Raw genomic sequence first — 71,662 nt, 5'->3', positions numbered from 1 at the left:
TTGCTCCACCTTCTCCGCAAAAGCCCCAATGGGCATATGTCAAAATTTAATGCCATCAAAATCAGACAAGTTGTCTGATACCGAAACTGTAGTAGGGCCTATAACAGTGGAGCCCGATAAAGTATACAACGAACAAGATCTGTGTGTTTTCATGATCCCACGAGCACCTTGAAAAAATTTCAGAACTCCACCTTCACTTGTGTACTTGCACCCAAGAGATTCTAGAGTACCCAAAGAGATTAGATTTTTCTTCAAGTCAGGAACATGTCTAACATCGGTAAGAATTCTCACCACACCATCGTGCATTTTGATTCGGACTGTACCTTTTTCAATAATTTTGCAGGCAGTATTGTTGCCCATCAAGATAACTCCACCTCCAATAGATTCATATGTGGTAAATAAATCCCGATTGGGACACATATGATAAGAACAACCCGAATCTAAAATCCACTCATTGTTAGATTTGAAACTATTATTAGTTGCTAAAAAAATAGTTCCCTCAATCTCATCAGCAGCTACACTTGTTTCGGCAGTGTCAGTATTTTTGTGCTCATTTTTCCTTTCCCTATGCTTTTCTTTATTTTTCAGCTTATAGCATTCGGAGATAATGTGACCTTTCTTATGAAAATAACGACACTCTAAATTATTGTATCTGGATATGGAGTCGGATTTGCCCCTAACAAACAAGCCAACTTCCGCTTGAGTTCCACTAGCTTCCCCAGTAATATCACTATCTATCTGTTCTTTTGATTTTAAGATAGATTTAATATCCTTATAAAAGATATTATCCTTTGCATAAAGCATAGTATCTCTTATATACTTAAAAGATGAAGGTAGAGAACAAAACAGTAACACAGCTTGATCCTCATCTTTAATTTCAGCATCTATATTACTCAAATCCATAAGAATGGAATCAAAGGTGTCAAGATGAGAGAGAATAGAGGTACCTTCAACCATACGAATTGTATAAAGCTTCTGTTTCAGGTAAAGTCTATTTTCCACCGTCCTCTTCATATATAAGGTTTTCAATTTTTTTCACATGCCTTTGGCTGTGGTTTCTACATAAACTTCACGTAAAACCTCATTTGAGAGATTTAAAATGATAGATGCTTTTGCCCTTTTGTCTATGACAGTAAATTCCTCATCCGTCATTTTATCCGACTTTTTCTCCTTTCCTTGCAACGCCAAGTCTAAGCCATCCTGAATTAGGATAGCTTCCATCTTTAATTGCCACATTTCGAAGTTTGCACTTCGGTCAAATTTCTCAACATAGGTCTTTGTTAAAGTCATATTGGCTACTAAAATAAATCCGGTTAGATCCGGCTCTGATACCATTTTTTTAGGATCGGAAAATCGGATAGTGCGGAATTTAGCCAAACAACGGTATAATGACAATAACAAAGACAATGGAAGTTGATAACAATGACAATTAAAGTAGATAAAGAAGACACAAATTTAACATGGTTCGGTCAAAGTGACCTACGTCCACAAGCGGAGAGGAGCAATTTACTATAACAATAAGAGTACAAAAGAGAGTACAAAATTAGAGTAAAAGCTCTAATTAATCCCAAATACCCTAAGAGAATAACCTCACAAGATCACTCCAAAGAAAGGGTCCACACAAGTGCTTCCCAACACTTAACTCTCATACAAAACACTCTTAATAAAGGAAGAAAGGAAGAAACAAGAAATGAACACTCAAGTCTTATTGGTGTATCTAAAATGAACTAATGGCCTTCCCTTTTATAGGCAAAAAAATCTTGGCCTCTTAGGTGTAAAAGAAGAGATACAACTTGTGCAAATGATGTCCACCACACAATGCAATATTTTTGGGTCCCAAAGAATATTGCCAACAAAGTCTATACTTTGCAAAGATAGTTTTGCTTATTTGAGATGAACTCCATTAGCCAAATTATTGACCATAATTACAACAAGAATCAAATATTTTAAGTATGTCTTGTTTCGATCTTGCTAGATCTCTATCCTTCTCGGTCTCGACTTTAACTGATCTCGATCTCGATCGATCCCTGAATCACGAACTAGGCAATATTTAGTCGTGTAACGATCCAATATAACTTGGATTGAACCTCGGTCTACTACCCCGGTCTCGATTAACCACCTCGATTTTGGCCATATACAAATAGAAACTTTAACATAGATTCCATAAAACCGGATTTGGAAATGTAATTTATAAGTCCGAGAAATTCGATACAAAGGATTGTAATGGAAACTGACTGCGACTTAAACTTATAAAATGCGGTTCTGCAAAAGCGATTAATTAACGCATTCCAAAAATGAGACTTACAAAACACATTCGCCTTATAAACGCAATGTCTCCAATGCAGGAGAGACGACTCTACGACTACTATTCACCACCACTCCAACAACTATTGCATCGTCTAATTCTTCAACTTTTGTTGTAAATGCTTATAAAACGTATTACACAACGCGAGGTATAAAACACATTCGTCTAATACAACTTATAAAACGCATTCGTTGAATTGGATTTATAAATGCATTAGCTAAATGCGACTGACTTATTGTTGCTGCGGGAGAGACGACTCTATTGTTTAACACCACTCCAACTACTACATCGTCTAATTCTTCAACTTTTGTTATAAATGCTTATAAAGCGTATTAGACAATGCGAGTTATAAATGCATTGTATGAATTCAACTTATAAAACACATTTGATGAATGCAATTTATAAAATGCAACCGCAGAGACGACTCTACCGGTCAACACCAATCCAACTACTGCATCGTCTAATTCCTCAATTTTTGGTGTAACTGCTTACCCATGTATGTTACTATCAACGTTTAAAATTCTTGAATAACCTCTTTGTATGTGTATTAATTCCTCTTTTGTGATATTCGTTTCTGGTTGTTTCTATAGAGCTTATTGTAAGATTTTAAATTGTCGATTTTTTCTTCTGCTTGCATAAGCTTTATGCTTTATTGGATCTGCAACTACTCTCTTGGTGTTTTGAATTGGGAGTGGAACAGGAACTGGATTATTACTATGTTATTTTGCTCTTCTTTCTTTGAAATTTAGTTGTTTCCTTGAAAAGTTTGTAACTTTGAGATGAATTACTGTTTTTCAGGTCTTTACCCTGTTAACTTCGGTAAGAATTCTAAATCTATAAGTGTATATATGTTGAAAACGATCGTATATTTTGCTTGGAACCCTTAAGATCAAAAATCTGAGAGGAGGAAGGAACGAAAGAAAGAGTGATGAGATCGGAGAGGAACTGCTGCCGGACAAAGTGACAGTCGAGTTCGACATGTTTGGTTCGTTCATGAAAAATGGGGTTCCGGACAATATTGACGGGTGCTTTACTATCGGAGAGAACGGATACTGGTAAGGAGGGAGAAATGGATATATCTTCAAGTAAACGGGTGAGCTAAGTCAATTATGCGACAACTCGACGCATTGAACGGTACTTTGCTTCTGCAAAGGAAAGACTGATGGAGTCTTGCTTCTTAGACTTCCAAGAGATGGGGGAGCCACCAAGGGAGATATAAAATCCGCTCACAGAACGATGAGTTTCAAGGCAAGAGCCCTAGTCGGCATCATAAAAGGTAACTAAGTTTAGAGAGGGTTGAGAGTTCAATATAATTCCCTGCCCTGGATCTAAGCTGAGATAACGCAAGACTCGGAGAGCTGCATTGAAGTGAGAAAGGAGAGGGCTTTGCATGTATTGACTGAGCTTGAGGACTGCAAACGACAAATCAGGCCTTGTATGGGTGAGGTAAATCAACTTACCCATAAGATGTCGGTATACAGTAAGATTTGGAAGAAGAGGGCCTACATCTGAATGAAGTTTTGAAGATGGTTCTAATGGGGAAGACACACAAGGAGTTGCCGCAATATCAAATTCCTTTAGCAAATCTAAGGTGAATTTCCTTTGACACACAATTATGTCTTCTTTCTCTCGTAATATTTCTATGCCTAGAAAATAATGTAGATTTTCTAGGTCTTTTACTTTGAATTCTGTGTGCAAAAATGATTTAAGACTTTCAATCTCGACTGAGTCATTCCCACTAATGAGAATATCATTCACATATACTGCAACAATAGATGTCAAATTTCCTTGTCGTTTAAAAAATAGGGAATAGTCATTCATAGAAGAGGAATAGCCTTTGAAGCTTAAGGCACCAGCAAGCCGAGCATACCATTGTCGGGAAGCTTGTTTAAGGCCATACAAAGATTTATTGAGAAGACACACATGATTAGGACCGGAAGGAGATAGGCCTGCTGGAAACCTCATGTAAACTTCTTCTTGTAAATTTCCATGTAGGAAAGCTTTGCTTACATCTAGTTGATAAATATGCCAATTGTTCTTGGTACCTACTGCCAGTAAACATCTGATAGTAGTCATTTTGACCATAGGTGAAAATATTTCTGTGTAGTTAATACCCTCTCTTTGTATCCCCCCCCCTCCACCACCACCACCAATCGTGCTTTTAATCTTTCTATAGTTCCATCTGAATTGTGCTTTACTTTGTACACCCATTTACAAGGTAAAGCCTTTTTGCTTGTTGGTAATGAGACCACATCCCAAGTGTGGTTTATTTCCAATGTTTCAATTTCAGAATGCATAGCTTGTTTCCATCCTGGGTGTGCAAAATCCTGGGAAAAACTGGTAGGTTCTGAAATTTTTGAGATGGATTGCATAATATGCTGATTTTGATGAGATAAAGCTCCAAAAGAATAGACAATAGGGTGACTAGGTTGAGAAAAGCAAGAGGAGGTGAGGTCTGTCAAGTACACACTGTTGCAGATATAATCATTTAGGTGTGTAGGCCATTTGGAGACTCTAAGAGATTTTCTGATAACTGGTGATGGTGTGTGAGGATGAGCAGAACTGGAAGGTATGTGTATAAGAGATGGAGAAAAGGAAGATGTAGTGAGATGAGAGGGAGAAAATGCGGGTGAAAAAGGTGAATGAGAACTTGGTGAATCGGGAAGAACAGGTTCAGTAGGTTGTTGAGTTGGTGAGGGATCAACAACAGGGGTGGATTCTGCAGGCATAGGATAAGGAAAAATGGGTGCTGGAGCTGAACTGATTGAGGCAAAAGGGTACTTGTCTTCATGAAAAATTACTTCTGGAGACAAGTACCCTCTTTGTATCTAACTCCAATACTCTGTATCCTTTTTTCCCCAAAGGGTATCCCAAGAACACACAAGCTTTTGTCCTAGGCTAAAACTTGTTTCTCCTATTAGGCAATGTGGACACATAACAAAGACACCCAAAACTTTTTAAAAACTTGTAAGCAAGCAACTTATTGAATAGAATAAAATAGGGTATTTTTTATGTGGCAGTCAACAAACACTCTCCCCAGTAAGAGATAGGAACCTGTGATTGAAACAATAAAGCCCTTGCTATTTCCAATAGGTGTCTGTATTTCCTCTCAACAGTGCCTTTTTGTTGAGGGGTTCCCATAAAACTTGTCTGATGGATGATGCCTTGAGAACTTAGAAATACTGCTTCCTGTGAGCTTTTTCCTAGTTCAAAGGCATTGTCAGTCCTTAACTTTTGCACTTTGACCCAAACAGTCTTTCAACCAAGATAAAAAAAATTCTTTAAAACTGCAAAGGCATTTTCCTTGGTATTTAGCAGAAAAGTCCAGGTACCTCTACTAAAATCATCAACTATTGTTAGAAAGTATTGAAACCATTATAGGTAGGAACCTTATAAGGGCCCCAGGTATCAACATGAATCAACTCAAATGCTCTTTTGGATGTTATTTAACTCAAAGGAAAAGAAAGTCTAGTTTGCCTAGCTCTAAGACATACATCACCAAAACAATCAAAATTAGAAAGGATTGAAATAAAATTGAACTGTTTCATTGTAGGAAAAAGTAAATGCCCCAATCTATTATACCAAAATATTACATTAGAGACTGCACTTGCAGAAAAAGGAAAGGAAACTGAAACATGACTAACATTATTCTAATTAGAAAAGAAAACTATATTAGGTTGTGAACTATTGCTAACTCCACTAGGCTCCAACAAATATAGTCCTTCTTTTGCTTTACCAAAAACTTGAGGCTTCTTCATTAAACGGGCCTGCCACTGACATTGACTAGATGTGAGTGCAATAATACAATAAAACTGTAGACAGAGCCTATTGACAAATAATAGATTATATCTAAAATTAGGGACATGCAGAATATTTTCTTCATTCTGGAGATATAGGAATTCTGCCTGCATGAGTGACTGTTAGCTTGAAAGAATTAGGAAGATTTATATGCAGTGGAGTGGGTAAAGAAGTCAGAGATAGAAAAGCATTTGAGTCAAAGCACATATGTTCTGAAGCCCCTGAATCAATAATCCAAATGCTAGAGTTAAAAACTGAAAATATGAACTAGTGTATTTGATAATAGTACCAGCCACAACATTTGCATTGATCTCTGAATTAGAAGTTCCTACATCCCCAACCTTAACCTGCTTAATCTGTTACATTAACTGTGAAAATTGATATTTGGAGAGGTGCTGAGTCAAAGACTCACTGTAGTTGTTGTTGTTTTCTTTTGTTGGCTCAGCTGAAAAGGCCACATTTCCTCTAACTTGAAACTGGCTTCCTTTGGTATTGGTAAACTCAAAGTCTTCAGGGAACCCTATGCTTTTATAATAGTCATTGACTGTGTGACCTATCTTCTTACAATACGTACAAGATGCATTAGGATTGAATTTGGTTTCCAGGTTTCTGCACATAAGTTTTCTGGAACTGTCCATAGTTTTCTGGAACTGTCCATAGTTTTGTGGAACTGTCCTTAGTTCCTTTGTGACTGTTTTCCATTTTTCTGTGAATAGTTACTTTGAGCTACAAAATTTTCTTGGTTCCCCACCATGAAAGATAAAGAATCAGCAGAGATCAGAGGATTTGCAAAAATTTCTCTCCGATTCTCATCATGTAGTACCAAGGAATAAGCATGGTTGATGTTGGGTAGAGGGCCCATCATTAAGATATTTCCCCTAGCTTGTCCATAGCAATCATTCAATCCCATGAGGAATTGAGTGAAAATCCTCTTCTTCTTTGATGGACTCTCCATTTCTCTCATTTCTCCGATCAATTGAGTGAAAATTAGAGGGTTTCTTCTCAACAATAGAATAAAGATCTGTAGACTTGTCTAATTTCTATAGACTATGAGAATAACTAACTAACTACTATTATTATTTACAATGTTTACTCACACGTCTCACCCATGTGAGAATAATCTGATAATTTAATGAATCCACTTTGATCTGGACGGTGAGGATTTAATCCATCATACACCATATCAATTGTTGAGGGTGCTCCATGTGTAAGGTCTGTTTGTGCAAATAAAACCTTATCACTTCTAGATATCTCTGAAGTCCCATGTTTTGTCTGAAACCCTATATCCTCTTCTTCTTCTATTGACTCTCCATTTCTCTCATTTATCCGATCAATTGAGTGAAAATTAGAGGGTTTCTTCCCAACAATAGAATACAGAGTTGTACACTTGTCTAATTTCTATAGGCTATGAAAATAACCAACTAACCATTATTATTCTTTACGATGCTTACTCACACGTCTCACCCATGTGAGAATAATTTGATAATTTAATGAATCCACTTTGATCTGAACGGTGAGGATTTAATCCATCATACACCATATCAATTGATGAGAGTGCTTCACGTGTAAGTTCTGTTTGTGCAAATAAAACCTTATCACTTCTAGATATCTCCGAAGCCCCATGTTTTGTCTGAAACCCTATATCCTCTTCTTATTATTCGATTGACTCTCCATTTCTTTCATTTCTCCGATCAATTGAGTAAAAATTAGAGAGTTTCTTCTCACCAATAGAATAAAGAGTTGTACACTAGTTTAATTTCTATGGGCTATGGAAATAACTAACTAACCAATATTAGTCTTTATAATGCTTACTCACACGTCTTACACATGTGAAAATAATTTGATAATTTAATGAATCCACTTTGATCTGGACGGTGAGGATTTAATCCATCATACACCATATCAATTGCTGAGGGTGCTCCACGTGTAAGGTCTGTTTGTGCAAATAAAACCTTATTAATTCTAGATATCTCTGAAGCCCCATGTTTTGTCTGAAATGCTATATCCTCCTCTTCTTCGATTAAATCTCCATTTCTCTCAATTCTCCGATCAATTGAGTGAAAATTAGAGGTTTTTTCTCAACATTTACAATGGAGAATATAAAGATTTTGCATTTAACTCAATTTTTAGTAAGTTCTTAGTCAACGAAGATATTGACTCTTAAGAAATTCATTCCTTGATTAACAATTAATTTATGAAACTTTTAATATGTTAACTGGTATCTTTTCTTTTTATTTGGTTATGTTAATTGCCACTTACTCACTCTTTATATCCTTAGCTTCTCTTTGATTAAATACAGAAATATTTGTAATTACAAAGTTGAGATTTTTCGTCAATTAAGGCTATATTTCCTAATGTGTTGAAACATTATGACTTTTGAAGAAAGTAACTGAAAAACAAAAATGTCCTATAAGTAGTATATCATCAACATACAAGACTGTAAAAATAATAGTGCTCCCCCAACTTATAAATCCGAAAATGTGATATATAAGATTTAAAATGCCTTTGATGAATGGGTTAAAATGTGATTTTATAAGTCGCAATCATAGAATGCGATTTATAAGTCGCAATCAAAAAGCGATTTATAAGTCGCATTCAGTATGTGCGACTATAGTCGGTCCCTTTCTCTCCTCGCATGTTTCCTTCTTCTTCCAGCGAAGGTACTTCTATAATTGGTTTAATCCAGAAAAGAACTTCTATAGCGTTAGAGATGGCTCTGCTATTCAACACCACTCTAACTACTCCTCTCTCCTCTCATGCATCCTCTAATTTTTCAACTTTTGCTGCAACTTCATACCCATGTATATTACTATTAATGTTTAATATTCTTGTATGTGTATTAATTCCTCTGTGGTGATTTTAGCTCTGGTTGTTTCTAGTGAGATTATTATGATTCTAAATTCTGGATTTTTTTTCTTCTGTTGCTTGCATTTGTTTTGTGTTTGTTGGAGTTGCAACTACTCCCTTTATTGAGGTTTTGAATTGAGTGTAGAAGAGGAGCTATATGGTTTATTGTGTTCTTTTTCTCTTCTTTATCTAAAATTTAGTTGTTTCCTTGCAAAGTTTATAATTTTGGGATGAATTACTGTATTTCGGGCCTTTATCTGAAGTATCTGTATTGTTTTTTTTTTGGGGGGGTAGCTGATCAAGATACCTTTCGTGCTGGTTCTGGATCTTAATATTCTGTAAAATTTGAGGTTAATACATCTTTTATGTGATTGCATTTGTTGTTTGTTCATCACTAAAATTTAGTTGTTTCCTTGCAAAGTTTGTAACTTTGGGATGAATTATTGTATTTCGGATCTTTACCTGAAATACCAGTATTATTCTTTTTGGGGGTGGGGATAGCTGATCAAGATACCTTTCGTGATGGTTCTGAATCATAATAATCTGCAATTATGTGATTGCATTTGTTGTTTGTTCATCATTCATTACATGAAATACTTGATCTTCATTATATATTTGAAAATACGAAATTGGTCACTTGGGCTTTCGCTAAGTAGCTAAATAACTTTAGAGCAAAGTTAAAGGAGGATAAGTGCATGAAATTGAGGAGCTTGTTTTCTAGTAATATATATTGGGTCCACATATATGAGAAAATGGCATAAGTAAAAGATTATTCACCATCTTCCTCTTTGTTGTTTATGTTATAATTCATTGGTAATGTGAATAATCCATCTTCTAAAGACTTGCTTTAATTCATAAATAGATCTTTGTAGATTTTAAATTGTATTATGATTATTGCAGTGATGTAAAACCTTATGGTTGTGTCATATATATTGCCCCCTTCATGTTATACTATTCACTGAAAATAACTTACCAAGTTGGGAGTTGAACTTGTTTACATCGATTTTAGTGTAAAAGAAATTGTATATTATCATTGTTACTCAAAAGATATCTACAGGTAAACTTTCATAAAAAGTTAAATTTATAATCTTGTAAATAATGCAGATTACTGTTACAACAGATAAAAGAGATCTGATAGTATAAAAATTATTTACACGCATGACGTCAATGAACATCAACAAGTTGTGTCTCAATATGTTCTATCTTTCAGATCTTCTCATTAAAGAAGTCAAGTAGCCCTTCCATCAAAACACCATCTTTTCCTTCTGTCTCCATAATATCCACTTCACCTTTCCATCCACTCTTCTTCAGCGCCTCGTAATAAGTCAAACTCATGTCTCTTAGAAAGTCCTTATCTGCAGTAAAAACCATAATTCTAAGACAAATAAGATTGGACAGTAACCTCGGATGAGCTGCTGGATTTAACCTCGAATCATCAAGTCATGTACATTCTGGTAAAATATACGAACAATATTCATCAGGTTCACTATTACCGAAAATGGGATGGATTAATGCCATACCAACAATCCTAAAACCATCCCCTGGTGGATTTTCACTAGCACTTGCTCGAATCACCATGTCATGTACAATATTGGCACCCGCACTATCACCAGCCAAGAAAACACGCGAGAAATCAACATGATCCTTGAGACATGGCTCCTCAATAAATTCTTCTATTAAAATGAGATGGTCACACACTTCAACATGTAAAGCAACCCATTTGATAACAACCCAAGAATTATCGTAGCACGTAGGTAAAAAGGGTGTTATGGGGCTAGTCTATAATCAATGGATATGGAAACTAAAGGCATGCTAATAAATTGTTGTTGTCGTCCTTGGATCGGATGCCAGTATTGGGATTATCTAATAGAGATACATATACAAAATTGTGAAATCTTTCGACTCTGGCATCTTTGTAGACGCAAAAGAAAGGAAAAAACTCTTGAGCTATTTCACTTGTTGGAATTGAATCCATGTTGATTTAAGACTGAAGCAGTATTTCTACTACCAACGACAGATCTAAGAGTGATAGTTTAATGTAGTAGTGAATTGAAGGCTTCATATATATGACTTCAGTGAGTGCTTGAATTATTGATTTTTACTTCATTTACAAAGAATTTGCGTTGACTTATATGAATATCTTATATGTTTGAATACTCTGGTTGCTGTATTTTAACTTAAAAGATATTTTTAACAAACCTTTCTTTGTTTATATTTGGTTATTAAATTTATGGCCTTGTTGGGGTGAGGTCTAAAAAGGCCATACATAGATTAAAATATCTTATTGACATTAATAAGGTTGTCTTTGTTGCAGTCATGGAACCTTTTGTTGATAAGAACAAGACTGAAGGTTACAAGAGATTTTAGGGATTCCAACATGGTGTCGCTAATCTTAATGGATAAATTTGGTGCTTCTGGAATAGTCAATGTGATCCTATAGTTATTGCAGAAGATGATCAACAAATCACTCTTAATATCAAAGATAAGATGCAAGACAATGGTCTCTATGTTACTGCAGTATATGTTAAATGCACAACTGTGGAAAGGAAAGATCTTTGGAGCAGTATTGAGGATATTAATTTACTCGTAGATGGTCCATGGTGTATTGGAGGTGATTTCAATGTTATCATGAATCCGAAAGAGAAATTAGGTGACAAACCTCATAGAGCTTACAAAAGTTTTGACTTTATCACTACTATGGAAGCTTATGGATTTAGTGACATTGGTTTTACTGGTCCCAAATTTACTTGGTGCAACAATAGGAGACCTAGGAAAAGGATTTGAAAAAGATTAGACATGATTCATGTAAATGACCAATGGAGTCAGGTCCTAAACATAATTGTGTGAAGCACCCGGTGAGGACTGGCTCTGACCATATACCTCTTCTTTTGAAGTGTCACAATGATCATCAAGAAGTCATCAAATATTTCAGCTTCCTTGATTTTTGGACTGAACAACAGGAATTTCTGGAGGTAGTTCAAAAAGCTTGGAATGTGCAGGTTACTGGAAATGCTATGTGGAGGCTGAAGAGCAAACTTCAGGAGCTTGGTAAAAATCTCAGTCAATGGTCCACAGATAAAGTGGGAGATATTCACCAGCAAGTAAGTGAATGAGAAGCTAAGGTCCATATACTAGAAGATCTTGATATTCAGCTGAATTCGAAACACAGTAGGGAGGACCTAAATAAAGCTCATACAAAATACATAAATTGGTTGGGATTACAAGAGAATCTTTTGAAACATAAGACTCAAACTAAGTGGCTTCAAGAAGGAGACTACAATACTAAGTGTTTCCGTTGTGTGTTGAGAGAAAGGAGAAAAAGGCTTCAGCTTCATAGAATAAAGAACAACAGAGGTAGATGGGTAAAGGGTGATGATAAGATTGCACGAACAGCGATCAGACACTTCTCCAAGTTGTTTAATCTTCCTCAACATGGGATCAATCACAATGTACTTAGTTGTATACCAAAATGCCTAACAGAAGATGAAAATGCTATGCTCTCTGAGCTTCCAGATGAATTAGAGTTCATGAATGTAGTATTTAGTCTGAGTGCAGACAGTACCGCTGAACCATATAGGTATAATGGAATATTTTTCCAACACTATTGGGAGATCATTAAGAAGGATGTAGTGGATTTTGTTCTGGAATTTTTTAAAGGAAAAGAGCTTACAAGATTTTACTCACACACTTGCTTAGTCTTAATCCCAAAAGTTGAATCACCGACCAGCTTCTCTGAGTTGAGACCAATCAGCCTTAGCAACTTTACCACAAAAATCATTTCTAAAATCTTGGCTGAGAGGGTCAACCCTCTTCTTCCCAAACCGATTTCCGACAACCAAAGTAGTTTTTTCAAGGGTAGACTCACTGAAAATATTTTATTAGCACAAGAAATTATTCAAAATATTACCAAGACCAACATACGAGGAAATATGGTTATAAATCTAGACATGGCTAAGGCATATGATAGGATATCATGGTCATTTCTAGTAGAGGTCTTTAAAAGGTTTGGTTTTGAGGAATTTTGGATTGATATGATTTGGAGGGTGATTGCTGATGTTTGGTATTCTATCATTATCAATGGTACTAGAAGAGATTTTTCACCTCTTCACAGGGTCTTAAGCAAGGAGACCCACTATCACATTCTCTCTTTATTTTGGTAGCCGAGGTCTTGTCTAAATCTCTTAATGCTCTTCATGACAATGTTGATTTCATTACTTTCACCATGAGTCACAGAGGCCCTCTCATTAACCATCTAGCCTATACAGATGATATAGTCATCTTCACCAGCGGTGACAATAAGTCAGTAAAGCTCATAATGAAGTAGATAAGTAACTATGAAGCCTCCTCTAGATAAAAGGTAAACACTTACAAGAGCTTCTTCCTCAGATATCCTAAGACCGGTGCACACAGAATTTATAGAATGAAGGAGTGTACTGGCTTTCTGGAAAAAACTTTCCCCTTCAATTACCTTGATTTTCCCCTGTACATTGGAAGGAAGAAGTTAGAATTATTTGATGGCATGGTTACTAAAGTGATAAAAATATTGTTGGCAGGGAAAGATGTCGTCCTATAGAGGAAGAGTAGTATTGATTAAAAGTATATTGCTGTCGTTTTCCGTGTATACTTTGTCAGCTATGAGTCCACCTAAGGGTACTTTGAACCTATTGGAGAAGCATTTTGCTAATTTCTTTTGGGGCTCCAAAAGTGATAAAACTAAATATCACTGGAGTTCTTGGAAGAATTTATCTACTCCTAAGGATGAGGGAGGTATTGGTATTATAACCATAAAGGATATCAGTAATACTCTTGCTATAAAAAAATGGTGGAGGTTCAGAACTCAACCATCTTTGTGGGCTTCTTCCCTTGAAGCAAAATATTGTGCTAGAGCTCACCCAAGCACTAAAGTTTGGGCCTCAGGTGATTCCCATGCGTGGAAGCATATTACTCTTGTTAGGAAGCAACTTGAGACAAATATTGTTTGGAAAATAAATACAGGTACTTGCAACTTCTGGCTCGATAATTGGACAGAGAAGGGTACTCTGGATACTATGTTTCTTGATTCAGAGGGCAGCAGAAAGGCTAAGGTGCAGGAATACATTACACAAGGTCAATGGAATCTAAAAAAACTTGGTATGATCCTAGATAATGAAACTGTGCAACATATAGCTAACATTAGGACTGAGGAGCAAAATGAACAAGACTATGCCATCTGGAGCCCTACAGAGGATGGAAAATACACAAATAAATCTTCATGGCAGATCACTAGAAGCAGAAGGGAGAGAAATGAAGCACTTTACAGGCTATGGCATAAGTGCGTTCCCTTCAAAATTTTCTTCCTGTCCTAGAGATTATGCCATAACAATTAACTTTTGATGAGATAATCGCCAAGTTTGGTAACCAATCAGTTTCTAGATATAATTGTTGTCAAAGACCAAAATGTGATTCCATTCATCATACATTCAGTGAAGATGATGCTGTTAGATACCTTTGGAATAGATTTGGTAGGCCTCTAGGCATCATACATCAGAATTGGCATGTTAGGATGATTCTCAAGAAGTGGTGGGAAGTCGGGTATAAAAATAATATTCATAAATTATTGTTAAAGATTTTACCAGTAATTATCTTCTGGAAAATCTGAAAAAGTTGGAGTTCTTGCAAGTTTGAAGACCAAAAAAGATTTGTCTATATTCACATGGAGTAGCAAATCACCTGGACCATTCAAGTTGTTGTTATTATAGCATATCCTAACTGCAAACAGAATTGGCCTTGGGTGAGACTTTGTGAAGAGGTGGAAATAATAAAACCTATTATGAGATATTGACAAGTAATATGGATGAAACCATCATGGGATATGATTAAAGCAAATACAAATGGGAGTTTTTTGGTTGACACTGGTAGGGCAGGTACATGAGGGGGAACAAGAGATTCACATAGAGATCTCATCATGGCCATCTCCATACCAATTCACTGTAGAAGCAACAATGAAGCAGAGGCAACAACAACCAAGTTTGGTGGAGGGCGGTTCAACAGGGATATACTAAATTCTGCTTAGAGCTTGACTCTTATAGTGACCAATATGTTAAAAGAAAGTAACACCAACAACATGAAGATGAAGCATACAATTAGTGCCATCACACAGATTCTAGACTAGGCAGAAGTTCAAATTACCCATTACTATAAAGAAGCCAACCAGGTAGCTGATCTTCTTGCCAAAAAAGCTGCAAATAGTGGCAATAGCTCATATTACTACACATTCCAGCAGTTACCTCGAGAAGCTAAGGGTCCTTTTTGCTAGATAAATGGAAGTTGCCTAGCATAAGAAGTAGATTTGACAAAGCCAATTTCTTTGTAAGTTAATGTATTTTCTTTACTCATGGAAGAGAAGTTGTATATGATTAGCTCTTTCATAAGTTTTTTTAAGGTTGTTGCAGCTACAGTCTTGTGTATATGGAAAGTGAGGTATATGCCCCCTTCTATTTTGTCATCTTTACCTTCTATATACATGGTATAGGTTTAGCCAAACTCCCAACACCTCAGGATCCTCTCCCTGGGTGATGGCCTTTAAATATAAAAATAATTGTGTTCACCCTCTTTTGATTCAACCCATTATTCTTTTAGTTGTATCATTTGATGATTTCAGGATGTGTTCCTCAAGCGCATATGTTGCTCGGGCTCTTTGATTATATTGTCGGGTGTCTCTCGAATCCTTAAAAAGTAGCACATTTTTGGAGAATTCAAGACAAGTGCGGCAACATTTTGAAGAGTCTGCACAATATACTGAAGCGCTAATTTCTTCAGAATATTATCCTATAAAGTATACAAATTAATCAGGTACTTTAACACTTAAGCTTTTTTCATCATTAAAAATATTTCTTAGGGCTAATATTAAATTCTTCTAAACTCATTTTTGGTTCAAAGGTCTAATTAGTTCCTAATTGGCTACTTGGTTTAATAAAAGTGGAATAGTTAGATGATTAGGACAAGTTATTCAGTAGGAAGTATACATTATCTCGCAAAATCTTAATTGTTCTTATCTCTTACTTTACCTCAGAATTATATATTTTTTTTGCATTTTTCTTTTTTCTTTTTTATATTTTATTTGCATTATCATGACTATATATGAGTGGATGCAGACTCTATTATTACGTATGAACGGGTACTAATACGTGTATGAAGGCAAAAAAAATCAAGCAATCCCTTTGCAGCAGAAATTTTGATGATAATTTGATAGAAACTAAGGATCCACCAAACTATATAGAGAACCAGGTTCTCTATTAGTTCCCACAAAACACACACACACACGGCAGTTAGTAAATAAGACAATAGAGTTTTACGTGAAAAACTCCAGTTCACGGGATTAAAAACTACGGCCTACACTCATAGGATTTCAACTTCACTACCGAGCAAACTTCAGATTACAAACTATTGTAACCTAGGAATTAACCTATTAATCCATCACTAACTTGTAATAACTCTATTACAAGCCCCTTTGTAATAACTCTACTACAAAGCTTACAACTCGACTAACTCTAGCCAAGACACAAACACAAAGTTTATGGTTTTACAAAAGGTTTCCTACACAATGCTTCTAACTAAGCTAAGTAGGAATTACAAGTAAATCACTTTAACAAAGGTACAACACAACTAAGGACATATAGTGACTCAATGCAAGAAACAGGTCCTTCGTTATGTTGTTCTTTGTTCTTGACGCCTTGAATGTTACTTACAAGTTGGCAACACACTTGAGAGAAAGCTTGGTGAATTCTAGAATGGGAAAATGTGATGTTTTGCCTTTGCTTCATGTTAATATTACATAAGTGACATCACTTGAACGATGTAGGCATGTTTGGTACAAGGGCATTCCCCATAAAGTGACTGCTCCACTATTTGCATTGTTGCGTGTGTGCAGGAGAACAGTTACAACCACTTTACAGCTGTGGGGAGTTGACTTATACTATCAGCAAGGGAACTGATGTCGATCTGTTCCCTCTGTTATTTCTTGGACTTTGAATGTTGGAACATGTCCCAGACTTGAGACTTGTTGACCTTGAGCACTATGAGGATATGGAGCAGGTTCCCCATCTGGTTCTTAACATTAAGTTTGTTAGATTATTAAAATATAACAGGACACATAACTTTTGAATTTTTCCCTTTTTGATGATGATAAACTTGTAATTGAAATCCCCTTTGAGAACCAGAGTACCATAAATAACACCCAAAAAAATTTCGTATTTCCCATGAACATGTTTCTCCCTCTGTTTCCCCTCAATTACTTTCCCCCCTTTTGGCATCATAAAAATATTAGTAACAAATAACAAGCAAAAATAAGTATAGCAAGCTTTAACTCATGCCACATGTGTGCAAACAAATATGACTAAAGACAGAGCAGAAGAGTAAAGGATGCATAGCAAAAGGATGGAATATTCATTAACTTTGGAAATAAATAGGGAGCAGTTCCATTTGTCACACAATCATCCACAAAATAAAACAACAACAAAAATACTAGCCACTAAACATATCCACACAAAGGAGACCAAAACAGAGGACATGCAACTTGAACTTGACACTAGGAAGGGAACAATTTTAAGGAGCACTGGAAGGGGGGTAGATATGAAAAGGCAAGAGTTATAAGGAGGATATTCATTCGAGCATTTGCGGACCCTTGCTCAGTGAGTAACCTCTCCTTCAGGTCCTCAACATGTTTCCTGAGATCAACATTCTCCTTGGTCAGACGGACAACCTCTGCGCCTTGTGTGCTGCTGGAACTAGGTGCCTCCTGGGCCTGACTAAGCTGTCCTTCAAGAATAACATTTCGTGCCTTCAACTTCCTTATCTCTTCATTGGCAAAATTCTAAGCTTCAATCAGTTGAGAGATAGTAGAATTGCTGTCAACCCCTCCTTTCTTATCGATGCACTCACACTCTTCTAAGGTGGTCTTGGAGAAGATCTGCTTGCGAGTACCCACTGTAGCCTTTCCTAAAGGGACTTTGAAGAACTCAAATACTCAGCCCATAATTACCATCCTTGAAATCTGCCACTCCCTTTATGTGCTCAATCATGATACCCGACAGATTGATAGTGGAGTATGCATCCAATGCTTCCATGAGGAACATGTCTGCTTGTGACATAATGGAATGCCTTTCTGCACGAGTGAGCAAAACCTTGTTCACCATCTCGAATAACAGCTGGTACACTTGAAGGAGGGCCTTCTTTTGTACCCGTCTCCCCTGTTGTACTGCATCATCCTTCAAAATCGCATTTCTGAAGTTTGAAGAATAAGTCCCCTCAATTGAGGATATTCCGTCAGTAGGCACTCCCAAGATGGTTCCCAACATAGCCTCATTCATCATAAAGTCAACACCATTCACCTTCATGCAGATATTGTCATCCTCAACTGTGAAAAAATCGGCATAGAAAATGCGCATCTCTGCCTCAAACACCTTAGGACTCTTATTTATGAACAAATGTGTCTACTGTTGAAAGTCACATATATCAACCAGGTGGCGCATTCCTAGCATGTCAAGAATATCAGGGGCAAATATTCTGCCCCACAACACCTTCTGGTTTCTCAGATTTTCCCTTACTTCATTCTTGGCTACACCCACCTTGGCCTTCTTGGAGGAACCAAATTCCTTATTGGCACCAGACTTCCGTTTCACTAATTTTCTCACACTTTTCTCTTTCTCTGCAGATTTCTCAGACACAAATTTCTCAGACACTTTTTGACCGGACTACTCAGCCATTTTCTCTCCAGACTCTCCAACTTCAACATTGCTAACCTCCATCACTCTCACATATGACTTTTTCACAGACTTTGGAATAATAGGTTTCTTAGAGGACTTACAAATTAAGGGAATGGGTTCCTCCTCCACCTCGTCATCAATGTCAACAATAAGTGATGTAGGCATTACCTCTTCATGTACTAACTTTTCACCCTTCACCAACCTTCTCCTCTTCTTTTCTTTCTCACTTTTCTTCAGAGCTGACTCAAGAGCTTCCTTCTTTTGCAGCCTAGTAGTAGGTCTTTTAGGGAGTTTCCCTTCTACTCCTAGCATTAATAAAGCTTGAAAGAGCCACATTGTCATAGTCTTATTCACTACCCTCATTCTCTTCCTCAGACAGAGATCTCATCTCATGAGCGACAATGGTCAATGGCTCAACATAGAAATAAGGAGAGGGAACACGATCAGTACTGACCTGGGGTTCTTTTGAAGAACATGAGTTTCATCCCAAGTAGGAGAAGAGGGCTCATCTTGAGCGGAGGAATCAGGTCCCTCATGTGGTTTCCCGGTAGTACTTTCAGGTGCCAGATTTTTGACAGGAACCAGTTCCCTACCCTCTTCCTGTAGACTATCACCTTTCCTTTGAGGCCCATTAGTTTCAGACACACCTTCATAACCACCAACCAAACATCCCTAAGCAGATATTGACAACATATTCTCTATGGCCTCTTGTTCTTTTAACCCCAAAGTAAACTTAGAAGGCATAAGAGGAATATTACCTGTAGGATATGCAACATTCAAATCGAGACCTGGGATAGTCATTGCTAATTCATCACCAGTACGAACCACACCTTGTTGTGCCTCAGAACTTTCTTCCAAATGCAGACTGGAAACTTCCTAATTTTCTTCTCCCTCCATTGTTTCTCCCTCAATTATTTTTTTCGCCGAGGCAAAGGGAGAGGTCATAGCCACAACCCTCTTGGGATTCGAAGTTTTGCAACTCCGATGAGAACCAGAACTTGATTGGGTTAGAGAAGAGGCAGTGGGTGGTTGGGAATCTTGCTTAGGGTTTGGACTCAGTGGCGTAGGGTACTTAGACTCTATCACTGGTGCTTCAAGAGATGAAGACACAATGGGGACTTTACTGGGGACATTTGAGGCTTCGAGATTCTTAGACATTATGGAGTGTAGTGAGAGTTTATGAAAGAAGGGAATATTTTTTGGTTGTTGAGAGAAAAGGGAAATTTTGGCTTTTGATGTGAACAGTTGTGACAGTGACAGAGTTTGGGTTTATTTAAAGGGGGTGAGGGACCGGTTAGGAACAAGTATTGATTTTCTGGATAGACGGGTCATTTTGTAACGGGTAGGACGCTTGGATTCTAAAAAGGGAAAAAATAGAAACTGACATTTTAATGATGTGGCACCTTTTTTAGACATTTAAAAAGTTGTGCATGGGAGTACAAAGGAACTACTAACCTGTATCAAAGGAACCAGGTCCCCTAACAGATTTTGTAAATGTGAGCCTCATCATTTTACCAAAGTGCAATACCATTAGCTCATTGTTTGCTCTGTAATCGTCATGCGTGTCTACTTATAACAGTATAGAAATGAGTTGGACCTTGCCAAAAACACTTTTTAGTTGTTTTACCTTTTCATTTCTTTCATAGCCAATCATCGAGGGATCAGGTTCTCAGCTTGATTTTATCAACCGAAGTGCCAAACGATTCTTTTTAAAGTGCTCTCTGCTCAGTGCTTTGGTGAAGATGTCTGCAATTTGATCTTCTGTGTTGCAAAACTTCATGCAGATAAGCCTTTTTTCAATATTATCTCTGAGAAAATAATGTCGCATATCAATGTTCTTTGTTCTCTTATGCTGAACTGAGTTCTTTTCCATGTTGAGATCACTAGTATTATCACACAATAGTGACACACAAACAGAAAATGCTCAAAAATCCTCTAACTGCTGCTTGATCCACAACAATTGAGTACAACAAGAGGCAGCTGCCACATACTCAGCTTCAGCAGTTGAAAGAGCTACTGAGTTTTATTTTCTTGTACCCCATGAAATTAGACACGAACCCAAAAAGTGTGCCATGCCAGAAGTGCTTTTTCTATCCACCAAATAACCAGCATAATCAACGTCATCATACCCAATCAAGTCGAAATTGTCTCCTGAGGGGTAGTAGAGAAAAAGGTCCTACGTTCCCTTTAGATATCTTTGGATTCTCTTGGCAACCTTTAGATGAGATTTCTTTGGATTTGATTGAAACCTAGCACATAGTCCCACACTAAAAACAATATCGGGTATGCTTGCTGTGAGATACAAGAGTGACCCAATGATACCTCTGTACATGGTCTCGTTCACAGGGGAACCAGGTTCATCCATGTCCAGACGAGTGATAGTGATAATAGGAGTATCAATGATTTTTGAGCTTTCCATTTCAAATCTCTTCAGAAGCTCTTTGATGTATATCTGCTGACTTATCATTATGCCCTTAGGAGGTTGCTTGACTTGCAGACCCAAGAAGAAATTCAATTCCCCCATCATGCTCATTTCAAACTCACTTCCCATGAGATTTGCAAACTCCTCACATAGAGAATCATTTGTTGCACCAAAGATTATGTCGTCAACATAAACTTGCACAATGAGCAGGTTCCTCCCCCGTTTCTTCAGAAATAAGGTGTTGTCAATTTTTCCTCTTGTAAAGCCATTTTTTAGGAGAAATTTGGACAACCTTTCATACCATGCACGAGGAGCCTGCTTCAGCCCATATAAGGCCTTGTCGAGGTTAAAAACATGCTTAGGATGCTCATGACATTCAAAGCTAGGTGGTTGCTTGACGAAGACTTCTTCTTTTAGAAAGCCATTCAGAAATACACTTTTGACATCTATTTGGAACAATTTGAATTCCATATGAGATGTAAAGGCAATGAGGATTCTGATGGCCTCCATTCGAGCAACTGGAGCAAAAGTTTCATCATAGTCAATCCCTTCTTCTTGATTGTAGCCTTGAACTACCAGCCTTGCCTTGTTCCTTGTTATGTTCCCAAACTCATTAAGTTTGTTTCTAAATACCCACCTAGTTCCTATAATAGTTCTGTTAGCAGATTGAGGAACCAGGTGTCATACGTTGTTCCTCTCAAATTGATGGAATTCATCTTGCATAGCGGTAATCCAATCAGCATCTTTCAATGTTTCCTTGATATTTTTGGGCTCAACTTGAGATATAAAAGCTGAGAAGGTAAGTGAATTTCTTGACTTTGATCTAGTTTGAATCCCTGAGTCGAAAGGAGTAATCACATTTTGAAGAGGGTGTGAACTTTTGTGCTTCCAGTTAGACACCTGAATCTCACTGTGAGAGGGTCCATGTACTTCTGAACGTGACCCATGATTGATGTGAGTCCCGCTTCTCAGCTCAATATCTGGGGTTCCTTGCACAACATCAATAACTCTATTCTAAGGCTTAGTTGTTGTGATCGAGGAACCAGGTTCCTCTACATCAGCTGGAGATACAACTACATCATCATCATTTGATTCCTTGACGTAGCTCATCATGTTAGCCTTTCCACTTGCCATATCAATGACTTCACCAGAAACTGTTGACTACTCTCCATCTTGATCAATCTTATCATGTGAATCTTTCCCACGTAGGTGGTGTGATTCATTAAAGATCGCATGTATGCTTTCCTCAACACATTGAGTTCTTTTGTTATAGACTTTGTATGCTTTGCTTTGTGATGAATAGCCTAGAAAGATTCCTTCATCACTTTTGGAATCAAATTTTCCAAGTGCTTCCTTACTATTGTTGAGGACAAAACATTTGCAGCCAATAATAACGAACTCGAAAAGTTTTAGGTGGCCAATAATAATCTTTTTTCAAAAAAAAAAATTACTTTAAGAGGGACTTGATCATGTACATGTTCACCAAATAGCATGCAGTGTTAACAGCTTCTGCCAAGAAGTTTTTAGCAATGCCACTATCAATCAGCATTGTCCTCGCCATGTCTTCAAGATTCCTATTTTTTCTCTCCACAACACCATTTTGTTGAGGTGTTCTTGGAGCTGAGAAATTATGACTTATACCATTTTCAGCACAGAATTCGTCGAATATTGCATTATCGAACTTTGTGCCATGATCATATATTATACACACAACATTGTGGCTCAGCTTCACTTGGATCTTCTTCACGAAGGCAACAAATACTAGAAAAGTTTCATCCTTGGTTCTGAGGAACAAGGTCCAAGTGAATCTCGAATAGTGATCCACTATAACAAAAATATACTTCTTTCCTCCTTTACTCATCACCCTCATAGGTCCACATAGATCCACATGGAGGAGATCAAGTGGCCTTGAGGTGCTAACTTCTTTTTTGGGCTTGAAAGAAGACCTAACTTGCTTTCCTTTTACACATAAATCACACACCTTGTGATCTTTGAAACTTGACATCGGCAGGCCACGAACCAAGTCCTTCCTAACCAATTTGTTCAGCAACATAAAGCTTGCATGACCCAGTCTTTTGTGCTATAGTTCCATATCATCATCAACGGCATTCAGACAAGTGAGACCCCCATTTTATAGGGACTCAAAATCAGCAACATAAATATTCTTGTATCTTTTTGCCATCACGACCACTTCACCAGTCACAAGATTTGTGACTGTGCAGACTTTTGACACAAATTTTACTTTGTTTCCTTTGTCGCATATTTGAAAAACACTCAGTAGGCTATATTTCAAGTTATTCACATAGTACATATTTTCAATTGAGTGAGTGAGTGACTTCCCAATTTTTCTTACTCCCAGAATATATCCCTTTTTGCCATTGCCAAAGGACACACTCCCTCATTGTAGGGATTTGAGTGAAAGGAAATCATCGATGTTCCAGTCATGTACTTAGAACAACCACTATCCATGTACTATTTTTGACTGCTTCCTTTCACTGCTCTCTGTACAAGAGAATCAAGGCTTAGATTTAGGAACCCAAACAAGTTTGGGTCCCTTGTAGTGAGGAAAGGGGCGAATTACACTTCTTTTTGTCCAGGCAGGAAGTACACATTTTTTAACGGAGGGACCATGTTCCTTAGCAGTAGTTACCTTTTCAACAAACACCTTTTTTTTTTGTTAGGACTGAATTCTAGCCTTACAGTTTTCTTTAAAGTGACCAGTGTTGCCACAATGAGTTCAAAATCAGTTATCATGGATAGTAACATACTTGTTATGTGGATTCTAAGGAGTCTTTTCCCTTTGGAACCCGACTCCCTGCATGTTCCCACCATTGCTTGTATACATGGCAATAATTGTATCAGAGGACCAGGTCCACTTTAGAGATTTTTCGAGGTCATTTTTAACGTTGCCTAGATCTTCTTGAAGTTGTATGTTTCTTTCAAGTTCAGCACACAAACTAGATTTCACATATTGGAGTTCATTTTCGAGCTTATTGTATGCCTCACTTACAACTTCCTTTCCCTTTTGGATAGTCCCAGACCCGTTTCCCATTTTTAATTCCTCTATTGTTTCTTTTAGGTCCATGACGACTACTAACAAGTCATCTCTCTCATTTTCTATGTTTTCAACCTTTTTAATCAGAACACTCTTTTCTTTCATTAGATCCTCGATGGTTTCTTTTAGGTCGGCCACTATAACTACCAAATCATTTATCTCATTTTCTACCTCTCCTAGCTCTATAGTTAAAGCATTTTTATCGTTTATAAAATTGTGATAAGCATCAATTAAAATATTTCCCAAAGAAATAAGCTTTTTCTGAGAGGAAGACTTTAGATTTCTTTGAACGTCTAGAAAGTTTACCTAATCATCATCATTATCTTTATCATCGTCAGATTTTGCCATCAGGGCAAAGATAGAATCATAATCAGATGTTTCACTTTCGACTGCCATCATGGTGTCACCTTGTGCATTATCTTCTCCGGATTTGCTTGAAGAATCTCCCCATGCAGCAAGAGCTTGTTTCATAACATTGTCAGCAACTTCTTTTCTTTTAAACCTTTTGTCAGGAACCGGGTTCCTCTTGGCTGTTTTATCTATCTTGTGCTTGTACTGGTCTTGCTTGAGGAGGGGACAATCCTTGATGAAATATCCTGGCTTCCCCCATTTATGACATAAGTCATATCCTGTTGGCTTGCTGAAGCTGCCCTTCTTTGGAATACCTCTATTTCTGCGGACCATCTTCTGAAATCTTTTTGTCAAGTAAGCCATATCAGCATCCTTACCACTTGATTCATTGTTGTCTGTATTGAGGAACATGTTCTTCTCCCTTTTGGATTCTCTTCTCTCATGATCCTTTTTCTTCTTCATTTGATAAGTTTTCAAATTACCAATGAGTTCATCAATGGTCAACTTTTGTAGATCCTTTGCCTCTGTGATGGCACTTACTTTGCTCTCCCAGGAACTAGGTAATACGCTGAGTATTTTCCTGACAAGTTTATTCTTTAGAATGATTTCTCCTAGAGAATGGAGCTCATTGATGATAGAGGTGAAACGAGTGTGCACGTCCTGAATGGACTCATTGTCCTTCATCCTGGAGAGTTCATACTCAGTGGTTAGCATATCAATCTTTGACTGCTTGACTTGAGTTGTCCCTTCGTGTGCTGTTTGGAGAGCTTCCCAAATCTCCTTGGCAGATTGACAAGCAGAAATCCTATTGTATTCATCTGGCCCAATGCCATAGACGAGGATTTTCTTTGCTCGAAAGCTTTTCTCTATAGCCTTGCGGTCAACATAGCTGTATTCCTTCCAAGTCTTGGGAACTGTCACTGTTGGTTCCCTAATGGTTTTCATAGGAACGAAGGGACCATCACAGATAACATCCCAGAGCTCTTAATCTTCATCCATGATAAAATCACGCATCTTTGTCTTCCACCATCCGTAGTATTGGCCATTGAATCTTGGTGGTCTGTAGCGGGATTGACCTTCTTCGAAGTTTGGTGGAGCAGTCATGAGGATCCTTTCTAAGTGTTGGCCTGATAGAAAGAACTCGTTCTGATACCAATTGATAGAAACTAAGGGTCCACCAAACTATATAGAGAACCAGGTTCTCTATTAGTTCCCACAAAACACACACACACACACACACACACGCACACAACAATTAGTAAATAACATAATAGAGTTTTACGTGGAAAACTCCCAGCTCACGGGATTAAAAACTACGACCTACACTCGTAGGATTTTAACTTCACTACTGAGAAAATTTCAGATTACAAACTATTATAACCTAGGAATTAACCTCTTAATCCCTCACTAACTTGTAACAACTCTATTACAAGCCCTTTTGCAATAACTCTATTACAAAGCTTACAATTCGACTAACTCTAGCCAAGACACAAACACAAGGTTTATGGTTTTACAAAAGATTTCCTACACAATGCTTTTAACTAAGCTAAGTAGGAATTACAAGTAAATCACTTTAACAAATGTACAATACAACTAAAGACATATAATGACTCAATGCAGGAAACAGGTCTTTCGTTATGTTGTTCTTTGTTCTGACGCCTTGAATGTCACTTACAAGTTGGCAATACACTTGAGAGAAATCTTGATGAATTCTAGAGTGTGCAAGTGTTGTTTTGCCTTTCCTTCATGTTAATATTGCATAAGTGACATCACTTGAATGATGTAAGCATGTTTGGTACAAAGGCATTCCCTATAAAGTGACTGCTCCACTGTTTGCACTGTTGCGTGTGTGCAGAGGAACAATTGCAGTCACTTTACAGCTGTGGGGAGTTGACTGGTACTGTCAGCAAGGGAACTGATATCGATCTGTTCCCTCTGTTGTTTCTTGGACTCTGAAAGTTGGAACATATCCCAGACTTGAGACTTGTTGATCTTGAGCACTTTGAGGATGTGTAGCAGGTTTCCCATCTGGTTCTTAACATTAAATTTGTTAGATCATCAAAACATAACAGGACACATAATTTATCACAATTGCTGAATAAAAGGATTAGAAATTTCTAAAAAATAGAAGTCTCTTAATTTAGAACCCACAAAAAAAAATTAGAGAGTTGATTTTCAATATAATTGTCCACAAACAGAAAAAAAAGAAATTATTTTGAAGTAAACTTTAGAGAATGGTTTGATTTAAAAAATCTTTAGAGTTTGGGACCTTCGATTGCTTCTTCTCTGTTGTCTTGTAAGGTATATATTTCATTTGGATTTAAGTTTTATGTATTGACGATTTTATCAATATTTATATATTAGATCCTTTATAAGTTAATTCTTATATTTCAATTTTCTTTGTTGTGAGTCCTGCATATCCAGTCTGATAGTAAGAAGTTTCATGTTCTTGTTTCGGTATTTCATGCTTTCTTTAAGGCTTTTAGCAACCCTTCCTTCTTTTTTTTCAAAAAAGAAAATAGAAAAGGAAGAAGGGACGTTATCTTTTAGATAGTTCAGAAGTCGAAATGGATTGTACTATTTTTCCTCGCCAGAATGGAACTAGTTATTAATTAAAAATAAAATTCAATATCATTTGAATTAAACTAATTTTCTTTTTGGAAGAACAAATAAGAAAATTAATAAGCGTCAGTGAAGTTGCAGTAGAAGAAGCAAGGGTCAAACCGTGGACCGTAGATGAAGGCTTCAGTGCAACGTGCGCCCCAATAATATTTAGTATTCTCTCCGTACATTTTTACTTATCTACTATAAATTTTGCACATCACTTAAGAAATAATAAATAAAATATATAATTTACTATGATAGCCATATCAATTGATGTATAATTTAATGGATTTGAGAAAATAATTTGAAATGAGTAATTAATACTATGTGTATAACAAAAAAAAATATATTGTCTTCTCTTGATATATTAAGAGTGACAAAAAGTGAAAATCTGTTTTTAGAATACTGAACAAATAAAAGTGAACTGAGAGAGTACTTGTTTTTTAGAATTATTTTTATGATATGCTAAGAAAAAAGGAGAAAATTAAAGTTGAGAATAAACACTCATCGACAGGATAAAATTGCATATAGCTAAGCACTTTACTAAAATTATTCAATAGTGAATAAGTAACTCTTATATTTACAATCTAATAAATCGTTGATCAGAATAAAATAATATCAGTAAAAAATAAATTGAATGTAAGTATAAGGACAAATTGTTATAAAGCTTAACTCTTTCGGGTCATTTGGTACAATGATATGATATACTAGGGCTGTTTATCGGGCGGATCAGACGGTTATTTACTCTTAACGGTTCGACTTATCGGTTATCGACTTTTAAATGTATTAATCCGCTAGTCACCCGATTATATATCGGGCGGATTGATATCAGTTTAACTATTATCCGGCGGTTATCGGTTTAGATTGTGCCTTTTTAATTAGTAAATCATGTAATAAACCGAAGTAAAAATCTAAGACACACAGAGAGATAACATTTCAGATCTGCACGAGTTCCAGCAGCAGCAACACGTTTGAGACCTTTCTTCAATATAAAACTCGTTCCAGTGAACAAGCTTGATACTATTGAAACAAGCTCAATACTCCTCATCAATAATCTATACAAATTTCTCTATTGAAATACACAAGAGAAGAATAATCAAATAAAAATAAAAACAAAGGGGGTAAACTTACAAGAAACAACATCCAATAATAAATAAAGCAGCAGCTAGATACTCCATTAGCGGATATGAAGATACTTATAAGTAATGGCCTTCAAATATCATGTCAAACAAAGTAAAAAGAAAAGGAATCAGATACTATTCTACCTAAATACTAGTAGTATATTGTTTCAGCTTGACTTAGAAGCCTCACTTTCACCCATCACCTATCACTTTGTATATTTTAAGCCATGTTATGAGCCACTACAACAAGAAAAGAAAAGGAATGAAAATGACAAGTTCCTTAGCGGATATTTAAACAGAAACTATTAAACATCGATCTCAAAACAGCACAAGGCAGAGAAGGCAACTTGGAATGTCAATTTCAGAATAAATCTTAGTGATTGGAGATCCGTGAAATGGCTGAATACTTTGAGATGATCTCTGATTTTAAAGGTATAAACAATATTGAGGCCCGAATATTCTAAAGACATCAACAAGAAAAGAAACTTACCATCTGTTGCTCTGGGTTCTTGCTATGGCGAGAGGGAGAGGCGAGACGACGAGAGGGAAAGCCGAGACGACGAGTCGGGCAGTCGGCGGGACTCGAGGGTCGAGAGGAAGAGGCGAGAGGTTGGTTGTTGTGTTGTGAATTGTTGTTGCTAAGAATTTTAGATGTTAGGACTTAGGGTTTCTAAAGTCTAAATGTCTAATAGAGTAATACTGAATTATTGATTACTGGTCCAGTACTGGAAATGGAAGTGTAGAAGGGCTTTTTATTATTTAATATACATATGGGTAATTTTTTTTTTTATATATATTCTTAACAGATTAACAGATTATCCGTTAAGAAAATTGAATAATCCGCCCCCAAACCGATAAGCCGTTAATAAAAAAAATTCAATTTGTTCCCTAGTCGTTAAACTGTTAACCCGATACCAATATGCCATTAAGCCACTTTTGTGGTTCGGTTTTCGGTTTCGGTTCGATTTTGAACACCCCTAGGATATACCATGGCATTAGTTATCCCACCTTCTATATGGAATAATTAATTTCACTATTTTAGTGTAAGAGTTATTTTGGAACTAGTTAATACCCCATACCAAACATGGGATAAAGTTAATCTCAAACTTTATTCCGGGATTATTATTCTTATCCCATGTACCAAACGACCATTATAGCTTATATGGATTAAGTGCTTCTATTATTTATATTCTTATCTAAATTTGTATTAGTTTCAATGCATAGGCTTTTGAGATAAGTATCTTTCATGTAAAGCTGTCAAAACGGTCCAGCCTAGCCCAGCCCACTCCAAGCCTCATGGGCTTTTAAATTTGATGGTCTAGGACGAGCCGACATGCCAAATGAATATGCCTTAAAATGGCCAGCCCAACCCAGTCTTAAGAGGGTTGCGGGTTAGGGCGGGCCGACTCTTTAATTCTTTTTTTAGAAAAAAGAATTTCTTTAAATCCTTAAATATTTTTTCGTGACATAGTCGATTAATTATGTAAACAACTTCTATTTGCTTAGCGCGTACAAAAAACTTGATATTTGATGAGGAATCTCGTAATCGAAATGCAAATTCTCTATATCTCTAGCTCTTCTTTTTTTAAGAATATTTTCTTTGTACTTTTCTTTCATTTTTCTCAGATTCACGGATTGTTTCAATAAGTTTATATGCTAATATTTTTTAATTTAGGATTAACATCATTTGCTGATTTTATCATTACACTCCATAAATTTTTTAAAATTTCTGAAATTTGCTAGTGGTCATTTTTTTTTTGTATTTAAAATTGATCTTTTTCTATATTGAAGAGCAGTTTAAATATTAACAATATATTAAAGTAATCCAAACTATTCATTGGCCATAGGAAAAGAAAAACTAATTTTGTCATATTACATGCATGTCAAAAATCTAAATTCTAGTTGATATGGAAGGGTAAATGAGCAATCTATGGGTGGTGAATGAGGATTATAGTTAATATTTTTTTAAGTTTTTACTTTTTAAAATATTTAATAATTAATTAATTTGAAGTTAATTAATTTTTGGCCCACGAGCCGGTTCAGGCCCTGCCTCGATCAAACCTCAAGGGCCAACAAGCTAACTTGGGCCGAGCTTATAAGCTTCAGTTTTAAATAGGTTCAAAAACTCCTAACTCAACCCTACCCAAATAGCGAGCTGGGTTGGGCTGGCCTCACGGGCAAGCCGATTTTGACGGTTTTACTTCGATGTTAAGTATGCCCAATCTCCTACTAAAATACCACAATTAGTTCTTAACAAATGAGGCTTTTTTTGAATTTAAATAAGTAGATATCACATCCAATTCAAAAGAATAATGATTTGGAAATTGAAAAACTAATGTCAGAAAATGAAAGGCGTGAGTATTCCTCGTAAGTCGCGTTCACTGCCGTTAAAGCAAACGGCAATTTATTAGTACAAGCAATATTTTAAAAAGATTAAAAAATGTAAAAAAGAATGATTTGATTCCCTTGACAAAATCAACGCAGAACTAAAACGACACCGTTTTAACAGCCCCTTTCCATTCCTCCTCTTTTTCCAATGGCAAATTTGCACGCAGGAAAAAAGGAAAACAAAAGAAGCTGCAAATCTGAATTAAAATCTAAGCAATAAAAACCAAAAACATTACATTGTTCTTCACGAGAAACAAAAAAGCTCATAGCTTTGGCTAATTTTCTGGTTCTACATATATATATTTCTATTATTTTATACATACATATTAACATATGTAATGCATGTGTTTGGAAACTATAGAGATGAATAAAGCCGAAAGGAATATGGGAAAGAATATTTGAAACTGAGCTAACCCCAAATGCTCTTTCCTTTTTGAGCACAAATATGGCCGACGATTTCTGTATTTTCACCAAGGTTTGTTTTTTATTTTCTTGATTATTCGATTTTGGTTGTAAAGTTTCATCTTTTGGCCTTTTTGGATTTTGATTTGGGTTTCTTCTTTATCTTAGAGATTTGTTGATTGTTTACTTAAAGTTTTGGTCTTTTTGTTGTTTTTAATATTTAAGAGGAGGAAACTTAGCTTTTCTCTTTATTGTTTTTTATATCTTTTGGCTTAAAATTTGTTTTTACCTCAGCTTTGTACAATGAGAATCTGAGATTCTTCTGCATCACACTAATTTGTTTTCTAGTTGTTTAAAGTTTAGGCCTTTTAGTTATTGTTAGCATTTAGTGGGAGTTAGCTCAAGCTTCTCTTTTTATTCCTTTCTTTAGTTATCATTGTAAATTGTAAAATATGTAGAATAGTAATGTTAAATTGGATTATCATCTACCTTTGTTATTAAAAGAATGTAGAATAGATATGGATTATCTAGGTTATGAAATGCCTTGATATACTTTAGATTGTAGTGTTTACTTTGATTGAATGACCCCTTTTAAAATGCCCTTTGATCTAGATTTTCAAGAACAAAAAACTTGGAATGAGATGGGTCTAAGTGGGATATATACCAAGGGTTGACGTAGCTTAGTGCAACTACAGTCAAACCTCTTTATAACAACCTCGATTGTTCCGAAATTTTGTGGTTGTTGTAGCGAAGTAACATAACTTGAAAATCGTTTCCAAGGAAAACTTGGTCGATATAGTGAAGTGATGTTATAAAGTATGACTGTTATAAAGAAGTTTGACTGTAGTTTGGTATTGAAGAATACTTGATTGATTGCTTGTTTGAGCAACTTATTTTATATTTAGACTGATGATAAAAAGAGTTAAATCCTTAGCAGTTTATCTTCTGATTCCATTCAGGACTCCTTCATCATAAAGCCACCAAAGAAATCTCCACTGATGTTGAGACTGGTGGTCCTAATCTTCGCAATGGTATGTGGAGTTTATATATGTTCAATCGGCTTGAAACAAATTGGTGTGCGTTCCAGCGGACGGTTATTAAGTGTTCATGTGGTTGAAAAGCCATGTGAGGCAACTGACATTGAACCTACAGAAAAACCTTATGTGCACTTCCCCAAGCCAAAGACTTTTAGCCGGTGAGACATTTAATATTCCTTTTCTCTAATGTTTTGGGTTTCTCTTTGTGGATAAAATTACTGAGTTATTGTCTGCTATATATTCAGGGCCGAATGTGCTTGCAAACCTGTAAGGTATTTTGCAATTTTATCGACTCAGAGATCTGGTAGTGGATGGTTTGAGACATTGTTAAACAGTCATATGAATATAAGCTCTAATGGGGAGATTTTTTCTGTTAAAGTCCGGAAAAGTAACGTGTCAACTATTTTGGATACGCTGGACAAACTTTATAACCTAGACATTTTGACGAGTGCTTCCAAGAATGAATGTACAGCTGCAGTTGGACTCAAGTGGATGCTTAATCAGGTAAGCTCTTTCGTGATGTAAATTCTATGATATATGCTGATTACTTTGTATTCCTTTTTCTTTTCATTCTTTCCTATGCTTTTTGGATGTGTATAGAGCCCAACTAATTCGGGATTGAGGCATAGCTGTTCTTGTGTATATTTGACATCTTGACGTAATCTTAGGATTAGTAGAAGTATTTAGTTATTGGAAGTTGCTTATCTCTTGACTGCTGAGCTTGATATGGTATAAAGTTGATGAATAACGCCCAGCGGCCAGCACTATCATACATACTTAGTGCATGGATATTGGGAGATTAATGAAAGTTTTGATTACTGATCAGAAAAGATATTGTATAGCGTGTATGGGAAGCTAATGCTTGAACAATGAGTAAGATGGCTCTAAAAAGAATCATTAGCATTGTGTTATCTCGATTTTTTTTTTATGACATATGGTTACTATGAAATAGTTACAAGTACCAGATATTAATGCTTGGCTGCTTAGTTTCTCCACCCGCACCCTGCCCCTCGACCTTTTTGTGTGAAAGGTAATGGTCTTTAAAACTATTAATATTTTGTTACAGGGTGTGGATTCACCAGTCCTTTACAATTGCAGAAAATTCGAAATTAGATTGGAAATGCCTTATGTTTTTTTTTTGGGGGGGGGGGGGGGGGTTGGGGAATTTGCGTTCTTTTTCATTTTTTTCTCTATTTTGCCCGTCTCTTGTCAACTGCTTTCTGTCTTCATGTTTATGGAGAACACAATTGATTGCATTTCCATTTGAATGTCATTACAGGGTCTGATGCAGCATCATGAGCAAATTGTTGAATATTTTGAAACTCGAGGAGTTTCTGCCATTTTTCTCTTCAGAAGAAATCTTTTGCGCAGAATGGTTTCAATGCTGGCAAATTCTTACGATCAAAACGCTAAGCTGTTAAATGGAACCCACAAGTCTCATGTGCATTCTCCCAAGGAGGTCAGTCTTCGCAACTCTATTTCTCTCTTGTCTACACCAATACTTTTATGTCAGTATGGTGTCTTAAGAAATACAATTTTATTATTCAGGCTGAGATACTTGCAAGTTACAAACCCACGATAAACACAACTTTGCTGATCCCCAACCTGAAGCAAGTAGACGACATGGCTACAAAAGCCGTGGAATACTTCAATAGCACTCGATATATTATCTTGTACTACGAAGACATAATAAAAAATCAAACAGTAAGAGCTCACATATTCTACCATAACCCCGAAATTGCAGTCCCATAGGAAGAAAGTTCATCTTGTTCGCGATGCTTACTTTTCTAGTTTACCGCTTTCCTTACAGATACTGAACGATGTTCAAGATTTCCTGAAAGTTCCTAGAAGGGACCTTCACAGTCGTCAGGTGAAGATACACAAGGGTCCCTTGTCTTCACAAGTTGAAAACTGGGTTGACGTTGAAAAGACACTCAGGGGAACGCCTTACGAAAGCTTCCTACATGCAGATTACAAAATATAGAATTGCAGTCGTGTACAGATGTAGCTTGTGTTGTTTAAACTCAATTCTTTCATTATTTACTGTTAGCAGAAGCTCTACTACACGTGATCTTAGCCAAAAGGCCGAGAAAGGTATACTTGTTAGCAGAAGCTAACAGGGGAGCTTCTTGTTAGATTTTGGTAGCAGCAGATTGTCTTCTAGTTCTGCCGTACCAGGTAATGGGTGTTGTCTTTGTTAAGTAGAAATTTCTTTGTTTTTTTAATTTATTTACTAGTTAAGAACTTGTAAGCGATGCGATTAAAGAATTTTGTAATTTTTGTTATCAATCTTTTATTTGCTTTCTCCTTCCAGAAAGGCAGGAGTAATGAAGTGTTGCCTTGCAATTTTCCTGTGTAGATATATTGCACAAAGCATCCCGCATGCAAGCATTAGTGGCTGCTATCACGGTTTGACCCCGTGACCTATAGGTTATACGGATTTTTCAAGCCGTGGCTGCTGTCTACATCACATCCCTAGAGGTGTGGCCCTTCTCTTGACCCAATGTGAATGCGAGATGTTTTGTGCACCGGGTTGCCGCTTTTACTAGTTACTACCAAAGGGGAAGTACTTGTGCACTTGGCGTTCGCCTAATAAGTAATTTAACCTAAAGAGTTACAAATTCAAAGTGAGACTATAACCTCAATGTTAAGTGAAAAATAATTTGGTGCAAACACTGGAAATGCGAGTGTCTTTTAAAAAGGGGTTGTAATAATTGACTCGGAAAAGAAATGATCATGGTGAACGCGCCATTCATTGGTTTGATGCTAATATTAGATTAGGGTAAAGCTTCTAAGGGAGTTGGTGAATAAAAGAATCTAAGCGTTGGATTCCATTCATTTCATTCATATGATTCATATTGAACATTCAATGCATTAATATGATGCTAGTATCTAAGCGTTAGGATTCCACCAACCTTATCGCCTGTGCATCTACCAAACTCTTGTTTGTGACATAAAAGGGATGGAGAAGATAAATAAAAAGAGTGGGAAAGGTTTTAATTTTTCAAATCTTCTTCAAGGAATGTTGATAATTCATTCCATTAAATTAGGAGCGTCAAACGGGCAGGTTGGACTGATTTTGGGTGATCAAAATGGGCTGATTCAATAAATTGACCCGCCCAAAAATAACTGGGCTTGTGTCAAGTTGGGCTAAAATTTGGGAGAAATTCAAAAATAGTCAGATTTACAAGTGGTAATTGAAAAATAGCCACAGTTTCAAAAGTTATCGAAATTTAGCCACTTTTCATGTAAAGATAAATCTGAACGAAAACACTGTTCAAAATCCGGAAAATATTCCAGCATAATATACTGGAGTTCTAGTATAATATACCGATCCAGCATAATATGCTGGAAGTTCATACACAAGTGCTCCAACCTACAGTATATTATGCTGGAACTTTTCGCGTGTTGGAGTTCCAGCATAATATACTGGAAATTCATACACATGTGCACCAATCTCCAGTATATTATGCTGGACCGGTCCGTGTTGCAGCAAATATTGATTATTTTTCAATGACTTTGCAAACGCTAGATATTTTTGAATTACCAATTCGAAAATTGACTAGCCCGTGCTATTTTTACCTAAAATTTGGGTCATAGCCCAACACGCCCATCTCTTACCAAGCTTTAATTAATGTGAATTGTTTTCTTATGAATTATTTAATTATCAAATACAATTTTTTTTTCTTTTGTTAGGTACAACGTATCAAAAAAGAATTATTTTAAAGATATTTTAGCAAAGTTAATCATGATCATGATTCAATTTGGGCTAAAAATTAGCCCAACTTTATATGAGTTGAAATGGGCGAGATAAAGATGGGTTGAGTTCAATAAATATGCGGGTCAATGACCAACCCAACCTTAGACGGGTTTGACGGGTCAAATAGGTACCCAAACATTAAATCATATTAGAACCACTCCCTGACTACTTTCAGGTCCTTACCCTACAGAATTATAAGGACTAATCATATTTCGTTGGCATAATATTTATTAGTATAGTTTATAATGCTAGTTAAGCACTTTATCCCTTTGACCAGCTAGAAAGGACCTTTCAGCTATTAAAATAAAAGTCATCCCAAAATTAAAAGCACAAGTTGTCGACTAAAAGTTAAACACTGATCCGTAGGATTCAAAGGAAAACTGTCGTAGAGCAAGGATTTAACTACTACATATAGGGGCTATTTATAGCACTGATTATGTTGTAAGTGAATCCATAATCTTTTTATCAAATTAGTTTATTTATATATATATTTTTTAAAATTGATCTGATATTATTAGCGGACTCCCATTTTGCAATAATGTTAGAATGGTCTAGTTGGTTTAAATACTGAGTTATTACCCATGTAAACCTAAGAAATATTAGTTTCAACTAATGATAAGTATTAGCTCCTTTTACCTCAATCTACGGCCATAAAGATTAGGCAACAAGTTGAAAACAAAAAGCAGGCGACTTTTTCATACGTCAAAATGGACTGATGAGCAGCCTGTGCTAGGCACTAGTCATGCTGGCCATGTTACCAAGAAAGATTGAAGAAATTGTGCAGGAACTCTCCTTTGACCAGCCGACTTGACCCGCGATCTCCACAACAATAACAACAACAACTAATTCAATATAATTTCACATAATGAAGTTTGGGGTAGAGTGTACGCAAACCTTATTCCTACCTTATGAAGGTAGTAAAACTGTTTTCGATAGATTGTCAACTCAAATAATTAACTTTACAAATAAAAAAAAAATTAAGATAGATTGACAATCAAAGTATTCACTAGCACAGTTAAACTATTAAAAGTGACAGTGAAATATATAAGTGTTCCTCGATCTTTAATAAGAAATTTCAGGTTTGAGCTTCATTTTTGATAGATGCGAAGCCGAATTAGTGACCAAATATACATGTTCGGGTGAGATTCCAAAAGCAACTAACACGATTAATTCAATTTTTCTGAAGTAAATTATTAGAGTAAGATTCAAGAGATCGTAATTTATGTGAGCTATTACTACTTTGATAACTTGAACGGACCCTCGAATCCCACGTTTGAATTCAAAGGTAAGTTTTAGAGACAAAGAAGGGACCCATATATCCACCACCCACCTATCAGCAGGTCCAACTACGATATCGTCATCAAACTCCAAATCAACGGCTACCGTAAAACCTTTTGAAAATCAATCGACGGTCTAAATTTGCACATCGTTACGTACGAAGACTGACCCTAGATTCCCTGTAGAATCTTTCTCCATTTAGCTCGTAAGCCGACTCTCTCCATTTTCTCTCTCTTCCCCTTCCTCATTTTCTCTCTCTAAAAAACCATAGCCATACTAGAGGAAGGGGTAAATTTTGAAATATGAATGGAGATATGAACCAACAACAACAACAACAGTTGCAGCAACAATGGCTGGCGATGCAGCAGTATCAGCAGCAATGGATGGCGATGCAGCAGCAGCAGCAACAGATGATGTACGGTCAACAATACATGCCGTACTACCATCAGAAGCAGCAGCAGCAGATTCAGATTCAGCAGAACGGCTCAAGCGAAGATAATAAGACGATCTGGATTGGTGATCTCCAGCACTGGATGGATGAAACTTATCTTCATTCTTGCTTCTCTCAATCTGGCGAGGTTTGCCTTATCTCTCTCTCACACACATTTTCTTATTTAGATTTTCTTAAGACTAATAGTATCCTTTTTGTGGAATGAAATTAATCTGAGTAGAGCGTGGATATTGGATTCATAAAGTGGATCCCGATTAGTTTGAGATTGAGACGTAGTTCTCAGGAATGTAATGGACCCGAATAGAGCATAATGAATTGAGGATTCATAAAGTCTATGCCGTTAGTTTGAGATTGAGGTGTAGTTACTTTCATATTTCAGGTGGACTGGAATAGGATGGAATGAACAAAGGATTCATAAAGTTGATCCTTACTAGATTGAGAATTGAGATGTAGTATCTTACGTATGAAGTGGACTTGCATAAAGTAGAATGAATAAGGATTCATAAGTCATTACTGACTAGCTCTGGATTTCCCCTTCCTCTTTAAGTAAAATAGTGAATCCTCTCTTTCGTAAGATACATAAAAGCAAAGAAGAAAAAAAAAAAATTCAGTAGAAATTACCCCCTTAAATAAAACTTTTTAACGAGTTATCATGACAATACAAGCATGGATTATGGTGTTAATAAGCATGCATCTGCGTCATGTTCTTGGTTGACCAACAACAACAACAACAACCTATCAGTGTGATCCCACAAGTAGGGTATGGGGAGGGTAGTGTGTATGCAGACCTTACCCTACCTAGTGAATTTCCAATATGCTCTTGGTTGACCACATATCATAAAACATGCAGGTTATTTCTGTGAAGGTCATTCGAAATAAGCAGACTGGTCAGTCTGAGCGTTATGGATTTGTTGAGTTCAATACCCATGAAGCAGCAGAAAAAGTCCTACAGAGCTACAATGGCACTGTGATGCCAAATGCAGAGCAGCCCTTCCGCCTAAACTGGTCAGCCTTTAACGCTGGTGAAAAGCGTGCAGATGCTGGTGCTGGTTCTGGTTCTGATTTATCGATTTTTGTAGGAGATTTGGCTCCTGATGTTACTGACGCAATGTTGCGTGACACATTCGCCAGTAGATATACATCTGTTAAAGGTGCAAAAGTAGTAATAGATTCAAACACAGGTCGTTCAAAAGGCTATGGCTTTGTTAGGTTTGGTGATGAAAATGAGAGGTCTCAGGCCATGACTGAAATGAATGGTATATATTGCTCTAGCAGGCCTATGCGTATTGGTGTTGCTACTCCGAAGAAACCATCAGCACTGCAACAATATTCATCACAAGGTATGAGATATTGTATCCTGTTTTGCTGCAAGTCATTTACTACACCGAGTATAGTGTATACTGAATCTGATTACCATATCTTTCTGTAGTTTATACTTTATAGTCCCTCATTGAGCTGCTTTCAACAGGGTCATTCTTAATTATGTTTTTTACTATTTCGACATTTCCATGTCCTAGTGTTCTTCAGTTATAGTTCATATAGCTCAGTTTTACTTGTTTAATTTTTTCCATTCACTCTGAAAATTTTCAACTTGAGTATTGATCAACGTAGCAGGAAATAACTAGGCCAGATATTTCATACAAATGTGCCTGCAATTTATGTTTGCTGTCAAATATTTGGATGTTATTCTTGTATTTTCTTCCCGAGGTGTTGAACTAGTGAAGCTCTTTTTCCAGCTGTGATATTAGCGGGTGGACATGCATCAAATGGTGCTGCAACCCAAACTTCCCACTCTGATAGTGATTTGTCAAATACAACAGTGGGTGCTTCTCCCTTTTGTCAAGATTGGTCCTAGCTAGTTACTCAATTAGCTCTCTAACTTTTGATCTACTGTAGGTTTTTGTTGGAGGACTTGACTCTGATGTTACCGACGATGAACTCAGGCAGTCATTTAACCAGTTTGGCAATGTGGTCTCTGTGAAAATACCAGCCGGAAAAGGATGTGGCTTTGTACAGTTTTCGGACAGGTAATGAGCGATATTGCTAAACATGATGTTAGATAGTTCATGTTTAACTGAGGAAATTAGTATAATGGGGATAGATTGGTGAAGTTTAAGAGTTTTTTTGTTTTTTGGTACCTACTAAACTATCAATGAGTTAAAATGGTTGGAGCTTTTAGGTCAGTTATTAGTTTAGCATATTTGTTATTTGGTTTGGTTTTGTTTTGTTTGTGATACTAGAGAATCTGCAACCAGAATTACCAGGAGGAATGTACTGATCATAACAACTGATTTGGAAGAAAATGCTTTTCCTGTTAACTAGCAATTGAATACCTGAGAAAGAAGAAAAGGTCCATGGACTCACTCATCTGCCAGGTTATAGGTTCACAGTTTGATGAAGATCTTCTGTGGTTGAATGAAAAGGAAAACATAGTTTTTGGATCCATAAGAACTCTTTCTTAGGGCAGAGTTTAAAACCTTGCACCATAGTAGAATATATAGAACTCTTTTGGGGATTTCTCGGTTATTAAAAAGATTTCTTTTTTGGTTATGAAATGGTCCTATAGTAGAATATATCACTATAGTAGAATATATCATTCATAACCTACTTGAAATCACTAGAATAGGTAATCATATTATCAAACCTAACCAACAGTAGTAAAACTAAAATGAACTTGCTGCTTGAATTCACTGATAAACTGAAGCGGTTACACATGTATATATAGTGCATTTTTGGTTATTACTATTGTTTCAATGGATGTTTACTTGAAGCTTTCAAATGCTAAACGTTGCGTAACTTACTTGCCTCTTATGTTCCTTAGGAGCGCAGCAGAGGATGCAATACAAAAATTAAATGGAGCAGTTATCGGGAAGCAGACGGTTCGTCTTTCCTGGGGTCGAAATCCAGCAAACAAGCAGGTATTTACCAAAATGGTAAATGTGATTTCTGAAAAGCTTTTACTTCAGATATTAAGTAATCTTGTGCCAACATCTGCTTCGTGGAGTCTCCATATTTGCTGTAAAGTTTTCATAAGTTCTGTATTTTGAGCAAAATGAGAAGAAGGGCAACATTGCTTCCCAGAAAATCCTACTAGTGTTCTGCTTTTGTATGTTGATGAAAGCCCCCTTGCATCGTGCATCTCTAATAAGCCACTTGCCAAGAAAGCAAAATGCTGAAAAGTTGACATATCTATGCTTTTTGTTAATGTGTGTTTCCCATAATATTTATTTACATACTCAGTTCGCAGAAATATGTAATCCAATTGATAACTGTTGCAGCAACTACAAATATTATTAGGCTGATGTTTCAATAGCCTTGGAACATTAAGCAATTCACATTATATATTATATTCTTAATAGTGTACCTAAACGAATTAAAAATTTATTTTCTGTGATACCTTTCATTATTGATTACATTAGATGCTTTCTTCTACAATCTTTCTCACTGGTTCTGGAGGATGTTCTGTAAAATAACATACTCCCTCCGTTTCAATTTATGTGAACCTATTTCCTTTTTAGTCCGTGCCAAAAAGAATGACCCTTTTCCCTATTTGGAAACTATTTACCTTTATGCAAATGATTTATAGCCACACAAAATATATGTGCCTCATTTTACACCACAAGTTTAAAAGTCTTCTCTCTTTTCTTAAACTCCATGCCCAGTCAAATGGGTTCACATAAATTGAAACGGAGGGAGTACTTATTTATATTACTATAAGGGGTCGTGTGGTTGCATTATCAAGATGTGATAAAACCCAGTATTGTGAAGAGCGTGAAGCGAGGAAAAGCGACAAGCCCCTTTTCGCTTAAAGCGAGAAGTGAGAAGCGAAGCGCTCGCTTTTTTGAAGTGAAGCGGAATTTAAAAAAATAAAATTTAAAATAAATACTGCATAGACAATGAAGAAGAAGAAGAAGAGGAAGAGGAGAATGACAATAAAACAAATACTGCATAGACAACTAAGAATAAATGATATGAAAAATTTGGCAGTAAGTATGCCAAAAAATGGCAGTATAACTGAAACGAAAAATGGGCAGCATTACGCTGCAATTTATCACTGAAACAGTGAAAGAAAATGAAGAAGTGGAGAATGAGAAAAAGAACTGAAGAGGAAAAAAAAATTCGCCAGCATTTCGCTGCTATTTGGACATTGAAAGAAAAGAAAAAGAGGAGGAGGAGGAGGAGGAGGAAGAAATCATATACCTGGGACCAAACTTGATGATCTTGAAGTTAAAAAAAGAGAGCCTTTTTAATTAATTAACGTTGACATCCCAGTTATAAAGAGAAGCGCTCGCTTTTGTCGCTTTGTTCGCTTCCTCGCTTTTGTCGCTTTGTTCAGGGGAAGCGATCGCTTTTGTGTATCTGATACGATACGCTTCAGATCAGAGAAGCGCCGGATGCCTCGCTTCGCATTGCTTCTCGCTTTAAGCGAGGAAGCGGTCGCTTTTAACAACACTGATAAAACCTGTATAAAACTCCACATTAGTAATACGATGTCAAGTTACCTTTTGACACTTGCATAAGATTCATTATATAATACTATATATTGTTTGGTTGGCTTTTTTGTTGTCGGCTCAACTAACACCTACATAAGTTATGCAGAAATCTATGTATTATTTTTGGCGGGATGGAAGGGGGAATAAGAACAACAACAACAACAACAACCCAGTATAATCCCACTAGTGGGGTCTGTGGAGGGTAGTGTGTACGCAGACCTTACCCCTACCCTGGGGTAGAGAGACTGTTTCCGATAGACCCTCGGCATCCTTCCCTCCAGGAACTCCCCACATAAGAATACAGGAATTAGTAATACGAATACAGGAATTAGTAATACATGGAAGTGACCAAAATAACCCTAATGTATTAATTGTTTTTCCAAAATAAAACAAAACACATTTGTAATCTCTCCAATACAACTTATGCGTTACTAATTTCTGCATTATTATCTCAGCATACAAATCCCTACATTACTAATCCCAATATTTTAATTCATGCACTATTAATCTCTGCATAACTTGTCTCAAAACCAAGTTGGCCCCTTACTATTTCTTGGTTTTTCCAACTATTATGTAATTGGAATTTTTAGAGCTTAAAAGTGACAATTTATGCATCTTAGCTCTTTATTAATAGTTGGCCTGTATTTTTGGATTTTAGATTACATGAAGGTTCTCCATACAACATCTGTATATTCAACTTATATTTACTCTGTTTTGTTCAGTTGAGGACCGATTCTGGTAGTCAGTGGAATGGGGGTTATTATGGAAGGCAAAATTATGGGGGGTACGGATATGGTGCATCGCAAAGTCAAGATTCTAGCATGTATGCTGCTGGAGCAGTTTATGGGGCATCTTCTAATGGCTATGGCAATCACCAGCAGCAGCCAGTTAGCTAGCTGAACTATAGTCTGAGTGTGCTATTTAGTTAGAGTTTGGCCAACTTTTTATATTTTTAATTTTTTGGTGTGTTATTTAAATTGGTTTACAGGTTATAGTGTTTGATGAGGATTTGTAGCTGTATTGCCTTTATGTTTGATGAGTAGCGAACTTATTCGTCTCATGTTTTTCTTACCTTCTCTCTTATTTGTCTCTGTTCAGCATTTTATCTTTGATTAACTTCATACAATTAACAGGGTAGGATCAAGCTATGAGTAATGGCAGAAACAACTTTTTACACACAGGTGGCTTTTGTTTCGAAACAAGTGGCCAAATTCGTTTTCAAGTGTTAAGCTTTGTTATTAATGTCTTAGCCATAGATAATCGAGGAACTGAAGCTGCAATTCCCTTTTTTCCTTGTCTTTTTTGGAAGAGGGATTAAGGCCAATATATGAATACATATTCGATAGTCCTGACGGTAGTTTGAGCTTAGTATAATGATATTTATCATTCAAGAAGATGATTCCTCAGAAAATTTACTGAGGAGAATTCCGTACATGGTAAATGGTAAGATAAAATCTTTTTCATATGGACTTTGGTTGGTTATAGTTGTCTGTAGTTGGAGTCTTGGAGAGAACAAACTTTAGCGGCAATACACTAATTAGGAAGTAAAAGTTAAGAGAGTAAATAGAGGTCCAACTAAAACTAGAATATTTCTGTTATACCCAAAAGGAAAATTAAGCAAACAGTATTACCAAACTATCCAGACGGTTGATTCCATTTGCCAAACTTATATAATTCTAGACATTTATCTAAAGTATTGTTCTTATGAATTTGTTAATTCTTATATTTTATACTTGGTTTCTTCGACTATAAATATTTTTATGAGATTTTCAGTGTACGTATTTTCAGAATCTACGTAGATTTAGTTGTATTTGACAAAAACAAGCAAATCGAGGAGAATAAGAAAATACTAACCAAAATAGTAAGTAGTTACTTTTGTATGACTAGTCTGAGTATCTCTTTTGTAAATTATAACAGGCGGAACCTGAATTTCAATCTTATGAGTTCTGGATTTTGGGACCACGACTTCAAGTATTAATGACTGGGTTGTAGATTTAATATTTATACACATTTCATAAATTTAAATCATCAAATACATTGTTTGAGCAAAAGCTACTGGGTTCAGTCAAACCCGTAGGCCGGCTTGTGCCTCCGCCCCTGATTATAACTGGTTGCTAATCATAACAGACAGGATAATGAAATTGTTAGGGATCGTTTGGTTGAGAAACTTGATTAATTATCCGGGATTAGTTATTCCATCCTCCCATAGGATAAATAACACTACAATTCCGGGATAACTAATCTCCGGATTAGTTATACCACGATTTTATCCCAACCAAACGTGGGATAAACTCATCTCAAATTTAATTCCGGAACTAATAATCCCTTATCCCTCGTACCAAATGAGCCCTTAGAGTACTATCCAAATAGTGTTTGGTCAAAGAGCTTTGAGATCTCAACCTTTCGCTCGACAATTTCATATTTAAGTACGTTACATCCTGGTTAGTAAGAAAAGGCTAGAGTTTAAACAGAATTCATATTACAACACAGCACAGTTGATAGTCTTTATTCTCTACCACCATCTATCTATATGGAGATTGTGAGGGGGGGAGGAGGGCGTACTATAAGTCCTTTATTTGAGTTGCATAACCCAAGATTTGATGGAAATGGTAATTGCTGACTACAAAGACTTAAAAGTTACTATCTATAAATGAGGCTAAGATATCCCTACCATGTAACCAACCTTGCCAAACAAGATCTTCCACGTAAAAGTGAGCTTTTCTCCAAAGTCCAAACCCAGCGTCACAGAACAGCCAATGCTCTCTTTTCAGTTGCAATTCTAATTTCTATTATTTCTAAGTCCTTTAAATGATTGATTAGCATGCAGCTTTCAGTTAGAAAACTGCAGGCAACTAGTTGTACTTAATCAAAGTTGTCGATGTGTACGGGAGTTATGTCATCAGCCACTGCAAAATGTCCAACTGTTCGAGCAAAGAACACCATTTGTTGCTCAAGAGTGAATTTTATGCTCTCCGCCTGTGAAAAATCTTGTCAGTTAGGAACTCTCAGAATTCCATGCTTCAATTTGAGCATGAAAACTCAGACACTTATTTGATTGCTTTAGGCACGGACAAGCCACATTAAAAAGCATGCTTTATCAGTATGAAGAAATGGTAGAAGTAAACAGTCAATATACACCCTAGACGTAATCTGTATACACGTGATACTTAGTTCTCACCTTCCGAAATCCATGAGATTCTCCTTCATATTCCACGTGAGCTACAGGTAACCCCTTTTTCTTCAAGGCCTGGTAGATTTTTCGAGCCTGCTCTGGCTGGACAACCTGTAAGCAAATATTTCTGTTTTCCTTACAAGGAACTTCAATGATTGTGTAGTTGCTTGATTCAAGATACTAGCTTTTCGTTGCAAAACGAAAAGTGAAGTTTGGGGCTCTGTTGAGATCGAAAATTATAAATGGGGTTCAATTTTCTTTCTTGAAAGGAGTCAGTTTCCCACCAAGCCTTGACTTACCCAACAACGGCAGTTTCCTACTGTTAATAATGCAGAGCAAAATGGAAAGAAAAGCACAAGTAGCAGTAGCATACCGTGTCTTCTAATCCTTGGAACAATATTATGGGGCAAGAGAAATGATCAACAAAGTTGATAGGGGACCGCTCATATAAAGCAGTTTCGTTACCTGTGTCAGGAAAAAGAATATTAAATTTTGCTTAAAAAAAGATGTAACTATTCAGTAAGTTGTGAATCAGTGTTACCAGCAAGATTAAGGATATAGCGGGATTCAAATTTATGCATCTTATCACTCAATGACTTCAAATCAGCAATCTGTTAAAACAGCAGAAAACGTGTTACCTCATGACTTGATTCCATCAAAACTTGTTTTCCCAAACCACTTACCCTTCCCCCAGTCCAATAGAGACGTAGATAGGAGGTACAAGTTTGTGACATAGAGAGCTGATACGTGGACCATAATGTAAGCGGTGCATTCCATATATTCTTTTCCTTATATTCAAAACGAGATGCAGACATAAAAAATAAAATAAAAGCAATTAAATTGAGCATATGATTAACCATCACTTAAACGTCTTATTATGCCATCTCATTATCCTTTTTCCCGGTTGTACCCTCCGCATTATGGTCACGTGATGGCTCAGGGTGAGAACAAGGTACATATTTGCAGCAACAAGCATTTTACTTCGGCTGAGCCTACCACTGAATATACCATAATAAAAACCATGCTCTCCTTGATATCAAATTGATGTTACATATTGACTTACTCCAAATAACGAAGCTCCAGCTCTAAATGTATCTCTGAAAGCAAGAGAAGCTAATGTTGTGTAACCACCAGCAGAACAACCAGTTATGCAAAGGCGCTTTCCATCAACCTTCCCCTCATCCACCTTAATACACAAAGTATCCTTGTTAAACCTCTAGCGTAAAGAAAAGAGAAAATAACAAATAAGGTACGGGACACAGTTAATTCAACTTACCAAATATTTAGCACAAGAACAACAATCATTGACGTCAACAATTCCCCACTCCCCCAGAAGGCGTTCTCGGTACGCCCTGCCATAACCTTGAATTGGAATTTGTGAAGACTTAATTATGTGATGTATAGAGAGGGACAGGAAAACTCTAAAAACTTAATGGAGTGAAATGTATCAGAACTGAACAGACTGAAGTATAGGATAAATTACAAAAAGTTTATAGTAAATCAGATACAGTTGAATTCTGTTAGATTTAAAGCACAGATGACAGCAAAACACGATGAAGACAATGTCTACCTTTTAAACACAACAAGAAGCAGGGAGAATATGAAGAACTGAACTAAGAAAATGACTTAGAGAAACTAATATATAAAGAGTTCAGTTAATTCTGTAGAAAGACAGGTTCTTAAAACATATCCTAAAAAGAAAACTGAAATAGATCATGACCCTACTTTTAAGTCATGGAAACTGACCATGATAACTAACTCCTAATAAAACTGAAAATACAAACTGCAGGAAAATAATATAAATATTGCAGTCCTAAAGCAACTAATTAACACTCCTCCAGTCCTCCTTGCATTAGGAGCTGCAAATTCCAAGTCGTTGCCTCAGGACCTCGAACTTGCTGACAGGAAGAGATTTCGAAAACACATCTGCTAGCTGATCTTCAGATTTGCAGTAAACAAGAATCACTTCTCCATTTTTCTGCACATCCCTCAAGAAAAAAAAGCTTAATGTTGAAGTGTTTAGTCTTCCCATGGAACACTGGATTATGTGAAATAGCTATTGCAACTTGATTATCAACATGAATCTCTGTATTATCTCTTTGATCCATATGCAAATCACACAGTATTTTTCTCAGCCATAAGGCTTGATTTACTGCCGTTGTTGCTACAACGAATTCAGCCTCCGCAGTGGATTGTGCCACAGTTTCTTGCTTCTTGGAACACCAAGAAAAAATCCCTGATCTTAGGCTGAAGCAATATCCAGATGTACTCTTCGTATCGTCAAAGGATCCAGCCCAATCACTGTCTGAGAATCCATACAACTTGAGATTCTGACACTTCTTGAATTTGACACCATAGTCGACAGTACCTTTAATGTATCTTCTAATTCTTTTTGCTGCTCTCAAATGCATTTCAGTAGCACAATGCATAAATCTAGACAAAAGACTTATAGCAAATAGAATATCCGGCCTTGTAGCAGTGAGATACATCAAGCACCCAATCAAGCTTCTGAAATTTCCTTCATCAACTTTATCAGTTCCATCCTCTTTGCTTAACTTTTCCTTTGGATTCATAGGTGTACTTGTTGCCTTGCAGTTCTCCATGCCGGATTTTTAAAGTATCTCCCTTGCATACTTCTTCTGGCAAATAAAAATTTCATCAGAACCTTGCTTGATTTCCATTCCCAGAAAGTATGTCATTAGCCCAAGGTCTGTCATTTCAAAAACTTGCATCATTTCCTCCTTAAATTCTTCAACCAGGCACGCATTGTTCCCTGTCACCAAGAGATCATCAACATAAAGAGAAACTATAAGAAGATCAGTTACCTTATGTTTGACATAAAGGGTAACTTCAGACATACTTCTTACAAATCCCAAGCTCAATAAGTGTTCATCTATCCTGCTATACCAAGCCCTTGGAGCCTGTTTTAAGCCATAAAGAGCCTTTTTAAGAAGACAAACTTTTTCTTCTTGTCCTTGCTCAATGAAACCCTCTGGCTGCTCTATATAGATTTCTTCCTGCAACATACCATTTAAAAAGGCGGATTTGACATCTAGTTGGAACACCTTCCAGCTTTTTTGTGCTGCTATTGCTAGCAACAGTCTAATAGTATCCAACCTGGCTACTGGAGCAAAAGTGTCTGAGTAATCAACACCAAAAATCTGAGCATATCCCTTGACAACAAGCCTAGCCTTGTATTTGTTGATAGAACCATCAGAATTAAGCTTGGTTCTAAACACCCATTTTACTCCAATGACCTTCCTATCCTTTGGCCTGTCAACTAACTCCCAGGTTTTGTTCTTCTTGATCATTAACATCTCCTGTTCCATAGCATTTCTCCAATTTTTATCTTGAAGTGGTTCCTCATGCCCAGCAGGTTCACAAATTGCCACATTACTTTGTTGGTAGATATCAGAAAGTAATCTTGTACCTCTGATTGGAGGATGATCCACTAACTCATTTTCCCATTGATCAGATGCTTGCTTCTCTGAAGCTTTGACTGGAATTTGATTATTCTCCCAATCCCACGTTTCTTCCTCATTAAAGTGCACATCTCTGCTGACGATCATCTTTCCTGTTTGTGGATCATAAACTTTGTAGGCTTTGGAGAATGAGCTATAACCCACAAAGATTCCAGGAATTGCTTTTTTATCGAGTTTGTCTCTTTTAACTTGTGGCACATGAAAGAAACAAACACAACCAAATACTTTAATGAAGCTTAGTGAAGGTTTGAATCCATACCAAGCCTCGAATGGAGTTTTATTCTGCAATGCTTTAGTGGGAAGTCGGTTTTAGAGAAATACCGCCGTATTAGCTGCCTCAGCCCAAAAGCTTTTCGGCAGCTCTTTTTCATGCAACATGCACCGTGTCATCTCCATTATATACCTATTCCTCCTTTCACTACCTCCATTTTGCTGCGGAGAGTATGGAGCATTGAGCTGATGAACAATACCAGCTTCCTCACAACATTTGTTGAATTCTTCAGAATTATACTTTTTTCCATTGTCAGACCGTAGGGATTGGATTCTGCAACCACTTTGATTTTCTACCATCTTCTTAAACTTCCAGAAAATTCCATCCACCTCTGATTTGTATTTCATAAAGAGAATCCAGCAGAATCTTGTATAATCGTCAATGAAAATAACATAGTAGAGGCTACCTTTTAAGGAGGGTGTTCTTTGAGGTCCTGCAACATCTGTGTGAATCAGTTGCAGCCTTTGAGAAGCCCGCCATGATGCTTCAGGGAATTGCTTCCTGTTTTGCTTACCAAATTGACAAGCTTGACAACTTGATAAATGATCAACTAGAGTTGGTAGCCCTCTTGTCATATCATCCATCTTCAACAACAACGATGCTTGTAGATGACAATAGCCAAGTCTTTTGATCCAAATTTCAGTTACACTTGCTCCGGTGGAATAAGCCAATTGATCCTTCTCAGTTGGATTGAAAGGAAAACTCCTTCCTCTCATCTTCACCCTGAAAATTTCATGTCCAGCCGCGTCACTGATTTGACAGTGCTGATCTTCGAAGTAAATTCTGAATCCTTTTTCAAGTAGTTGTCCTACACTTAGCAAGTTTTGATCAAGGCCAGGTACATAAAGAACTTCTAAAATGCTCTTTGTGCTCGTGTTTGTCTTGATAGCTATGGTTCTTTTTCCTTTGGCAAGAAGATGGTCACCATTTTCTATTAACTTTGGAAATTTCAGAGGGCTTCAACTCCTTGAATATGCTCCTGTCATGAGTCATGTGGTTAGTGCAACCACTATCAATTAACCAAGAATCCGTTGAGCTCTTACTTGAGAAGCATGTTGCAACAAAAAGTTGATCCTCTTCTTCTTGATCAACAACTAGAGCATCTGCTTCCTGTTGCGGGGCCTTATTTTTGCAAATCACGGCTTCATGTCCGAGCTGATTGCATTTCTTGCACTTAGCATCAGGTCTCCTCCAGCATTTGAATGGTGGATGACCTTTTCTTTCACACTGGTGGCAAGGGGGGTAGTTTTTCTTCATACTTCCTCCCTTTACTTTTACTGTTGGTTGATGTTTCTCCTTCATTCGACGCTTGATTCTTCTTCTTCTTCTTCTTCTTTATTTTGTTTTTACAATCAACCTGGTGCTTAGCAGCAAGAGCCCCTTCTGTTGTAACATCCTGTCTCATGAGCCTTCTTTGCTCTTGAGCTTTCAAGGAATTTAGCAGCCCTGCCAAACTAATTTTTGACAAATCCTTAGTATTTTCTAAGGTCGTAATTGTTGCTTCATACCTTTCAGGCACTGTTACGAGAATCTTCTCAACAATTCTTGAATCTGCGAGTGTAGAGCCTAGTAGCCTCACCTTATTTGCAATATTCAGAAGTCTATCTGAGTACTCCTTAACTGATTCAGATTCCTTCATCTTTTGCAATTCAAACTCCCTAATTAAGTTTAAAACTTGCATACCTTTTATTCTCTCATCTCCAGCATACTTTTCCTTGAGATAATTCCATACTTCTTTAGCAGTTTTCAGAGACATTATCCGCGTAATACAGCAGCAAATAAACATGCTTTGGCCTTCGATTTCTTTGTCTTCTTTTCCTTGTGTGCTTTGATCCGAGCCATGGTGGGATTATTAGGTAGGACTGGAATTTCATAATCCTCTTCCACAGCTTCCCAGAGATCCAAAGCATCCAAATATGTCTCCATTCGTACTGCCCATATCTGATAGTTATCTCTATCAAAGACCGGCGGAGCGATTGGTGAAAAACTCGCTTTAGCATCCATAACTTCTCCAACTCGATCACAGATCCCTTAAGATGAAAGCTCTGATACCAATTGTTAGACTTAAAGCACAAATGACAGCAAAACACGATGAAGACTGTTGGTTTTTTAAAAGATGGAGCAGCAAAAAGATTTAAAGTATTGATTGAAAAAGTCTCTCAATAATTTTATTAAGCATAACGAGGCTTTAGATAGCCAATTTCAAAACAGAATCTGCAGAAAATAGAATAAATATTCAAATTCAAAAACCTAAACTCTCTCAACTAACTTATCCTATTAAATTTAAATTTAAACAAAGACTCCTCCTTCGACTAAACTACTTATTATTCTGGTAACTCAAATATCAGCAGTAACAAATGCAAAAGTCCAACAAATACAATGTCTACTTTTAAACACAACAAGAAGCAAGGAGAATATGAAGAACTGAAACTAAGAAGATGACTTAGAGAAACTAATATATAAAGAGTTCAATTAATTCTGTAGAAAGACATGTTCTTAAAACATATCCTAAAAAGAAAACTGAAATAGATCATGACCCTACTTTTAAGTCATGGGACTGACCATGATAACTAACTCCTAATAAAACTGAAAATACAAATTAATTGCAGTCCTAAAGCAACTAATTAACAAATTCGAAAACCAATAATTGAAAAAAAAAATCTGAATCTAAGAAATCTGGAAGTTAGAAGGAAAATAAATTGCTCAAACTCGATAACATACCCGAACTTCCTCCATAGTTAACATCCACAAATGCCCATCCCCGACTAGTCCAATATTGGATGCTAAGATTTAAGGTTCCATGTGCCTCATCGGTTGGCCCTCCTGTAACATACATGAGCAACAGTTCAAAATCAGTTAAGTTTGCGCATACTCAGAATGAAAAAGAAGATTAGTGAAGCATGGTGAGAACAAAGCAATTAATAGTATATTTAGTGTCAGAACAGGAAAATAGAAGTCTAACAGGATAATGTCATACCATGAGAATTTAGAGTCTAATATTGGATTTCAACCTTTGCAGGTTGTTTTATTATGTTAGAAGTTGCAGCAAAAGTGAACCTTGAAACAGGGTTAAGTTTTACTGTTGCTGTTTTTCTTTTTTCTTTATTTAAAAATAAACCATGGCTTAACTGACGAGAATAGAGTTTTTCTAATTATTTCCTCTCTTGGATACCCCCATATTTTACCTGTTTTACTTCCAGATAGTTGTGCAGCTATATATATGTATACTTACACAGACACATGCACACACAGTTATCTGGATAGCCCTGTATTTAACATAAACGTGCATGCTCGTGCTCAATGTTTGGTAGACTTGTGGAAAGGTCAGTGATTGGAATTTGTTCTTGTCATTACTGACAGAAAGCAGATAAGAAGACGACAAATGCTTTGCCTATACAATAACTATTGAGAGCTCCATTCACTACTCTCATATTTTGACGATGTGAAACTGGCCAACAGCACTGCCATGTAACAAGCTTTTTCTTCAGCAACTTAATAGTTAAAATATACAATGCTTAGTTTCTTAATTTTTCAATGCTTTAATCAATGTCATAGAAAACCAAATTAGTACTCAGTGCATAATGAAAATACAACTTTAAGAAAGTACAAATTATTTACCATGGCTTTCCAGCAACAGTGGAGGCTTTTCGTCTTCACCGCCCTTATAATCTGGATTACAGGGAGGATAGAAATATGCATAGGCATTCTGACCAGCCACAACTGTTGGAAATTCAATAAGCTCAGGCAAGCTAAAATATGATATGTACTTGCCACTGTCTGAAGAAGACGACCACATGATACTGAAATCAACAACCTTCGACATATGATCATCTAGTATGACCTGTTGCAAAGCATGGAATTCATGAAGTCAAACTGTGGAAAATAATTATTTGAAAAAGCCACCACTACAGAAAAGAACAAGACATAACCTTTGCTAAAGAAGTAGGAAGAACCGAAGATGCGCCCTCAATGTACAGGATCTGGCCACTTGCAAGCTAAACAACATTTTAAGCAGACTGTTACACTTTCTGAATGTTGCACCAATACACAATTTCAACGATATAAGCTGCAACTTACAATATTTGCAATGTAAGTGAATGGAATATCAACTGAACAGAAAGAGTTCTTAGCTTGATTTATAACACCAAGATATGACTTTCCATGTTGTCTGCAAGCCATAATGGATAAACCAATTTTATTAGAAGTGTCAACAGAACACTCCAAGAGAGGTTGGGAAAATAATGAAAAAACTGGGATACTATTGAAATGGAGAGAGAGAGAGACCTGTAGCTGCAGGCAATAACGGTTGATTCGTCTTTTCCCTCAATGATGTCATAACATCGGTTTCCAAAAACCCAAAAAGGCCTTGCGAACTCAGCATTCAAAGAATAAATCGCAAGGACCTTATTTTTATCTTCAATCTGATGTAGAAGCAATAAACAAAGATGAACTATCACCAATACTACAAAGTACAGATTTTGCAAAACTCTTAAGGTTTAATGTATTTACCCATTTGTATATGTTCCAAAACCCTGTATTCCTATCTGTTATGAAAAACAATTCCCCTGCAATAATCCGAGGAGGTTGCTTCAATATTCAACATCATAAGACTAGCAGTTATTCTGCTTTTAGAATGGGAGTAAAAGCAGAATACTGCTTAAAACTTATCCTGCCTTTGGACGACCACAGAGGCTCAGTTGGCGATTCCACGAGAGAAGGACAGGCACCAGCAACTACTACTCGCTTGTCGATGTCTCTGTATTTGGTTAATTCAACCAATTGTTAAACATTTACAGCAAAATTGGATCAATGTGCATGAAACAAAAGGGAAACCTTCATCTTTTTCAGTAATTTGAAGCGTCTTGCAGTGTGGACAACATCTAATAAAGAGAGAATGTAAGAAGGCTCACCCATTCTCAGATATATAACCGACCCAAAGCTCTGCTTTATCCCAATGCATGTTTGGGTGGCTCCATTCGATCCAGGCAAAACGTTCCCCTTTTGGATCCACCCGCGGGAATGCATAGAAGTCATTCCCACTAATCAACACTTTTGGTTCTGAAATTCATGAATAAAAGCAGACGCAGCAAATCAAGTATTCTCCATTTCAACATAAGATATCAATGTATTCTAAATACTTCTAAGCCTTTGCCATTTACATACCTTCGGTGGTGTTACCACTAAGGGAAACACTCACAATCTCTGTAGTTGGCTGTGCATCAACCCCACGATGATCTAATCATAGACAGGAAAGAACAAGAATATACAGTTACAACAAACAAGACTATAGAGAAAAAAATCCTAATATAAAAACTATAACAACAAAACATATACTGATTAAAATTAAAGATATATGTACCTTCTCTTACAGCAATGTAACGACTTAAACGTCCATCAAAGACCCCATCAGCATACCTCACAACAGGTCCCCCATAATCTGGAGTTATCGGCACTGGACTCGAATCTATGATTAACAAATTATCAATTCAATCTGTCTCATGGCTACTACTTTTGTGAAAAATAAATAAACTTGCTACTTTTTATGTCCTATCTGTATGACACTATTACTATATGGAGAATTAAACTGGTTTCTTTTTATATTATACAAATTTTTAATATTTTCTAAGTAATTTAATCATAAAAGATTAGTGATTTATAGCACTCGCCATCACAAATCATTGGCCTTATTTGATTCAACACAAGGTTTAAGAAAAAGAAAGATTTTTCACACCATCAGCTAAGTATGCATAAAAAGTACCATTTCACCAAAAATGTTGTTTTGTTCTACAACAAGATGTGTTGATGAATGAAAATGTAAAAATAACTAGTTTCCAAATACATATCAAGTTGACACATCTTTTTTGGAAAATGAAAAAATCTCAAACAAATTAGGAAATCTGACAAGAGGGGTTGGTCTGATGGTAAGCAACCTCCACTTCCAACCAAGAGGTTAAGTTCGAGTCACCCAAGAGCAAGGTGGGAGTTCTCGGAGGGAAGGGTGCCGAGGGTCTATTGGAAACAACATCTCTAACTCATCGTAGGGGTAAGTTCTGCGTACACACTATCCTACCAAACCTCACTAGTGAGATTATACTGGGCTGTTGTTGTTGTTGGTTTATTTTCTTATACTAATATATAAACTTTATTTCCAAATGATTGCAAACTTTATTTCCGAAAATTAGATGTTTCTCATACTATTAGCAATTAATAGCAAGAAGATTATTTTGCAGACCTGGAGAAGAGAGGAGCTGTTTGTATAATCTCTGATCATCAAAATTGGAGAAAACAAGTAAATCTCCAGAAACTCCAAAAGAGCCACCACCATATTCTTGAACAGTGGTCCGAACATTGAAGTCTTTTGGTGTAATATCTTCACCTTCATCTTTAACAAGCACTGCTCGTCCTGACTCAGCTGGGCGAGTTTCTAGCCACATTAAGTGGCCATTTGTGTCTACAGAGAAACCTTCTAGACGCTTCTCTGAACCCGAGACTATATCTGCTGTGATTGGTGACTTCCATGATCCATACGCTGCACTCATTTTCAGTACTCTTGAGTTAACTGTATCTGATTTTTGCTTGTGTATTCAGAATCTTGAATGTGAATAATAAATCTAAGGTTGATATAGTGAAGTAGGTCAATCTAAGGTTGCTTGGGATCAAGTAGAAGAGTTTGAGAATCTGGCCAATAGCTCACAAGTACTGTAGTAGTTAGAGCACAACAAATCTCAAGGTCAACGTGGCTTTGATATACAAGAGTTAGGCCCACAACCTTTTCAAATATCTTTTTAATAATTGAGAAATCAACAATACCAACATACCCACTATTATCCCACACCGTAGTGTCTGGAAAGGTTAGTGTGTACGCAGACCTTACCCCTACCTTATGAGAATAGAGAGACGGTTTCCAATAGACCCTCGGCTCAGGAAAGCATAAGTAACGCATTAATAAAAATATAAACAAGAAGGGACAGTACCAAAAAGTCATATAAAAGCAGAATAAAAATAACAAGATTGTAAGGTGATCAACAATGAAAGCAAATAACGGTTAGTCATAAAAACCTACTACCAACAGAAAACAAGACTGCGCGCCAATACTACTGTTATGAATACTCTAGATTACCTACTCTACTACCCTAATCCTCGACCTACATACCTTACTATCAAGGGTCATGTCCTCGGTCAGCTGAAGTTGCGCCATGTCTTGCCTAATCACCTCTCCCCATCTCTTTTTGGCCTACCTCTACCTCTCCGTAGGCCCTCCAATGTCAACCTCTCACACCTCCTCACTGGGGCGTATGTGCTCCTCGTCCTCACATGTCCAAACCACCTAAGTCGCGCTTCCCGAATCTTGTCCTCAATAGGGGCCACACCCACCTTGTCGCGAATAACCTCATTTCTGATCCTATCTAACCTGGTGTGCCCACACATCCATCTCAACATCCTCATCTCTGCTACTTTCATCTTTTGGACATGAGTGATCTTGACTGGCCAACACTCAGCCCCATACAACATCGTTGGTCTGACCACCACTCTGTAGAACTTACCATTAAGTTTCGGTGTCACTTTCTTGTCACACAAGATACCGGAAGCGAGTTTTTATTTCATCCATCCCGCCCCAATACGATGTGTGGCATCTTCATCAATCTTTTCCATCCCCCTGAATAATAGACCTAAGGTACTTAAAACTCCCTCTCATAGGGATGACCTGCGAGTGCAGCATCACCTCCCCTTCCCCTCCTTGAGTCTCGCCATTCAACTTACACTCCAAGTATTCTGTCTTGGTCCTGCTCAACTTGAAACCTTTAGATTCCAGGGTCTGCCTCCATACCTCTAGTTGCGCGTTCACACCGTCTCGCGTCTCATCAATTAATACAATATCATCTGCAAATAGCATGCACCATCTGTAATGACCCGGACGGTTATTTTGAGAGTTGTAGCCTCGTTCTCCTATTTACTGCTCATTTTATACTTTATAGCTGTTATGTGACTTGTCGGGGTAGTCAGTTCAGGTCCGGATGGATTTCAGAATGAAATAAGACACTTAGTCTCCTGGTTGAAAGTTTAAGTTGAAATGGTTGACTGGATGTTGACCTATGAGTAAACGACTCCGAAATGGAGTTTTGATAGTTCCGTTAGCTCAGTTGGGAGATTTTGGACTTAGGAGCATGTCCGGATTGCGATTTGGAGGTCCGTAGTGGAATTAGGCTTGAATTGGCGAAAGTTGGATTTTTTTGAAAAGTTTGACCAGGAGTGGACTTTTTGATATCGGGGTCGGATTCGGATTCCGAAAGTTGAAGTAGGTCCGTAATGTCATTTGTGACCTGTGTGCAAAATTTGGGGTCAATCAGACGTGATTTGATAGGTTTCGGCGTCGTTTGTAGAAGTTGGAATTCCTTAGCTTCAATAGGCTTGAATTGGGGCGCGATTCGTATTTTTGATGTTGTTTGAGGTGATTTGAGGGCTCGACTAAGTTCGTATGAGGTTTTAAGATTTGTTGGTATGTTTGGTTGAGATCTTTGGGGCCTCGGGTTGATTTCGGATGGTTAACAGATCGAAAATGGATCTTGGTGCATGGTTGAAGCAGGGATTGTGCTGGTGTAACTGCACCTGCGGAGCTTTGATCGCAGGTGCGAGCTGAGGATGCGCTGATGCGGGCAATATTGGGGAGGACTGTGGTCGCAGGTGCGAGGAGTTTTCCACGCCTACGTGCCCGCAGATGCGGCGTGAAGGGCGCAGAAGCGGATGGTGTGCGATGGGGATTTTCGCACCTGCGATTGTGCAGATGCGGGGGATAGGACCGCAGAAGCGGAGGCCCAGCTCCAGTGGTTCACCGCAGAAGCGGGTGGATTTTTTCTTCTGTGATGCCGCAGATGCGGTTAAGTGTACGCAGAAGCGGAAAGCCTGTGTAGATTATTAAAACAAGGGTTCGCGATTTTGGCTTTATTTCAAACATTTCAAGCATGGATTTGGGCGATTCTTGAGAGGGTTTTTGAGGGATTTCTTGAGGTAAGTCCCTTGTGCTCATTTTTGATCAATAATCTTATTTCCTCATTAATTTTTCCACCTAGTTTGTGTGTATTTAAGGTGAAATTTGGGAGTTTGAGGCTAGGGATTTGGAGAGTTTGATTTGGGAATTTGGAGAGTTTGATTTGGGGAGTTGAGTGACTATTTGGTATCGGATTTTGGTAAACTTGGTATGGTTGAACTCTTGGTTGAATGTGATTTTGGGTTTTGTGACTTTTAACAAATTTCGAGACGTGGGCTCGGGGGCCGGCTTTTGAGTCGATTTTTGACTTTTGATTAATAACTTAGTATTTTTCTTCTGGAATTGATTCCTTTAGTCCGTGCTGATTATATTGAATTGATTATGGCTAGATTCAAGGCATTCGGATGTTGTTTCGCGAGGCAAGGGTGTGTTGGAGTAGAGATTTGCTCGGATTGAAGTAAGTAACACTTCTAAACTTGGCCCTGAGGGTTCGAAACCCCGAATTATGTGTTATATGATTGGTGTTGAGGTCACACACATCCCAAGTGACGGGTGTGTGGGCGTGCACCGCAAGAACTGTGACCTAGTCGATTCCATGGAATTGTATAGTGGATTTATCTTGTTGATATTCCGTGTTTTCATCACGTGATAAGTAATTGAGTTGTCAATCATGCTAGAAATCATGTTTAGGCTATTGCTGGTACTATTGAGACCCATAGTGGTCATTTCCTTGCTATTGACTTATTGATTACATTGACATTTTATACTCAGTCATATTTATTCATTTCATATTATTTCTCAGTCTCTGTTGCTATTTGTTGCTATGTCATATTATCATTTTGGGCTAGTTTCACGACACTGTGAGCTCAAGAGAGAGAGAGACTGGAGAGATTGATGACCGAGTGAGGCCGAGGTCCTGATTGAGAGTGACAATTATGGGATCGGACTGCACGCCGCAACATGTTTATTGATTTATGCCTGGATCTGGCTTATTATAGCGCTTGGGATGAAGGAGCCCCTCCGGAGTCTGTACACACCCCCAATGAGCGCAGTTGATTATTTGAGGGATGGATTTTCCCTGAACATGGATTTTGTCCGAATCATTGATATTTGGGGATGGATCTTCCCCTGGGTTGGATTGGTCTTATACAGTACTGAGTGACTGACTATCAGTTGTGTGTATATATATATATATATATATATATATATATATATATATATATATATATATATATATATATATATATATGGGATGGATCTTCCCTAGGCTGGATTAGCCATATACAATACTGAGCGATTGAGTATTCTGAGAGTGTGAGTACACGAGAATTTCAGTGTGGTGCATTGCATACATCACGTGCATTGGCATGTAGATGTAGAGAGGCCATACTCCTCATATCATTCAGAATTTGATCTATTTTACTTGAATTGAGTTTAACTATTGAACTTGGAAGCATGCCTACATTCCTGTACTGTATTTCTACGTTGAACTGTACCTGCTGAGTTCGTCTTTACCTTTCAGTCCAAATGTTAGATTTGTTACTTATTGAGTTGGTTGTACTCACGCTACACCGTGCACCTTGTGTACAGATCCAGGTGCTTCTGGTCATGGCGGTTGCTGAATTGTGGAGTTCGGATTCTCGGAGACTATCGAGGTAGTTGCTTGGCGTTTCGCAGACCTTGTCTCTCCTTCCCTATCTTTCCACTTATTGTATTTAGTTTCAGACTGTCATAGACAGTATTTTCCAGACTTGTACTGTATAGATGCTCATGTACTCTGTGGCACCTCGATAGTTGGGAATTTCCGCGTTGTGTTTTGAGTTTCTATCCCGTTTATGAGAACTTTTATTGTTTAAACTGTTTTAATTCGTTTTCTGTTAAAAGTATTAATAATATTTTTAAAAATATCGGCTTACCTAGTACCACGATAGGCGCCATCACGACAGGTTAGGATTTTGGGTCGTGACACCATGGCACCTCCCATTGGATGTGGCGTGTTAGTACGTCCATCACCAAAGCAAACAAAAAAGAGTTGAGTGCCGACCCCTAATGCAACCCCATCATAGCCAGAAAATGGTCCGAGTCCCCACCCACCGTCCTCACTCGGGTCTTTACTCCATCATACATGTCCTTAATCAACATAATGTAGGCAACATATACACCTCTAACCTCCAAACAACTCCACAAAACCTCCCCCAGAACTTCATCGTACGCCTTTTCTAAGTCGATGAACACCATATGCAAGTCCTTCTTTCTCTCCCTATACTGCTCCATCAATCTCCTAACAAGGTGGATGACTTCTGTAGTCGAATGCCCCGGCATAAATCCAAACTGGTTCTTGAAAATAGACACACTCATCCTCATCCTTAGCTCTACCACTCTCTCCTAGACTTTCATAGTATGGCTAAGCAGCTTGATACCCCGATAATTGTTGCAATTTTGGATATCACCCTTTTTCTTGTATACAGGAACCATCGTGTTCCACCTCCACTCAACTTCATCAACTCTAATCCGCCTACAGTACCCAAAATCACAACGACTCCGGGAGAATTCCAAATTACCCAGTACAATGCTCCTGTCCCCCTCCTCGTTCAAGAGACTATGGAAGTAGGTCTGTCATCTCCGACGGATAAGCCCCTCATCCAACAAAGCTCTACCTTTTTCGTCCTTGATCCACTTCACTTGGTCCAAGTCCCGCACCTTCCTTTCTCGCGCCTTGGCTAACCTGAACAACCTCTTATCACTACCTCGGCCCTCGAGTTCCTCATACAAACGACTAAAAGCTGCAGTCTTGGCCGCCGTAACTGCAAGTTTTGCCTCTTTCTTAGCCAATTTATAATGCTCCCTATTCGCCCTCTTCTCCTCCTCGTATACACTTTCCACTAGCTTCAGATACGCTGCTTTCTTGGTTTACACTTTTTCTTGCACCTCTCCATTCCACCACCAGTCTCCCTTGTGCCCACCAGAGTAACCCTTTGAGACCCCTTAGCTTCAGAAATCAGTTTTCTAATAATTATAAATACTGCTACAAATGTTATTCTGATGAAGAGATCTATAAATAAAATATAAAAAATCCTCCTAGGATCATATTCTATTCTTGTAAATGAAATGATCGTAAGATATCGTTTTCTCTTAGAGGTCTTGGTTCTATGCTCCATTAAATAACCTTGAAAAGAGAACTTATTTTTCATTAGCCAGTATTTTGTTTTGTACTTTTGTAGTGGTCAATTTCAATTGGTCTTGGTTCTATTTCCATATAATAACCCTTCAAACGAGAATCTTTTTTCACTGGCCAGTTTTTTGTTTTGTAGTGGTCAATTTCAACCTTCGAACAATGATTATGCTTTTATCTTTTTTCGATTAAATAACAGACTTAATTTGTTGAAAGATTAGAACTCGATTTATTACACAGTAAGCAAAAACTAAAAGATAATATTGCAAACTTGTTTTTGAAACTTTCAAACAAACTCCATACATTTCTTTGCTACTTCTATGCATAATTTGAGTTCTTGCTTGCTGCTTTTCATAACTAGAATATCGACAAAGAAAGCCTCAATAATCATCAACTATTGAAGCTGGAGAGAGTAAACTTTCTGTAGACTTGTGCAACACATGAGGAAATTCAGACTTTTTCTCTTTAGTTTTTTTCTCTTACATTGGGAGATCGGAAAATGGAAAGGAGGGAAATGAGAATTGCTCACACCTATTGTGTGGGAGACTTTCACAAATACCACTATACTGTAAGCCTCGGTGATTTTACACCTACTTTGAGGAAGGACGGAGTAGATGCCAAAAATGAAGGGCAAATAATTCACTTCCCAATCGCTTCACCGTGCAGGTTTTGTGGCTAAAGACAAATTGAGGATTCAAAGGGAGAAAGTAGCAGAGAAATAGAGGCCCTTAACTATCGTCACCTCAGCTGCTCAATCAGTTCCAGCAGAGCACTGCATTCCAGCTCATTCAAAGCATCATGTTCACCATTCATATCCAACAGAAACCAAAGCATCATATACAGAGACGCATTCCTGCTAAATTTAAAAACTTCACTTTCTCATGCTTATTGATAATGATAACTTGTAGCGTGAGCAAGCATCATAACTATGAATTGCTTGGACTTTCAGACATTGAATGTATCTGGTTATCCTTGAAGTTGACCTGACTAGTATTCAACTCCCTATGAGGAAAGTGATGCGCAGCGATGGATGCCTGTAAAAGAGTTTGTTTTGGCATCCAATCAAGTAGAATATCATGATTCTATATAAAGCACAGCTGAAAGGGAAAGGATTAAATAGGTTTAAAATCTCTCTTTTTTTTCAACCAACAGTCATGGAAGAGAGAGATTAGGATCTTCTTCATCTGAGTCAAACTCAACCTGGAAACAAGTAAACAGTGCAACCAAAATTAGTTTTATATGGACCTTATCAATCCTTCATTCAACTTAAAGCCATATACTTAAATAAAGAGAATTGATTAAACACCAATCAAAGTGATAAACTTCTAGTTATAATTTAGCAGTATGAGAAACAATGTTGCTTCGCTTTATGAAACACAAGAGAAAAAGTTCATCACAGTTTCGTGCTTCAAATGAAAAACTCACATTTTCATCCTTATACCACTTCCCATGGCCATCACGCTTCCAGCCAGCAGATGTGAACTTAAGCTCCTTCTCTTGTCGTTCCCGGTCGTATGCATGAGGCATGATAATTTGATTTGTTGTGATTCCTATTTGAACAGATTGACTATTCCTTTCATTAGTTAGGCAACTTGTACTGTCACCCTTGTTGCATTTGATCTCATCCACTCGAGAAGTAGTACTTTGCTCCAACTTTTGATGAAATATGTCAGAAGCAGCTTTCTTTGTGCGGTCAGTTAATGGTTTGCTTGCTGATCTACGCAATTGGCTAGATGTCAAGGTGCTCGAGGTGGCAGTACCGTATTCTGACAAGGCTATTCTCTTGCTTGTCTCATCTTGCCTACCTAATTCTATTTCCTTAAGTCTTGACTCTGCTGCTCGATGGCGAGACCCTTTCATATGTGCCTACAAATGTTCTCTATAATCATGTAAATTATCACATAAGAAGATGGTAGAAGAACTAGCATAACAAAAGTCGAGTATTATAACATGAGAAATGTCCTAATACACCTTTCAATGCAAACATAGATACATACATATTCATCCACGTACTTAAAATTTGTAAATATGCATGCCAGTATGTCTGTAGAATTTGTGCTCAATTAATCACAGAACTTCACCAATTGGCAATATTGGGTCCAAGGAAGTAGAGGTCCTTCATCAACTGCAAACAGTCCAATCTGAACTGAACCTTTCGCTCTTCCTTCTTTGTTGGCGAGCAGGAAGCACCTCAGTAGTGTGCATCACATGATTAAGACAATCATACTTTACCTCTCTTCCATGTCTCACTTGGACCAATTAAAACTATTTTGTCCAAAGAAGTAACGCTCCTTCTGATAATGAGGAATTATCACAGAAGATGGTAGGAGAACTAGCAACCCCCATGAGAATTTTCCTAATACCTCTACCAATGCATGCATGATAAAATACATGCTGCATCCACGCGTTAAAAAGTTGTAATATGCATGTACAGTAAGTCGGTACGGTTTAAAAATAGCTGGTCCAATAATTGTTTTGCTGGTGCAAAATGCTTTTCCTTTAATTAATTTTTTTTGGTTTGGGTGGAGGTGTTATCCACTCATACATACTCTTCTACCATTGACAATTATATGAAAAGGATTTTGACATGCTAGCAATCAAGCGTTTTCCGGATGTATCAATCAATCAAATTCTGAATTACTTGGAGTCGGCTGTGTGAATCCTCTGTAACTAGTCTACTTTATTTTGACCTATTTCCTTCCAGTACTAAATAATATATCTTCTAAGACAATTACTGGGCTTAAACTTAAGATTTCTCTAAGATTAACATATAAGTCTTTGACCAGAATAAAAAGGCTCCTCACAGGATCTAATGTAACTATGTAAGTGTAATAATGCCAGCTAAGCAATGATTCCAACTAGACGGTATCGCCTGAATGGATCATTTGCTTCCATTGTGTTATATTCTTAGCTAAGCAAACATTTGTCTTTGAAGTAACTCCTCTCCATGTAATATTATATTCAAGCATTGCTTTGTCGCACCTATGAATTGGTATGTATTGAGGTCTACGTAGGACGTCGCATAACAATCTCAAGCAACATTTTCTCATTTAGCTTTTGTGTGCTATTTGCACTCATAAGTGATCATTTCTAATCTTGTCCAATCTTAAATCATCCATTTTTAATATCTCCACTCTTGTGAAATTCATAGTGTGAATATGTTGGGTCTTCTAGACCAAACATTCATTCTCATAAAACATTGTTAGTGATAGGATTTCTATTCACAATTCTCAGTTAGCCACTTCAATCTACTCATGAACCTGGATCATGTTGAAACCTCCAATTATTCTTCCTATAGAGATGCTATACAGGAATAGTCAACTCCAAAACTTTTGAAGCTAACTTCGCTATTCGGTCAATGATAGACTTTAAAACTTGCCTTACTATTTAGGGGCTTAGTCTTTTACTTAAATTCGTAGCCAAGCTGAATGACATGTTGAGATTATGTTGTTCATTGATAGAAGAATTATGAAGCAACATTTTCAAGATCAAATTTTTAGTTTTAAAGGATATGAAACTCAAATAACCAAAAAAGAAATATATAAAAAGAGACTAAAGGATAGGGCTTTGTTTTTAGTATGTACGTACAGAGAGCATGAGAGGGGTGTCGAGGACGGGACTGTGAGGGCAAACGAGACAGGCGAATTTGCCGCTATACAGCTTCTTATAAGCTGAAGAATTGATGTTGTCCGCCATTAACTCATCGATTCTTCTCTTCCTGTACTGCGCTTCCTTCGCCCAGCTATCTCCTCCGAACACACTCATACTTTCCTTATACTTTCGTCTCCTCTCTACTTCGCTGGGATCAGCTAATTGCTTTGGAGCAGCTTTTTCAGCCGGAATATGTGAACGGAAAATATTCGCCGGAATCGAATCGGCGGTGGGATCGAATTTGAATTGAAAATGTCAGACCCGAAAGACCTCAGGCTAGAGATTTGGAGATCTACAGAGCTCGAGCTTAGCCTACGGCCTGACCAGTAAATGCAAGGCCCGATGAGGTGCTAGTACCTTTTCTCCGAGTGCAAGTATATATTGTTTGTTTAGAGATTAACAAGTATTTATTTTGTTCTGAAATTTTATATTAAAAATTTTAATTTTATGACATTTCAAGATATTTTTCTCTTAAAGTTTGAAATGAAAAATTAAAATTCAAGATGCACTAATAGAATGATGCCAGAAAGGATTTTTATCCAAATATTAATTGGTCGTGTATTAGCAGATGATATATATATGGGTCCGCGATGTATTGCCACTAGAAATCAAGACATTAGTATTGGACTTGTAAATAGATTCATAACCTTTCGGACACAATCAATCTATGTCTGGTGTCATTTCTATGATTTTGTACGACTTAATGATTTTTCGACCTTGATAACTAAAGTTTCCAAAAATAGCTCGTGCTAAATTTTAAAGCACGTTCGCCAAGAAATTCAGCAAGTTATGATAATTATCAGAATTTTTACCAAAATCTTGATAATCACCGGAGCTTTCAACCATATTGTTGAAAAAATCTGGTGATCATTAGGATTTATCACAATACCTGATGGATCACTAGAAAATATTCAGTATTGTGGCTGAATTTTTGTGCTTCAAAAACATGAAAATTACCTAGACCATTTCCCAAAATTTTGAACACCGTGCTTCAAATTCTGGCCGGAGGCTATTTTCCAAAATTTTTCGTTTTGATGGGATTTTATATATCTATCAGCTATTTTTTATTTAAGCGGTTAAGTGAACGTCTATCTTGGTGAATTCTGCAATAATTTTCGTATGGTAAATTTATTGTTATAACATCAAAATGAAGAAAAATCCAGCCCATTCTCCCCTTCTTTTGAGTTTTGCACTTCCCAGGCCCAACAAATAAGAACCAAGCCCAGAGTGTCTTGGGAATTAAAACAATCAACTTCTAGTAGTATATGATATTGATATTCACTCTGACTATGGCCACAGAAATAAACAGTAAAAAGAGCAGTTGCAAGTAGTGTGGACACATTGTACATAACATGAAAATATATGGAAAATTAACACAACGTATTAAAAAAACACAACGTAATTAATCCAAAACTGCCAGTATTACATTTTAATTGAAGTGAAAAATACAATAAAGTGAACTCACAATTATCTCTCTTTATTCAAGCAAAACACGAAACAAAAAAAAGAGTGTAATCAGTATGCATCTTCCAAATTGCAAGCCATAGCACAGCCTGCAATTCTCTTTCAATTTTAATTCAGAAGCGCCAATGTTTGAGAGGCATCACAGCAAACTTCATATTCCCAGTCTTGCAATGGATGCCTTGATGCTCTCCACAAGCAAAATAATAAGTGTGCATTTTCTTCAACACCAACTCAAATCCTTCCCCTGCACCCTGAGTTGGATCTGCTATCCTTTTAGCCCTCCTGAAATCGCACTTGATAAAGCTCCTGTAGTTTGGTAATAAGTAAACACTGTGTGGAAATCCGGTACCATTTGTATTTGGTGGATCATACTTGAACACTGTCATACATATACAGAAGCAATTCAAGATTTTAAGTCAGTAAATATGTAATAGTACTGCATATCCACTATTAATATACTCCTTTGCTGTTACTTGGTTAGAAATATACTTGAACCATGAGACTCTATATGCTACATCTGACCATGCATAGATAATAGAAACTAATTTACTACTAGTATGTATGTTCAGGGTGGAGTTAGGGCGCGGGCGGAAGGGAATTCAGCCGAACCTCCTTCGCCCGAAAATATAATTACACTGTGTTTATAATGTCATTTTCCCCCATGTATAGTAGTATATTAGATGTTGAATCTCCCTTAGTTTCTTCGTGTGTTTACTATTTTATCTTTTGAATCCCTTGGTGAAAATCTAGCTTCCGCCACGATATATGTTGATGCATGCATGTTGCATTACTTATGAATTTAGGCAATATTTTCCGCGAGGGAATTAAAAAGAAGTAAAATGTCATGCATTAGGAGTCAAACTCACGACCTAAAATATTTTTTGAAAATCCTTTGGCATTAAACTGAAAGTTTCCCATATTGTGTGGGGATTCAAAATTAATCCATGCATATAGTATACATAAAAGAAATGACATGCACATGCACATGCACTAAAAGCACAAACTAGAAAGAAATATATACCTAAGGTGTCATTGACAAAGAAATTAGGAGCAGTCTTTCGAGCCCAATCCATGTAGTTGAAACCATAATGCCAATTTTCTGAACCTCCAACAATGAATCTATTGGAAGTTTGAGTAGCATTTGGTGGATGAGTATAAGGGCAATCGGTTTTGTTCTAGGTTCTAGGACCCCAGTTGAAGTCATAGTTGGCTAGTCCAACAGCAAATAACATGGATGAGAAAACTGCAAGTAAGAGAAATGCTTGTGCCTTAACAAATGCCATTTCAGCTCCCTAAAACTGAAAAATTTACTAATGGAAGAAGAGAAGTTGAAGTGCTGGGGATGATGAGTGAGCCAACTGATATGGTATATTTATAGCAAAAGTATATGGTCAAAATGAAGACTAACTAGGAAACGAGTGAGAAATCAGTTGGTCATTTTCCTGAAGTTGGTTGGTGAATGGTGAGACAGGAAAATTAGTGCAAATAGCTAATTCTTTGTTTCTTCGCTGTTTATTTCTTTTCAAGCGAGATTGAGTAAAACGCATTCACCCAAGTAATAAAATATTTGAAATCTATATTTTTACTAAGCCGTGCACCTATTGTCTCAAAACTATAAGCCTTTAAATTAAATTAAATTAAATTGGAAATAATCTGCATATAGTGTTTGGTCTCTAATTTAATACTACAATAGTTGTTTATCCGGAAAATTGGATAGAGTTAAATTTATAAGTAGTTCTAAGGATGTGTGATATAACTTAACACAAATCATACGGAGAAAACAGAAGTGCGTATATTCTAAACTATGGGAATGAGAGATAAAATAATGAGCGAGAAGAAATGAATGAGATAAAGTAAAACATGCTCAAAAGGTTGATCTTTCAATATGAGAAGTAGACTTTCGTTATCATGTCCTAATGTGTACAATAATCCCCCTCCCCCCTTATAGTAGAGGGATCCTACTTTATATACAATAAAAAATATATTATGGAGAACCCATGATGAATTATTTTTTCCCTAATTCCTGCCAGGATTCACTCCCTTAGTGCGGTTGCAACGACCCTTGTCTGTGAGCTCGATACTAACTCGAACTCGATATTGGATCGAGCCATCGGCCTTGACTCGAGCTTGATCCTGACTCGGAGTCTTGATATTCGGGGTGGACGTTGGTCGGTCTATGCATCTTTGACAACTTTCGCGTCGCCTCGTAGTTCGATTTGATTATGGTCTCGATATTGATATCGAGCTGATCATTGATCGGTCTTAGAGCTCGAAGCATGGCGTCCTTACTTCAGACCTCGACCTGATATTATATAGATACCCTTTGATCGAAGCATTATCATCTCGACCAGTCCGTACCACTGACTAAAGTAGTATAGTACTATACGAATTCTTATAGGACAAAAGTGATCTATTAGGCTGTTTCACTCTTCAACTATTAGTTTCCCATGTGGAGTAACATATTATATAAATCAAGTCTTATTCTATATGTTAACGGTAATACACTTAACTATGCCGTAATATACTGAGCATTTAGCTTTTTTGAAGTAGGAATAGGAATGGAAGTTTATTATCTTTTATATTATTATTAATTATCAATCTGGCTTGGAAGTTTTTTGCCTTAGTTAGGAACCCATTAAAAGGCAGCTGCAACTTGGAAGACCTTACAAAAGTCAGATTAACTGTTCATTTTTACTTTCCCGATTAATGGGTTGCTGGTCAAAAAGAGGTTATAATCCATCATTAGGTGCGATAATAACGGGCAAAATATTGCTTTTGGAACTGAGCAACATAAAAGAAGCTTCATAAAAAGAGCCCGTTTGGATGGGCTTCTTGCAAGCCAAAAGTCTAAGTTAGGAATTCAATTTTTTGGTTTTCGGCTTATTTTTATCATTTTAGCTTAAAATAAGTTCTTAAAAGTACTTTTTTATTTTATCCAAACATTACAAAATGACTTAAAATCTATTTTGACTTAAAAGCACTTAAAATAGTAAAAATAATACGGACTAGCCAGTTTTCGTACTGGTAATTTAAAAATAGCCAGCGTTTGCAAAGTCATTGAAAAATAGCCACTATTTTGCTGCAACACGGACCGATCCAGCATAATATACTGGAGATTGGAGCACCTGTGTATGAACTTCCAGCATGTTATGCTAGACCGGTATACTATACTGAAACTCCAGTATATTATGCTGGAATATATCCAGAAAAAATTCTACCTAAAATTCTTTAAACGCAGGTAGTAATTATTTATACTATATATTTAATGAATTTATCAATATAAGATTCTACCGAATCCACATTTATAAGGCTGGCTCCACCCTTGCTTAGCACCACTTAATCTTAATAAGGATGGTGGATTGATGTAATATTGACATTAGTTAAAATATTTTAAAAAAAGAATTAATCGAACTAAAAATCAACTTCTTTAATTCACATTTATAATCCGTTCCTTAATATAATTCAGTGCTATAATTGGCTAGAATGGCTAAATTCTTTTCTAGGTTCTTATATTAGAGGTGGAATGTTATGATCGGGAACTTGGGTAGTGCGAAATTTAACCAAATAACGGTATAATAACAATAACAAAGACAATAAAAGTTGATAACAACGGCAATTAAAGCAGATAAAGAAGGCACCAATTTAACGTAGTTCAGTCAGTGTGACCTACGTCCACAAGCGGAGAGCAGTAATTTCACTATAACAATAAGAGTACAAAAAAGAGTACAAAATTAGAGTAAACACTCTAGTTAATCCCAAATACCCTAAGAGAATAACCTCACAAGATCACTCCAAAGAAAGGGTTCACACAAGTGCTTCCCAACACTAACTCTCATACAAAACACTTTTAATAAAAGAGGAAAGGAAGAAATAAGAAATGAAGACTTGTTGGTGTGTCTAAAATGAACTAATTGCCTTCCCTTTTATAGGCAAAAAAGTCTTGGCTTCTTAGGTATAAAAGAAGAGATACAACTTGTGCAAATGATGTCCACCACATAATGCAATATTTTTGAGTTCAAAAGAATATTTCCAACAAAGTCTACACTTTGCAAAGATGCTTATACTTATGTGAGATGAACTCCATTAGCCAAAATATTGGCCATAATTACAAATCTTCACATTGGCCTAATTTTGGCTGATATAGTAAATTTGCTCCACCTTCTCCGCAAAAGCCCCAATGGGCATATGTCAAAATTTAATGCCATCAAAATCAGACAAGTTGTCTGATACCGAAACTGTAGTAGGGCCTATAACAGTGGAGTCCAATAAAGTATACAACGAACCAGACTTGTGTGCTTTCATGATCACAAGAGCATCTTGAAATTTTTTTAAAACTCTACCTTCACTAGTGAATTTGCACCCAAGGGATTCTAAAGTGCCCAAAGATATGAGATTTTTCTTCAACTCAGGAACATATCTAACATTAGTGAGAGTTCTCACCACATCATCGTGCATTCTGACCCGAAATGTACCTTTGTCAATAACGTTACAAGTAACATTATTACCCAGTTGGACAACTCCACCTGCAACTGAATCATATGTAGAAAATAAGTCCCTACTAGGACACATATGATATGAACAACCGGAATTTAAAATTCACTCATTGTCTAATCTGAAACTAGTTTTAGTTGCTAAAAATATAGTTCCCTCAATCTCATCAGTTGCTACACTAGCTTCGGCGGTATCAATATTTTTGTGCTCATTTTTTCTTTCTTTATGCTTTTCTTTATTTTTCAGTTTATAGCATTCAAAGATATTGTGACCCTTCTTATGACAATAGTGATACTCTAAATTATTGTATCTGGAATTGGAGTCGGATTTGCCCCTAACAAACAAGCCAACTCCCGCTTGAGTTCCACTAGCTTCCCCAGTAATATCACTATCTATTTGTTCTTTTGATTTTAAGATAGATTTAATATCCTTATAAGAGATATTATCCTTTGCATAAAGCATAGTATCTCTTATATGCTTAAAAGATGGGGGTAAAGAACAAAGCAGTAACACGGCTTGATCCTCATCTTTAATTTCAGCATCTATATTACTCAAATCCATAAGAATGGAATCAAAGATGTCAAGATGAGAGAGAATAGAGGTACCTTCACCCATACGAATTGTATAAAGTTTCTACTTTAGGTAAAGTTTATTTTCCACCGTCCTCTTCAAATATAAGGTTTTTAATTTTTTCCACATGCCTTTGGCTGTGGTTTCTACAGAAACTTCGCGTAAAACCTCATTTGAGAGATTTAAAATCATACATGCTTTTGCCCTTTTGTCTATGACGGCAAACTTCTCATCCGTCATTTTATCCGACTTCTTCTCCTTTCCTTGCAATGCCAAGTCTAAACCATCCTGAATTAGGATAGTTTCCATATTTAATTGCCACATTTTGAAGTTTGCACTTCGGTCAAA

The 71,662-nt window shown here is 36.9% G+C and overlaps 5 protein-coding genes and 1 pseudogene across 5 annotated transcripts; 3 read left to right on the top strand and 3 right to left on the bottom strand.

Moving 5' to 3' along the window:
- Positions 1 to 10,062: 10,062 nt before the first annotated feature.
- Positions 10,063 to 10,761, bottom strand: LOC142178219 (putative carboxylesterase 2; annotated as a pseudogene).
- A 1,005-nt stretch (positions 10,762 to 11,766) lies between these two features.
- Positions 11,767 to 16,960, top strand: LOC142178218 (uncharacterized). Its single transcript, XM_075247544.1, has 6 exons — positions 11,767 to 12,051; positions 12,103 to 13,062; positions 13,504 to 14,261; positions 14,381 to 14,521; positions 15,382 to 15,455; positions 16,860 to 16,960. The coding sequence occupies exons 1-6, from the start codon at positions 11,767 to 11,769 to the stop codon at positions 16,958 to 16,960; spliced, it is 2,319 nt and encodes a 772-aa protein (XP_075103645.1).
- A 13,804-nt stretch (positions 16,961 to 30,764) lies between these two features.
- Positions 30,765 to 34,401, top strand: LOC107767029 (uncharacterized). Its single transcript, XM_016585943.2, has 6 exons — positions 30,765 to 31,109; positions 31,996 to 32,231; positions 32,319 to 32,577; positions 33,353 to 33,532; positions 33,622 to 33,777; positions 33,884 to 34,401. The coding sequence occupies exons 1-6, from the start codon at positions 31,080 to 31,082 to the stop codon at positions 34,055 to 34,057; spliced, it is 1,035 nt and encodes a 344-aa protein (XP_016441429.1). The 5' UTR covers positions 30,765 to 31,079; the 3' UTR covers positions 34,058 to 34,401.
- A 2,902-nt stretch (positions 34,402 to 37,303) lies between these two features.
- Positions 37,304 to 43,126, top strand: LOC107767030 (polyadenylate-binding protein RBP47). Its single transcript, XM_016585944.2, has 6 exons — positions 37,304 to 37,689; positions 38,413 to 38,902; positions 39,299 to 39,381; positions 39,459 to 39,589; positions 40,384 to 40,480; positions 42,778 to 43,126. Exons 1-6 carry the CDS (start codon positions 37,414 to 37,416, stop codon positions 42,949 to 42,951), a joined length of 1,251 nt encoding a protein of 416 aa, XP_016441430.1. The 5' UTR covers positions 37,304 to 37,413; the 3' UTR covers positions 42,952 to 43,126.
- A 1,315-nt stretch (positions 43,127 to 44,441) lies between these two features.
- LOC107767031 (uncharacterized) lies at positions 44,442 to 55,702 on the bottom strand. Its single transcript, XM_016585945.2, has 17 exons — positions 55,213 to 55,702; positions 54,340 to 54,444; positions 54,144 to 54,215; positions 53,891 to 54,038; positions 53,654 to 53,736; positions 53,490 to 53,545; positions 53,265 to 53,401; positions 53,058 to 53,148; positions 52,910 to 52,975; positions 52,599 to 52,821; positions 51,702 to 51,803; positions 46,504 to 46,589; positions 46,291 to 46,413; positions 45,769 to 45,838; positions 45,601 to 45,692; positions 45,234 to 45,338; positions 44,442 to 45,031 (listed from the first exon to the last, which is right to left on the bottom strand). The coding sequence occupies exons 1-17, from the start codon at positions 55,517 to 55,519 to the stop codon at positions 44,918 to 44,920; spliced, it is 1,980 nt and encodes a 659-aa protein (XP_016441431.1). The 5' UTR covers positions 55,520 to 55,702; the 3' UTR covers positions 44,442 to 44,917.
- A 5,678-nt stretch (positions 55,703 to 61,380) lies between these two features.
- LOC107767032 (uncharacterized) lies at positions 61,381 to 65,162 on the bottom strand. The gene is made up of 3 exons (XM_016585946.2): positions 64,727 to 65,162; positions 62,564 to 63,004; positions 61,381 to 62,338 (listed from the first exon to the last, which is right to left on the bottom strand). The coding sequence occupies exons 1-3, from the start codon at positions 64,901 to 64,903 to the stop codon at positions 62,291 to 62,293; spliced, it is 666 nt and encodes a 221-aa protein (XP_016441432.1). The 5' UTR covers positions 64,904 to 65,162; the 3' UTR covers positions 61,381 to 62,290.
- Positions 65,163 to 71,662: the final 6,500 nt, after the last annotated feature.

This window comes from Nicotiana tabacum, chromosome 24, assembly GCF_000715075.1.
Source record: "Nicotiana tabacum cultivar K326 chromosome 24, ASM71507v2, whole genome shotgun sequence".
NCBI lineage: Eukaryota > Viridiplantae > Streptophyta > Magnoliopsida > Solanales > Solanaceae > Nicotiana > Nicotiana tabacum.
This window is presented reverse-complemented; position numbering and strand designations above follow the sequence as displayed.

Excerpts from the sequence above, each read along its gene's own strand:
- LOC142178218 (XM_075247544.1), top strand. The coding sequence starts at position 11,767 with ATGGAGTCAGGTCCTAAACATAATTGTGTGAAGCACCCGGTGAGGACT. Across the intron at positions 14,522-15,381 it reads AAGAAGTGGTGGGAAGTCGG|CTACAGTCTTGTGTATATGG; the intron begins GTATAAAAATAA and ends AGGTTGTTGCAG. Across the intron at positions 15,456-16,859 it reads CTTTACCTTCTATATACATG|GAGAACAGTTACAACCACTT; the intron begins GTATAGGTTTAG and ends GCGTGTGTGCAG.
- LOC107767029 (XM_016585943.2), top strand. The coding sequence starts at position 31,080 with ATGGCCGACGATTTCTGTATTTTCACCAAG. Across the intron at positions 32,578-33,352 it reads TCAAGTGGATGCTTAATCAG|GGTCTGATGCAGCATCATGA; the intron begins GTAAGCTCTTTC and ends ATGTCATTACAG. Across the intron at positions 33,778-33,883 it reads ACATAATAAAAAATCAAACA|ATACTGAACGATGTTCAAGA; the intron begins GTAAGAGCTCAC and ends CTTTCCTTACAG.
- LOC107767030 (XM_016585944.2), top strand. The coding sequence starts at position 37,414 with ATGAATGGAGATATGAACCAACAACAACAACAACAGTTGCAGCAACAA. Across the intron at positions 37,690-38,412 it reads GCTTCTCTCAATCTGGCGAG|GTTATTTCTGTGAAGGTCAT; the intron begins GTTTGCCTTATC and ends TAAAACATGCAG. Across the intron at positions 39,382-39,458 it reads GTGATTTGTCAAATACAACA|GTTTTTGTTGGAGGACTTGA; the intron begins GTGGGTGCTTCT and ends GATCTACTGTAG.
- LOC107767031 (XM_016585945.2), bottom strand. The coding sequence starts at position 55,519 with ATGAGTGCAGCGTATGGATCATGGAAGTCACCAATCACAGCAGATATA. Across the intron at positions 52,976-53,057 it reads TCACTTACATTGCAAATATT|CTTGCAAGTGGCCAGATCCT; the intron begins GTAAGTTGCAGC and ends AATGTTGTTTAG. Across the intron at positions 45,693-45,768 it reads CTATATCCTTAATCTTGCTG|GTAACGAAACTGCTTTATAT; the intron begins GTAACACTGATT and ends TTCCTGACACAG.
- LOC107767032 (XM_016585946.2), bottom strand. The coding sequence starts at position 64,903 with ATGAGTGTGTTCGGAGGAGATAGCTGGGCGAAGGAAGCGCAGTACAGG. Across the intron at positions 63,005-64,726 it reads ACACCCCTCTCATGCTCTCT|GCACATATGAAAGGGTCTCG; the intron begins GTACGTACATAC and ends GAACATTTGTAG. Across the intron at positions 62,339-62,563 it reads AGTGGTATAAGGATGAAAAT|GTTGAGTTTGACTCAGATGA; the intron begins GTGAGTTTTTCA and ends ACTTGTTTCCAG.